This window comes from Sceloporus occidentalis, unplaced genomic scaffold, assembly GCF_023333645.1.
Source record: "Sceloporus occidentalis isolate IW3139 unplaced genomic scaffold, rSceOcc1.0.p SCAF_15, whole genome shotgun sequence".
NCBI lineage: Eukaryota > Metazoa > Chordata > Lepidosauria > Squamata > Phrynosomatidae > Sceloporus > Sceloporus occidentalis.
In genome coordinates, this window is record NW_028316995.1 from 11,573,379 (window position 1) to 11,645,467 (window position 72,089).

The window sequence follows — 72,089 nt, forward strand, 5'->3', positions numbered from 1 at the left end:
TATTTTCATCTTTTGTTTCTTTAAGTCCACATTGTTATGTACAGCACTACTTTTTATGTTTTGTGTACCCATTGTACAGCACTACACAATATCATGGAGCTATATACAGGAATAAATAATAAAAATATTGGTGAACCATTCCATATGTACTTGCATTAACAAAATGTAATTAATGTGAGCATTTAAAACCAAGTAGAAGCTTATAATCACTTTTCACTGATGGTGAGATCTTACATAAAGGAAAAGAATATCAACAAAATACAGCAGATGTATGAAAAACAAATGGTATCAAATTCACAAATATATTCACTTAAGCTCAGTCTATGAAGCGTTTATGGTCTTTGGATCAAGTTTCACTCGGTTTTGAACGTGTTAAGCAGGGTCTAAAATTCTTATTGACTCAAAACAATATAAGACTCAAGAATTTTCTTTGCATAACAAAAACTAAGCCATTGATTGTAATACTTTAAGTCCCACCCAAAAAGCAACAGAATTTGGTCCTACAAGAAAACTGTTTAATGTGAAAGAAAGAAATATTAAACAATCACTAAACTTTAATACAAGGACAGACTGGGGCCAACAAGGCAGCCCTTTCACCTTAAGGCCATTGCGACCAACGACGGAGTCATTGAGTGCTATATGCCCACACTTATATTATGTTAAAAAACAGTGGCGTACCTAGAGTTTCCTATAATGGTACCCCAATAAACCCACAAAAATATTATGTTTACAAGAATACTTGTATACAGCTTCATAACCGCATTTATCCTGCCTTTCTGCACCCCAAGGACTTGATTACTTGTTCCCATGGAATCTAGTGTGGTGTTTTCATGAGGGGACACACAATTACACTCTCTTGAGACCAGCTAGCTAGCAGTCCACTTGAACTACACGCTAAGGGCCTGCAAGTCTAGGATGCAGCGGCAGGACTGGAGGTCACAGTCTTGAGTCTGGAGGCAGGGGTATAACTAGAAACCACAAAGGCTGAGGTGTGAAAATTGCCTTGCAGCCCAAAGAGTTTATAATTACCATCTTTGCCCCCAAGCAGCTTGTCTGCATCATATTTTCATATTTACCCTGAAACAGCTTATCTGTGCCATATTTGCTCTAAACAGATTCTCTGTGCCCCAAACAGTTTATCTTTGCCATTTGTGCCCCAATCAGCTTATATGTGCCATCTTTGCCCCAAATAGCCTGCCTGTGCCATCTTTTTCCCCAAACAGCTTGTCAGTGCCAGCAAACAGCTTGTCTGTGCTGTCTTTGTTCCCAAACAGGTTGTCAGTGCATCCAGACAGCTTGTTTGTGCTATCTTTTCTCCCAAAAGCTTGTCTGTGCCATATTTGCTTCCAAAAGAGCTTGTCTGTACCCCAAACAGGTAGTCCTCGCCATCTTTGTCAACAAACAGCATGGCTTCTGCATTTTGGCTTTATTTTTATTGAATACATCATGACACAGTGTAATATGTCACGTGTTGTTGTTCATCTGAGATTGCATTTCCCTAATTTTTAGGCCTGCTAAGAAACAGATTATTTATATTATGCCCTGATATGTATAGAATGAAAGATATGATATAAAATAATAATAATAATACTCTTCCATGCTCAGCAGTTTTCTAGATGTTAGTTATTACTGCTTCATAACCACAGATATGGGAAGCAGGTAACAGGTAAGTATCACAAATATCCAGAACAATATGGTAAAATTAGTATTACAAGTTAAAGGTAATTCTCTTATGTATATGTAGAAATACCACTTCAAGTACCCAACCATTTGAGAAAAAATAATAATAATCTAGGATGAACAGAAGGAATGTAAAAAAAAAAACCACATGGCTTAAGGTTCATTCACAAGGAGTACATCATTTAAAGATCTATCTTACATTTTATTTTGGGCTTGGGTCAAAAATCAGTATATTACTGTGTATTCCATGCACACACCTGGGAATTTTCGAGACGCTCTAGAAATCAGTGTTTACTGTCTAGGTGAGGAGTGGTGTTTGACACCCACCCACTCTCTGTCCACTTCATGTCAATGGAGGGCTATCATTGCCCGTATGTGTGGCTAGCTATTCTTAACTTGGCTATACCCCTTGCATTCTTCTATAAGGAGCATAAAAGGGGAGAGCTCCAGAGAGGTATAGCCCTAAGAGCAGCCATCTTAATTTCCTGTTCTCAGGCACATCAAGATTATTACCTCCCATATTACTCTCTTTGTTGAATTATTAGTCCTCTCTGGAATTCAATTTGCTCTGTTTGCTTTTGTAAGGCCAGGGGAGTGCAATGAAATAAGATTTCAAGACAGAAAACTATTATACTCTTATAGTGTTCCATGTGACATTCTAATAACTCTGACTGTGATGGAGTCAGTTGCAAATCCCGGTAGGAGTTAAAATAACCTCTCCAATATGACCATTGTTTGGTGAAATAAAACATTTTTCATCTACAGTATTTTTATGCATTTTATCTATGCCTTTGCAATGGATACTGATTTTTCCGCAAGGGAATAGCATGGGTAAAAAATAGCTCAACCTAGTTCTGCAATAAAAAATTGTTATATGAAAATGAACTAAATAAATGTAACTTCTCTGGAGCAATGTCTTACTGGGTAGTGTTTTAAGAAATAAAATTGTAGAAATACATAGTGCTGACCTAAGACAAATATGTACACTGCTATGGGAAGCCGGGGATATTAACACCAGAACATGATCCAGGAAAGTCGGGCCATGAGAAGTGACATAGACAATAATTTGAAACTGGATCTTGCTAATGTTAAATTTGAATTATAAATGTCCCACATTAAGAGGTACTCTGCAATGCCTGTAGCTAGCTTTTCAGTAAAGATAAAGAGTGCCTACCTACAAATCTATTCCAAGCCGCAAGCAACATGCCAACAATTTAACCAACAGACTCTGTGATAAACAGATTAATAAAATGGGTTGTGCAGTCTGGCACCGACTCACCGGCACAAAAACAACAACCCAATAATGATGATGTTCTATTGGTGTTCTATTTACTGATGAACTCATCTCAGACTAATTATGTTTTGATTAAACAAGCCCAGCAGACCTAATAAGAATTTTTAAACACTAATTTTGCAGCCACTTTTTATTTTCTAATTTTATTGTACACTTGGCTTAAACTTTGCAAATTATAGCCAAATCCCCAATTAATCGTAAAATATTTCCAGGTGAGATCTATCACAGAGAATAACAAAGTTTACTAACCTCATCTTTGTATGTGCGCCATATTCTTCTTCTTAGTATTCAGATGAGAAATTCCCAGAGTGCGCAATGCCTGAGATATTATAGCATGCATGTCAACAGAGTGTGACACTTATGTTAATCTGCACTCTGCTGTGGAAAAACATACACAAGGATTCCATTACCACATTCATTAGTCTGCAGTGCACTTCATCCTGATTGAGTAAAGATTGCGAACTATAATATACTGCAAATAGCCAAAAACTGTGTGATGCTAGCCAAATGCTTCTTAAATCCAAGACAAGCGTATGAGTATTTCTGCTTCAATTAATGAATCTATAACTGTAAGGTTTTCCACAAACACAAATGTACCATAATATGTATAATTCTCACATTTTTTACTTAGACTAGCTTTCCTAGAAACACTAAATGTATTCAACATTTTTGTTAAGCAATAAGGAAAAACAAATAGCTCAACCGCATTTCCTCTTACTTACACATAATACTGATATATATATATATATATATATAAGTATATTTTCAGTAATGGTGTCATAGCCCCAGTGTATTATATAAATGTAAAAACAAATTGCCAATTTTGTTAATTTGTACTAATGTCTGAAAACAAGGAGGGAGAGAGCTCAGAATCTAGGTTTGCGTTTTGTTGGCTTTTTCACTCTCACTCACTCTTAGTCACAGTATCTAACATTCTTCCCCGCTCTCTCAATGTCTCCCTACCTTCTTCACCAACAGTTTCTGTGTCCTTGATTCCATTACAGCAGCTTGGCTTCTTGCCTTGTCTTTTTTGTTCTCCTGTATTCTCTTTTCTGTCTTAATCCTTGGTCTGCTTCTCCTTGCTGTCCACTCTGTTAAACCGGCCTCCTGGCAGACTTTGCGGAAGTACATTAAGAGGCCAGAATAATGCAGAGAAATCCACAGAGAAATAGGATCCGTCTGCATTATTCCAGCCTAGTATAGTATGAGTTCCTCCACAATTATTTTGGCGGTAATGCTTCTTAAAGGAATAGCATCATCGTAACGCGTCATGTAATCACTTACTACCAACACGTATTTATTCCATCTAGGCCCAATATCGTCCATTGCTATTTTCTCAAATAGCACATCTGAATGAATTGTAGGCGAAAACGATTCAATATCCTGACCAGTGTCTTCTTTTGCTTCAAATGTCCTGCTAATGGAACAGCATGTGCTAACCTCATTATGTGTTCCTTGTATTCCTGAGGTACCACTAATTGCCGGAGCTGTTCATTTTTCTGTGGGGACTCAAAGGATGGGAAATACTGGGTATGATCATTTTTGCTCTCTGCCTCACAGTACCATAAAAATGTCCAATCTTCTTTTTGCTTTCTTTCTATATCATAATTCGAGTTCAATAACTGATGCACGAACGGTTCTCTCTTCTAGACAAATGTTTCTTTCCTTCCCTATGAAAAATAGATTAAATACTATTTAATAGAATGGATTATTACCTAGTCCTACTTTTATTCTACATTGTCTAAAAAGTGTCCAATTTTTCTACTATTATGACATGTACTAAAATTTCCTGCAGGTGTGGTAGGCCTTACCAAGCTGTGAGATTTATTTTTGTGCAAGCAAATAGTTCTCAGCAAGTGTTTTGGCCTGTTTTTCATTTTCACCCAGATTCCCCCAGATTTTTTATGGGCTCCTGTCTTGTCTTGCCATCTGGAATAATCCACTTTCTCTCAGATAACTGTAGGTCTCCCTTGGTCCTTCATTGTCCTGATATTTAAAGTTTTTAAACCTCTGCCATGTGTCAGTATGAATGTTATATCTTCTCAGGATTTTGATCTCACTGTAGTCCTCTGCATCATGCTGATTCATATGGTTGTGGGGCTTTCCCAGTCAGGTACGGTGGAAGATGTATGGCTTATTCATTCTCTGGCCAGCGGCTTGCTCTTGCCACTCACTCGAACACTGGCAAATATGCTTCTTTATCATCAGTGTCTGGTAATTTAGTCTGTGTCAAGACCGGAAGAGAAGGTGTAACTGGCTTTACAGTATATTAGCTTGCAAATATTGTAAAACTTGCAATAATTTGTCATCCTGTTTTTCCATTTCAGTTTTATAACCTAAGGATTATGCCTTATGCTGTTCTTCTCCATCCTTCTCTTTCATGAAACTCTGCTGGTTCTGATCAGCACTTTTAACATAGATCCTGGAGACAAGCAACAACAGAAGATTATTGCTGAGTTTACAATATATACATATACACATACATGTTACACAGGCCAATTGAGCAGTGTTGTGCTACGGGGCTTTATTGCCTAATAGGGTGAACTGCCACAGTTTTATAGCAGAGAAACTACTGCCTCTGCCATACCTCCAAACATCTACCTCCGGTACAGAATATTACCATATTTGCTTGATTATAAGACAAGGTTTTTTTCAGAGCAAATGCTCTGAAAAAGACCCCTCGTCTTATAATCGGAGTCGTCTTATAATCAGACCTCAAATAAGTCTGACTATGAGACTAAGATCCAGATCCCCCGCAGAGCTGCAGGGGACCTGGATCCCCCTGTCTTATGCCACCCCCCAAACTTACTGGTGCTTCTGACTCCCTGGTGTGTAGCCGGGGCAGCGTGTAGATGTCTACGCGATTCGCGTAGACAACTTCCACTGCAGACGGAAGGAGGTGCGGTTAGCAGTGGGGGTTGTCTGCGTCAATCACGCAGACCTTCCCCGACTGTCAGAGAGAATTCCCCGCACCGCTGTGGGGAACTCTCCTCATTGACAGCCGGTGCAGGGAACTCTCCTCACTGGCAGACAACCCCCGCTGCTAACCACACCTCCTTCCGGCTGCAGCGGAAGTTGTCTACGCGAATCGCGTAGACGTCTACACGCTGCCCCACTACACACCGGGGAATCAGAAGCACCGGTAAGTTTGGGGGGGGAGTGTTAACTGGGGGCATAAGGCATTTCTGTAGGCAGGGTGCTCTATGAAATGCCTTTTAACCCCCTTAATGCCACTCTGCCTCCTGAAATGCCTTATATCTCCCTATATGCCGCTCTGCCCCATAATATGCCTTTTAACCCCCTAGATGCAGAGTGGCACAAAAGGGGTATCAGGGATTTCTGGAGGCAGAGTGGCACATAGGGGGTCAAAAGGCATTTCATTGGGCACAGTGGCATATAGAGGGTTAACAGGCATATCATGGGGCACAGTGGCATATAGGGGGTATAAGGCGTTTCAGGAGGCAGAGTGGCAAGCCTGGGGGCAGATGTGCATAACTCGGGGGGCAGGTTGGAAAATAAAAGGAAATAAAAACAAAATATTTTTCTCAATCATAGCTTTTACTTAAAAGTTTACATGAATTAACATTTACTGGTAAAACTTTTTTCCTATAGGGTCGTCTTATATTCAGGCTTTTTCTTTTTTTCCTAAATTATTATTCCGATTTTTGGGGGTCGTCTTATTGTTTTAGAGTCTTAGTATCATCCTAAAGACTTTGTTAAAAGATTCTTGGAGCCACAGCTGATTCACAGACCACAATTTAATAATGAATTATTTAAAATGTGCATAAGCATGCAGAAAGCATTTACAAGGCAGTTATCAAAATTGCTTGCTTTGAAAACCCAATAAATAAAACAATTTGTATGAATAAAGCATTGTTGAAAGGTGGATTCCCAATCCATTTTACAAATCTCTGCCTCTGTACAAGGGCTGGACTGGGGATTAAAATCCACTCTGGAGTGTTAAAACTAGTGTCTGATAAAATTAGTTATGTTTGTCCTCCTGCTGGATACACACAGCTGCACACTAAACTGTTACACTTTTGCAGAAAAGCCAGAATCAGTGCTACTGAACCCTCACAACACTTGGGCGATAAAAAAACAATGTTCAAATAAGGTAATATTCCATAGTAGGGCAGCTTGATGTGCAGGTAGTTTCAGACCTCAAAAGTACAAGCTGCAGAAAACACGAAGATAAAAAAATATATACAGAATTTTGGCAAATTCTGCAATTTGTACGAAGCCACAAAAACAAGGATGAAAACAAAGCAAAAAGCTCAGAATTTACATAAAAAATTTGTGGGCCATTTCACTCACACTCTCACAGGATCTCATTCTGGTTTACTATTACCCTCTCTAAATGTTTCCCTATCGTCTCTGCTAACCATTTCCGCTTCTGCCGACCACTTCTGCATCTTCATGTTCTGGTTCTTCATATTCTATTATTCTTCTTGGAAATCATTTAGAATTTATTAGATTAGTCTGCTGGGCCTAACTCCAAGCCTCGTGTAGACAAATGGTGTTCGTGAAAACGGCAGGACCAGAGCAGCGGGGATCTTCAAATTGTTGGTGGAAAAGTGCTATGTAGGTCCTCAGATCATTGCTGGAATAGTGTTGGATGTCTGAAAACACAAAGGAATGGACGTGGAACACCCATGTACAGGGAGGAGAGCCCTGCTTTCTCAGGGAATAGTATGGCAGGGTGCCTAAAATTGAGTCAATTTATACACCAACATCCATAAGGATATCATATACAGACCAACATATAATAAACAGATAATAAAAAATAAGAATGGAAAAATAAAAATGAATAAATAAAGGATAATAATGAAAGAATATTAAACTTACAAATAAAATTATAAGAAAAAAAAATAATAATAATAAATGAATACATTAAGATAATACCATAAATATAAATAAAATTGCAGATAAAAATGAAAATAAATTCCTGATCAATAGCTCAGAAATATCAGAAAAATATATGGGTAGCATAGCATGACTTTCTATAGCAGTATATTATTAAAAAGGCAGCATAATGAGAAAAATCCCCAGTTATTCATAACTCTTACTCACTCTCTGTTACATGTTCTCTCTCTTTCTCTCAATGTCTCCCTACCTTCTCCACCAACTACTTTTGCATCCATCTCTCCTTTTCCACAGCTTCACTTAAACTCTTGCCTCCTTCTTCTTCTGTCCTCTTTCTTCTATTATTTCTCCATCTGCATCTCCCATGTCTTCTTTCTTCATCCGCTGTCCATGATAATCCGTCTTCATTATTCTGGTCTCTCGGAGTACTTTGCTAAGGGGCAGATCCATAGGGACAGCCTCTCCCCCTTTCCTCCAAACAGGGGGCAGGGTGTGCCTAGAGGCCCTGCCCTTTGCGGAAATGCTCCAGGAATCCTGGTTCAGGTAGAGGTAGATGAAAAAAATATATACACGGGAAGAAGCATTTAAAGAAAAAAAGAGGCAAGAGAAAAGTGGAGCTGTGGGAAAGGAGACAGGAAAGCAAAAGCGGTCGGCAGAGGAGGTAGGAAGACTCAGCCTGCACAAACTTCACCCCCCCGTGTTGCACTCCTCGTCTGATGCACCCCTGGTATTCAAAGCGCCCAGGTGCACCAACCTATGTGCAGCTCTGGTTGGAGGACTCCTCACCACTTCAGATCTTATCCATGTTTGGCTCGCGGGCCACATGTTAAGCTTTCTTGTCCTAGATAAACTACTGGTATCTGGTGCTCCCATGCCCTTTCTTGGTAACATATGCAAAGTGACGTTTAGTGCCTCTACCAGCTAAACATAGTCAGTTGACTAGATTGCCTAAGTGGCAAAGATTTGTCAATACTGCTCTGCAGCTTCAAACCTATAGTGTTCTGAATTTATTTCCTTGAGTAATTTTGTGCCATCAGCAAACACTAAGACTTGTTGCACTCACTGAAAAGGACCTAATTATGTACATGCCAGCTGTGAAGTGTTGCTTGAAGGTACCACCAGCTGGTATAGCTAGCATTCACATGTTTGCACAAAAAACAAACCACAAAGGATAATATGTAAAGAACACAGAATGAAATGTTTAGCTCAAAAAAATTATATCTCTCATGATATGTGGTCAGGATATGGTTGATGAATATTGTCAGGACTAGTTCCCCATGTGTACACAAAATTATTATGCATATCATTATCAGTTATATGAAACAATGACATGGTAAACATATATTTTCAATATATATATAAATATATATATATATATATACCTATAAATATTCATTTCTATGCTTTGAAGGGATATAACAGAATGGCATTTTTTATGCCACAAATCAAATCACCCACTGTGTCTGTCCTTTTTTTGTGGTTCTAGAGGTATGTCTGTCACAAGATTTGTCCTGTAGAACATATGTGGGACAACTTCTTTATTCTTGAGACGGCATCTCTAGAGCTTTAAGTGGATATAAAAAGTCTATACACTCCATGTTAAAATGCGAGGTTCTTGTGATGTTAAAGAATGAGAAAAAGATAAATCATGTCAGAACTTTTTCCACCTTTAATGTGACCTATAACGTGAACAATTCAATTGCAAAACAAACTGAAATCTTTGAGGGGGGAAACAATCACAATAACCGGATTGCATAAGTGTGCACACCCTCTTATAACTGGGGTTGTGGCTGTGTTCAGAATTAACCAATCACATTCAAACTCATGTTGAATAGAAGTCATTACACACCCGCCATCATTTAAAGTGACTCTGATTAATCACAAATAAAGTTCAGCTGTTATAGTAGGATTTACCTGACATTTAGTTGAATCTGCAGAGAGCTTCCAAAGCATCAGAGGGATCTCATTGTTGAAAGATATCAGGCGAAGGGTACAAAAGAATTTCCAAAGCATTGGATATACCATGGAACACAGTGAAGACAGTCATCATCAAGTGGAGAAAATATGGCACAACAAAGACATTACCAAGAACTGGACGTCCCTCCAAAATTTATGAAAAGATGAGAAGAAAACTGGTCAGGGAGGCTTACAAGAGGCCTACTGCAGGAATTTCTGGCAAGTACTGTCTGTGTGCTACATGTGACAACAATCTCCCATATTCTTCATATGAATGGGCTATGGGGTAGGGTGGCAAGACTGAAGCCTTTTCTTACAAACTTTTCCTTTTTGGTAAGTCCACCAAAAGCACGTGGGAAAATGTGTTTTGGTCTGATGAAACCAAGGTTGAACTTTTTGGCCATAATTCCAAAAGGTATGTTTTGTGCAAAAACCACACTGTACAACACCTAAAGAACACCATACCCACAGTGAAGCATGGTGGTGGCAGCATCATGCTTTGGGGCTGTTATTCTTCAGCTGGAACCGGGGCCTTAGTCAGGGTGGAGGGAACAGTTCCAAATACCAGGGAATTTCAGCACAACGGCCCAAAGCACACATCCAAATCCACAAAAGCATGGCTTCACCCGCAGAAGATTAACGTTTTGGAATGCCCCAGCCAGAGCCCAGACCTGAATCCAATTGAACATCTGTGGGGTGATCTGAAGAGGGCTGTGCACAGGAGATGTCCTCACAATCTGACATATTTGGAGCGCTTTTGCAAAGAAGAGTGGGCAAATATTGCTACGTCAAGATGTGCCATGCTAATAGATTTCAGTTTGTTTTGCAATTGAATTGTTCACCTTATAGGTCATATTAAAGGTGGAAAATGGTGGAAAAAGTTTATCTTTGTCTCATTCTTTAACATCACAAGAACTTGACATTTTAACAGGGGTGTGTAGAATTTTTATATCCACTGTATGCAACACTAAATCTTATCACATGAGTATGACTTGGGTCAACATTAACTTTCTAACTATGAGAATTCTAGGTTGATGCCTGAGCTACTTGGAGCATCTATCACAGACAGCTTTTCTTCCCACAGTGCAGAAGAGGGATATATCTGTCATAAAAAGAATGCATTCTTATTGCCTACGCACCGTTTTTGTATTTTGACAATGTGTGTTTAAGACTGTTTAATACAATATTTATTATTTATTAATGATTTGAAAAAAACAATTCACCACAAACATTTATGTAAACTATGAAAACAATTTACATAAACAATGCATCTCAATTTAATAATCACATTTCATAATTTACTATAGATGCTAGAATTGACAGTAAAGGTTCATATTGGTAGGCACACAAGGTCATGTAATGGGTGGGCAAGAAAGAAATGAAGAACATGCCACAGTCTAGTGTAGAGCAAAAGTTACAGACTATGATGAAAAACTACAAGGTCCTCAAGAAAATGGGAACAAATAAGCAACTGATGGTGACAAGGGAGAGTTGGTAGGAACATCAATTTATCTGAGACTGTCTAGGTTTTGGACAACTGCTAGAAGCTTTTTTCTTTTTTGTGCATGTGTTTTTAGTGCAGTCAACCTCTTAGGAGTACAAGTTGGTGCTAGACACTAGTTATACATGACAAGTGTGTGTTACCAGTCTACAAATAAAAATAAAATGGAACAATGGAAAGTAGTGACCAACAACCATCATTTCTTCTAGGAATGCTTAATTGGCATCTCACACAAAAGCAAATGCTGATTTACCTTTAGTGCTGACCGTTGCCTAACCCAGTGCAGCGGCACCAGTCGCTTCTCAGTCCTTACTGCTGAGTGCTGAGATATGACATCGTGTCAAAGTGTTTTGCTTTTTAAGTACATGCAGCGCTAGTCAGAAATTAACTATGGAGGCTGTGTCATCTTAACACAGTCTTCCATTGAGTTAAAGGGCTAGTTGTTGAGATTAGTGATCTCCCTTTTAACCGGCCCATTGATCAGTGGCTCTACAGGAAGTCTGATTGCCCCAATAGGGCAATTGGCTCCATGTTATGTGGCAGAGGGGCTACCACCCCTATGGCCTTTTCTAGTAGGTCTAGGTCAGGATAGGCCACTTGCCTAGGCCCACTATAAAAGAATAGGTTGGTCAAGGTTTATTTGGTTAACATGCTAGAGTCTTCAACTAATATTTCAACTAAGCAGAATAGTTTATGTAAAGTAGATCTTTAAAGTCCTGGTTTTTAAAGACCAAATTAAAGCTCTATTTATCCTGTCTTCTTTGACAATGATATTAGGTTATGTTTTTTCCCTAACAACTTCACATGGTGCCTTATTAAACATTTATTTTCCACATTCGCACTTTTAAAGCCCTTTTCCCTTAAACATACTACTTTCCTCTAGATTTCATATTATCGAGAAACAGCAGCCATCAAGCAGGTTATACAATGTGCTATTTTATTTATTTTTACCAGAGCGCTGCCTTTTGCAGTCATATTGTAGTACAACCTATCTGCTACGAACGGTGAAGGCTACAGTGCAAAACTGTGTTTAAAAACCTCTTTTATCTTTCATCGTCTCCAGACTGAAATTATTTTTGACAACCTCGGCAGAAAACAAGCAGCTTTCTGGCTACTGGCAAGCTGATTAAAGGAAGGAAACACATGTTCAGTGTCAGACAGAGCCCCTCGAGAAAGCATTGACAACCTCTTAACCCCTTTCCCAGCGAAAGTGTCCAAATGTTTCTTTTGAACAGAATTCCTGTATTGTTAGTAAGCATCCTTTAATTCGTCATATCCCATTTACTAATTCACGCATGCTGAAAGATTGTTTTTTTATATATATATATATATATATATATTTTATTTTTTTTCAACATTATCAGATAACATTAGTAATCTTTGTATGGTATATGCCTACATAGTTAACATCACTATTTCTAAAATTTTGGTCTTGGAATATTTTCATATTTTATATTACAAATCAATTCCACTGTTTACAGCAACAATTACAATGTTGTAGATGTTATTATAATCTTACCCAACCCTCTAAATTACATGTAAAAATTAGGAGATAGTCAGAAACCCCAGCATCAATTTTTTAGGAGTCAGGAAGGGCAAAGTTAAAAAAAAAGATGAAACATGGGTACCCAAAATATCAGAATATATATATATATATATATATATATATATATATATATATATATACATACAATGAGTCCTTCTCCCTCCAGAAATCCAACATTTTATAAAGATTTAAAAAATGTAGAAGCAATGGGTGGTAGGTTTTGAGGTTGGACCGGAATCTCCAGGGGGGGTTTTGCTTCAATGGGTTTTTAAGTCAGTTTCCTCTTTCTCCACGCAAGGGTAGCAGTGTTTCACCACTCCGCATGCACCTACTCCCCACGTACTTAAAATACCCAAGATTTTTTTGGAACCTGGAGTTCGAGGTTCCAAAAAATCTTGAGTGTTTTAAGTACGTGGGAGCTTTCCACTTTTTCTAAATATGTACATGGAGTTGTCGTAATACATGTAAGACTCTCCGCATTAATGATATAGCATCTTGTTCTACATCAGCACTAAAAACACGACTGCTCAGTTACTAGGTCAAGCACATTGTTTTCTATTTGTTATTTCATGTTTTTGTGGATATTTTTTTTTTACACCTGTGGCAAAATCTAAATGTTCTTGTGGGAATTTTGCTATATGCAAAAAGCTATGTATATGCTAGCAGGCATATGCAAATGAGAAAGTCCATGTATTTGTAAAAATTCTAAAAATGACAAGTCAGCCTAGGATTCCAATGGTGCTTTCACTTTTGGGAATTTAGAGAAGAGTTATTTTTATAGATTTGGTCATATTGGCATACGTATGTTTTTATTTTGCTTGTTGTAGTTTTGCTGCACACTTACTGTGACTAAATTCATATTGGTCAGATTGTATCAATTTGGCATTCAAACTATGGCCCCTATAGAACATACACATTATAAACATCTACTATGAAGGAGAAATCTCACATTTCGATTAACTCAGACAGGCGCTCAATGTCATGAGACCCCGAGTTAGGCCAACACCATGTTCATGAGTCCTTTGGTTGATGAAATAACCTAACCCTTATCCAGAACATGTATATTTATATTTCGGGGTATTAGTGGTTGTGAAATCCTATCTCACTTTAGCAGTGACTGATAACAACGTCCATCACTCAGTTGGCACTGCATTATTGAAGTTGTAGTCCACTATAGGAAGAGTATATCTCAGTTCAATAAGGTAAACATTTGAAACCATCAACCCTATAGCATGCCTCCCAACATTCCTGCTTTTTGCCCAATTTCGAGCACTGCCCTGCTGCCTGGTAGCTGTGCCACTTTCTGGGCATTGTGGGCCGGTTGTGGAGATCCTCTGACTGGCCCAGGGAGCTGTTGCAGCACTGACCTCCATTGCATATCCAACATGACCTTTGGGTAATGCTAACAAGCTAGGATAGTCGGAAGTCCCAGGCGCCACTAATCCTAGGTTCACCCCTGACACTCCAACACTAAATAATGACACACACAGTGGCACAGTGACTTATGATAACAGCATACACTGACAACCACCCACACACATGCTAACACCAAAAGCTAATATACATATACTCATGCTATCAGACACACACATGTTAACATCATTTGCTCACAAACACTACACCTTACATTAGAACACACACACACTAACACCATACATTCATGGACAGACAAGTTAAACCCATTCACCAATACACTGTGTGTACCGTATTTGCTCAATTATAAGACGACCCTGATTATAAGACGACCCCCCAAAATCTAAATATTAATTTAGGAAAAAAACAAAAAGCCTGAATATAAGACTACCCTATAGGAAAAAAAGTTTTACTAGTAAATATTAATTCACGTAAATTTTTTTTCATATTTAATAAAAGCTATGATTGAGAAAAATATATATTTTTTTATTTTCTTTTATTTGCCAACCTGCCCCCCCCAGTTATGCACATCTGCCCCCAGGGTTGCCACTCTGCCCCCAGAAATGCCTTATATTCCCTATTTGCCACTCTGCCCCATGATATGCCTTTTAACCCCCTGTATGCCAGTGGCATATAGGGGGTTAAAAGGCATATCATGGGGCAGAGTGGCATATAGGGGGTTAAAAGGCATTTCTGGAGGTATATATATATATATATATATATATATATATATATAACTGTTAACAGCAATCACACTCCTATCAACCCAAGGCAGCCAGTACATGCTGGAACCTGGGGATGATAGGAGTGTGAGTACAGCCTCCTTATGCCATGTTACCACCACCACCCCCTTACACATCCATGCTATCACACACACTCATTCACAAACATTTAAATACTCATTCATTCCATTAATAACACATACTTGCTCAAAAACCCTCCCCCACCCCCTTACCTGAACTGCAGATCTCTCACTCGAAGACTTCTGCAGGGGCCCGGCTGTGCGAGCAACTTTTCTGGCCCTGCCTCAGAGGAAGGAGGCAGAGTTATGTGACACTCTACTAGCTTCCTGTTCTGCTGCTTCTAGTAGAAGAGACGCTGCTCGCGACCAAAGCACCGGTAAGCAGCCTGGCCCCAGCGGACATTTTTTTGAGGTCTGATTAGAAGACGACCTCGATTATAAGATGAGGGGTATTTTTCAGAGCATTTGCTCTGAAAAAAACCTCGTCTTATAATCGAGCAAATATGGTATTTTACACACACTCTGTTCTCTCTGTATATTATAAACACCCTGACTTTAACACTTTACATACATACTGACTCTGACACAACAGTACAGTACATATATACACATATACAGTCTACCTCTCTGAGTCCTGTCTCCCACTCTGCCACACCGCTGCCTCTCGTACAGTTGTGACCACCAAGCTCCTTCTACACGCACACAGTAACATACATTTACACACAAACATACTTACACACACAGAGTAAAATACTTACACATACTAACATACTTACACATGCTAACATATGTACTTACACATACTGTAACATATTAACATATTTTCACACACACTAACGAACATGCACACACTAACATATTAACACATACTAACATACACATGAACTAACATATTTACACACATACAGTTACATTTACTTACACATCCACAGTAACATGCTTACACACACACTAACATGTGTTAGTATATTATATAACATTTATTAACATACGCAGATGTACATTAACAAACTTACACACAATAACATACTTATTTACACACAACCTACCTTTGTTGGCTCAGGAGGGGCTAGGCTGGTGCCAGCACTTCTACTCTCTCAAGTTCCTCACATGTTAGGAAAATGTCATATCATGGCGCTCAGACTCAGTGTGTTGTGTCTGAAGAAAAGCAGTCACAAGCACCAGCCTAGTGGTATGCCAGGGGGGCCTGGTATTTGGGGTCCAACGGGGGCTCCTTTACACCCTTGTCTGTACTACAGCGGGGTCAGGTAATTCATGTTACATGATCCCGCTGGGCACTTAGGTTATGGAGCGCCTGGGTGCCATGTACCCACGTCGCCTGCCTTAGCACAACCCTGCATCTAAGAGAATGGGAGAGTAGGGGGGCTGGGCAGATACACCAGGGCAAAACCCACTAATTGCAGCCCTAACCTAAAGTATACCTATTTAGTAGTGTCTGTAGGCTGTGAAATCAGTCTCTGGATGGAAAGCAATTTTGATAAAGTAGGTACAGTTATTTTAATTTTCTCATTTATTTGGGTGGTAGTGGGGAATTCCTGTGTGGAGTCAACTTTCTTATCTTATAAAACGTAAGATAAAAAAAGACCAGACAGATTACTCTGACCAACATTTCTCCCTAGCGATGAACATTCAATAATTTAAAAGTTAAAGCTTGTATTTATGAGAGGGAAATAAATCATTTTCATCTGCTATCTAAGGCATCCTTAACAATGTACATATGTATATCTGGACAGTTAATGAAACACAGCTGTACCACATCCTTGTGTCTGTCTTTCTATAGACATTTAAGACCTTCCTCCTCCTCTTTCTTCCTACCACAATGCTTGAGTGGACATCTCAGTATACACAGTATGCATGTAAATTATGCAAACGTGAAAAACAATGCTTAAAATATTTGCTAGAAATATACAAGTGTCCATACAATGATACATACAGATAGGCTATGTAGGGTATCTCTCTGTAAGGACAGGCCAAATCTAAGAGGAGGGCAATTGGTGTAGTAATATCAAAATATATAGGCATTTTCTAATGTTACTTAACAACACATTAATCTTCTGTAGTGCATAGATACAGTAGGCAGAACTGGTATATAGGAGAATCTGGTATTGCTGACTTGGCGACTGCGTTTCTTCAATAAGGCTATGTAGGCAGGCACGTTTTAGTGCGACTGGGCAAATCCCGATCATTGTGCTAAGAAGACATTATTTATAAATTTGAGGTGCCCTTTAAACTATTGTTAATGTACTCATGCCCTCACAAGTAATAACTACATATTCCTTTACCCAAGATGTACTGGATCAAACTTTATTCAGATTCTGTGAACTATGCCACTGTAAAACATAATTGCAAATGTCAACACAGAACACGCAGTTCATGTAGAGTTAATCTGTAAACCAGACAAGGAAAGAATGAAACATCGTTGCATTTCAGTACTAAATTAAATATCAAAGCTGTAGTACATTTCCTCAATATATTAAATGTGACCTGTGTTTTTGGCTCTCCTCATAGTGACCTTTTTACTGTTTCACCTTCCTCCATAGTCCCGTATGACACGATTTCTTGCATGTTTATGCTCCCATGTTTCCTTACAAAGGTCATTTTCAGCACTTTTAATGTCTCCATAAATGTCTGATAATTAGAACAAAAAGCAGTTGGGTTTACTTGATACCATATGTCAAAGGTGGATCTAGCTATCAACAGTTCAAACTATGGTTAACGGAAATCAATTTGAGAGATCAAGTTTTAAGAATTGTATGTAATGTATTTTTTTTAATTAATAAGTAGTTAATTAAGCTTATTTTTATATATTCTCATGGCCAAGATGCTACTTTAGTGTTTCTGGTCTTTCAACATAGACACAGCAACATATTCTGGCATATGTGCCTATGCCAAGGATGTCAGTCCTGTTGCATTAATACTGGTGGACAGATCCTCTTGGTCAATCTGCTCGTCCACAGTGCCACAGCTTAATGGGCAAGTTACAAGGGACATCTCCTCAACTGGCCCATTTCCACTATGTAGGCTGTACCAAGCCATCGCATGCATCAAAGGCTGTATTATAAGGCCCTACGCTCCTTTAATACACAGAGTCCCAAGGGATATAAAGTCATATCCCAATCGTTTTACAATGCGGGCCATGGCTGCAAAGGGGAGGCTTAGGACGATACCCTGGGTCAGGCCCAGGGCAAGTACCAAGGTAAATATGTTGCTGCACTAATGGCCATATTTGGCAAAACAAGATATAAAAAACCCATAAATAGGATGTTCTATGTAAAGTAATTTGCAAAAGAGTCTTGTTAAGGTCACTGTCATTACAAAACATATGTGAGAGTTGTTTCATATAACATGTGATATAAAGTAAAAAAGATATAGGGGCAAACCAAATCTGTTCTAGGATTCAAATCATCCATCTATGGAGCTTGTGCTGTCTCTTGGGAACCTTCCATACAAAGCCAAGAACTCTTCATTTTGATGGATTCATTTCTATTACAGACCTTAAGCGTTCAGATCAGTGATTGATGACTAGATGAAACGGGTATGAAAACTAACCTCACATAGCCAGTATACATCTGTTTATTTATATTTTTTGACAGTTTATTAAACTTAACATTGGTCTTTTGGGCCACCATACAAAAATCAATCCAGACCTCAGATAATAGCAATGGAAGATTAGCGCATAAGGCTAATTTGTTAATTATTTAAAGAGATGCCATTTCTGATTTAATGAAATAAGAAAATGAATTCCAAATAAAATGTAAAATATATATATTAAAATGTGCAGGATTCCTTTACATTGAAGACATTTTTTTTTTTTGTAAAGTAATTTTTATTTTGTCAATATAAAAGACGATTTCCAGAGAAACTCAAATACAGACATGACATAGCAGGTACAATATATAAAGCAGAGCATCTCAAATGATCTCGTTATAGGGTGTGATGTATATAAGATAGCCCCAGTTGAAACAGTAGACTGCACCATGTCAATAGGCGTGAGTATTGGCGCCTAGGTGACGAGGGCCCATAAAGGCGCACAGAGAGCGCATAGTATGCCAACACTGGCGGGCCTGGAACAGGTTTAATCATTGGAAATCATCTTCAGAAAGAAATACAGAGAATAGAAGGGGGGTAAAGCCAGAAGACAAAAGAAAGACCCGGAAAGAGGAGAGGGGAAAAACAAATAAAAAAAATAAAAAAAAAAGGTAAGGGGACGGTTCGCAGCGGGTAAGCCTCAGAGCCTCAGCTAGCCGAACAAAAAACATCAGCCGTAGGTCAGATCCACGAAATTGCTGCAGGTGACATCCCGAACTTCTCCAGCCACGGCCCCCAGGTGAGAAGAAAAAGATGAGACTTGTCATGCAGGTAAGCCGTGATTTTTTCCATCTTCAGCATATGCCAAATTTTAGCTTCGACGGCGGGTATCTCAGGAGTGCCCGACTTCCACGCTTGGGCAATAGTAAGACGGACCGCCGTACAAACTCGAAATATGAGCCGGCTGGTTTAGTCAGAGCGTCCGAAGGATAGCATCTACAGAGAAGAGCCGACCAAGGCTCTGGTAGAAGGGGTTCCCCGAGTGCGTCACTCAGCAAACTGAAGAAATGGGACCATATTGGCATAAGCTTGGGGCAAGTCCACCAAATGTGTAGCGGGGTCCCAGCCTCGTCACAGCCACGAAAGCAGAGAGGAGAGTGCGTCGGGAACATACGATGTAGTCGCGAAGGAGTAAGATGCCAGCGAGACAATACCTTAAAGCAGTTCTCCTGTACGAGGGTGCAAGCGGTGACTTTCCAAACGTTCTCATAGATTTCCCCCCAGTCAGAGGGGTCGGAAGACATTTGTTTTAATTATTCTTTGGAGAACATTCTCATTAATCATAGCATAGTTCCAATTTTAAATGGCTGTATAGGTTATACTATTAGTGTACTATTATGTTATTACTATTGAAAAATTCCAAATTATTTTATATAATAAATTAATTTAATATGTAAACACTTTTACTGCAATTTGTACATGTATTGATATCGGTGGGGTGTGTGATAACTATTGTCAGTTCCATAAAAGAGGTAAGGAGGTGTATGATGTATGTTTTTTTTTTGCTCTCTGGTACGTCAATCTAACGGTAACAGAGCACCCTATATAACTAGCCAATCTAGTTTCTGTATCTTTACTTCAATTTCATAATAGATTTAAACAATCATTAGATGAGGAAGACAACACTTTTTTCGAAGGACATTTAATGAATTTCGAAGTAAGTATAAGATTAAATAAGCCTATGGTAATCTTACATCTACTGTGATAAAGTTGGCAAAGCCAGTAGGCATGGCTTCAGAGGTACATGTTGGTTGGCTCATTTTGCGCTCATATAAACCTTATGCACAACCACACAACTCACAAAATCAAGTTATATTATATGTACATTGTTGGATTTTCAGCTGTTTTCTCCAGTTTACGGCTGAAGCAAAAGGGAAATCTGCCACATTTGTGAACTGTGCGTAGATTATTATTATTAAAACAACTAATATATTCAAATTGTCAAAGAATACATAATAAATTCACAATTCTGCACTCATCTACAACAATTTTTTTTACCAAATGGTAATTCATATAGTACTGTTTAGCACTAAATAACCCTATAAAATGTTACATATAGAATTTTATGCACCATTTAGTGGTCCCACATATTTTCAATTTTATTTGTGTTTAGAGCAAAGCAAATTTCAACTCAGAATAGTAGCATGACATGCAAGATCCAATGAGCTTACATAAACGGTTCAATAGTTGATCAAAAACATAAATTATGCTCACTTGAAAAGTTCCACTGTTGATCAAAAAAGTAAATTATATAAGTAGATACTGCAACACACAAACATGTGGACACAGCTGTGGTATCATGTGTCACAGATGCTGTCACTGCCAGCTGGCAATATCACAAAGACAACAAAAGCCAAACAATTAATGTTATTCAAAGCAAAAAAAAAATGCACATTCAAAACACACAGAACAGACATTATAAAATAAGTGAATGGTGAAGCATATCAAATAAGAGTATTACTTTTTTAATTACAAATGCATGACAGTCAGACATCCAATGTATAACCTATTGTATTTATGTGATTAACTAAATTACTGAAAGCCTTGAACTCTTGCTAACTTGCTTCATGGTCATGTTTATATTTTTATAATATATTTCATGTGCTTATCAAGTGATCAAACGGAATCAAAATATCACAGAGGAATTTCCTCTTTGCAGAAGTGTCTTTTACAATTTGTTCATAGCAACTAGTTGAGCTTTTGAAGGTGAATATATGATTAAATTAGATGATTGGACATGGATTGAGATGTATCACTATCCCATGTAGTTGGACCATAGTGATAGGAAAAATGTACAGAACATATCCTATCACAAAATAAAAATATAGGTAAGTGGCAGTCCAAGGTCACATAAAGTCAATGAAGTCATAACATAATATCTAGCAGTCACATGTTATAGTTTTGCACTGCAGCAGACATGGGTTAGGGTTATGGAATATGTATTCATTCCTATGTTCTGTGTTGTTCTTGTCCCACTATGAATTCATATCAATAAAAACTTGTTTTATTTCTAAGGCTCTTACACAAGGCATTATAATATGCAAAACAGAGTACGCCTTTTAATATTGATAAAATATAATTTAATATTGAAAAACAGTACAAATTAGTAGAAGTAGAACAAAGGAACCATGTTGTATTATCTGGATATTGTGTATTACATAGAAAAATAGAAAGTTTCCTCTGGATGCCTAACGATTCACCCTTCAGCAGTCAGGAGAGGAAAAACCTCCCTTTGATTAGACATCTGAGGCTTCAAGGCAGTCTTCCCCACTTGGCTTTAAAAAAGTTAGTGCATTAGGTTAAGAATACAGATTCAAACACATGCTTTCTGATTCTAGAATGAGGATTATGAGGTTTGTTAGACCAGGATTGAAATTTAATAACTTGTTTTGGTAATGCTCCATTTAGGACCTGAATTGAGTGTGTTTCCATGCACTATTTCTTAAATGGGAGGAGTACTGTTAATTTCAGGCCAGGGGCTACCGAATGCTATTTTCCCTTTTCTCCGTCCCAGATGTGTCAAGAAGGGAGAGTTAATAATAATGTTCCTTGGTGTTAAGTTATGATACGCAAGTATTCAGTTGAGTTTTCAGTCAAGTGACCCCTTAATTCTTACAGTGCCAACAATGTACATTGCAGATGGTTGTCAAAGTGGGTCAATGATGCCAAATACAGGGATCAATGACTATGAAATCAAAGTTGCCCCTTCTTCTAATCTCCATTAAAAAATTTAAAAAAACATACAACCAAGAATGTTCTTAAAATACATATTTCAAATAAAAAATGGGCTTATGTTTGTGGACAACAACTCCTAACACTGTCAGCTACAATTACGCTGAGGGTGATGGGATCTGTAACCCTTAAAAGTGGGTACATGAGAGATGCAAAAGTGTTGTCATACATTTTCTTTTACCTATAGTGTCTTTTGCACAATTTTGGAATTTAACACCTTTATGTGTTTTGTGTGCAATCTACATGTATGTACAACGGCATCTGTTGGGTAAATTTGATAAGGGGTGGGATCTTAGTTTTGAACTATTGTGTTTGCCACTTTTCCCACCACTGGGAAAATAATCTGTGAAAAGTTGTGTTTTATTGGTTTTAAATGTTTACAACTATATCTTGTCATGTGAAGCACAGTTCGTCTTACACTAGATATCTATGCATAGATTAACTTGTCATAAAAAAAGGATTGCTTTAGACAAAGTAAATCTTATTTCAAAAAATGCCCAGCCACCTACAGGGAAAATGTGTTCTGACCCCATTGCTCAAAGGGTTACAGTTAATTACCTATTTATATTTGAAGCTTCTTTACAATGTAGCTGCATAATAACTACCTTGCGCATGGCTGTTAATAAATAATTACGGAAGTGAGTGGCAAAGCCAGCATCACAGTGACCCCTGCGGCCCAAGATATCCAAGAGAAGAAACCCAATGTCCCCATTAGAGCTATTGTCAGTTTCTCCTTATAAATAAGGGTTGGCAGCTTGAGCTTTCTAAGAATCCTTGTGTCACATCTTAATGTATGGGTGAGTCCAAGTCCTTTCCCTCCTTTTTCCATAATAATCTCTTTTAAGTGGCACCTAAGTTGGAAGATCAACCTGTTGTGGTCCCCCGTCTAGGATATTGTGTAGTTATTGTATTACTTGCATAGACTAGTATATGACTGACCTTATTAAAATGATAGTTTTTATTTTTTTCCCTTGCAAACTATAGCACATTAAAATGAACCAATTGATTAAATTATTACAAATATTATATTTAAAATCAACAAGCAATTGTTTTTTGGGTATTTTTACATGAAGATATACAATATAAAATGATGTAAAGTTTTCAGATGGTTTTAGACTGTATGACTCTAAAATATATTTTTATTTCTGAACTGCACTAATTATTTGCAGAAAATATGCAGTTTACACAACATATTCACAGATCATTAAACCATCTTCAAGAAACTACAAATCAGTAAAATATAACTTTGTATTCAGAGGTCTTTAATGCGATAAACATTGCACTATAGCTTTTAAGTTAGTCATAGATTTAATCATAACATCAAATTGATATTTGTAATCTCAATTGAAACGAAAGAACGATTGAGAGGTCTGATTTTTTTTTTTGTTCTAACAAAATACAATAATATTCTTAGAATTTCACATTCTTAGATGCAAAGTTAAAAGAATGTGTAAACAAGAACACTCAACACATAGGAGCAGACATTATGAAACTTGAACCTGAGGTTCACAGAGGTCAGCCAGCTTTCACCATAGTGTCTGTGGCTATATCCAGCCTCAGGCACTCCAAGACATAATTAACATAACATACAAGGCTCTAGAGTCTTGAGATAATTAAGATGCTGTTGTTAGTCCATTTGCAGACACTGCCAAGGGATCAGTGGTCTTTAGCTGTAAGCTGACCTCTTGCCATTAAAAGTCCATAATTGTGGCCATTGTTTAAAGAACTTTGTAATAACCTGAACATTTAGTATAATTAGAAGATCATAATGGCAAGCAGTGCAGAAAGGGGTTAAACTATTTCTGCTTCCTTAAACATGCATTTAAAAACACAAAGGTGCCATATATTTATTGATTTCTTTTACCTGGATAAATTAATTGTGATAATATTATGAACAGCATTGAATTTCGCCAGTGGTTACTAACTCCAACATGACCAACAATAATATTTATAATTATAATCAGGAACATAAAAAGGCCTATATAATAAATTATGTTTAATAAATAAATCTTAGAAATTAATATTTTCCTAGTGAAAAAAATGTATATTTTTATTTTTTATGTATTCATATATTCATATATTAGATTTTCTATATTTCAGATTCTACAGAATTTAAAATGGTCTGCTCATTGTGAGTATATGCTTGTGTTAAATTATCGAAATATGTTAGTGTGGTGTTGTTTTACAACCTGTGTATACAATTTATACTACTTTCTTTACTACATGAATGTTGATCGATAAGATCTATACATCTTATTTATTTTTACAATGTTACAACATTCAACATTAATTGCAGTACCCAATGCTAGCTCAAATGAATATTCATCGCAGAACACTTACAATATTATTTCTGTAGCCAAAGAAAAAATCCAGAAACCAAAATATACCAGGGCTTGTTTATAAAGATCAATTCTGGTGCAAACTTGTACAGTGGTCTTGTTATCATAACAACCAGTGGAAGAGTGCATTAGGCAGGGAAATTTCATTGGATGTAATAAGACCATCTTTAGACCAACTGGACTGATGGGGTGGCTCTGACACCTTAAGGTAGCTGCCTGATGACATGGCTAGATATACATGCCTGCACATCATGCTCCCATAGAAACATAATGTGAGCGGCAGATTGGGTAAGTATGCGTCGCTGTCGGCCGTATGTGTGTTACTGAGTAAAGAGTGGCTACACTTGCAGTCCTAGAACCAACACAAGTTTTTAAACTGATTTCTATTAGCTGGTCTATTAAACTATAAACCAATAACTGGGAATTTGCAAGAAGAAAAAAATATTTTTAATTTAGTAACTTTTCTAGGTAATAATGGAATTCATTCATTAATAATTAGTTAATAATAAACTAATGTTGCATAAAAATCCTTCATATGTAATCAAAGAAGGAGCTAATTTTATCACATGGGAATTAAATCAATTTTAACTGATTATTTAGCTTTATGCATTCATACATAACAAAAGTTCATGAACTTGGCTGACACGCAAATAAATGTATTCAATTGGGAACAAGAGAACAGTGTGAAACTAGCACTTTGGCCACAAAGTTTGGCATTGTTTACCGATTAAGTGATTGTTTTGGATGTGGCCAAGAAAAGGTTAGAAAAAGGTTCAGGGAATAGGGTTTGGTAAGGTGATAAACAAGAATCTTGCTTGTGGTTGCCAGTGGTATGCCTTCAAAATTTTGAGATTGGGAATCTGGTTAGTCTTTGAGGTAAGATGCATAGTTTTAATTGTCTTCTTGAATCCACTTCTGTATGTTACATTTTTCTTTAGTTGAAATCATTCAAAATTATATTCCTAAAAAGAAAATAACCAACATTAATATACCTACTTCGCTAATTTACTGTTAATTCTATTAACATATTATAGGTTAATATGACAATAGTACATAATATTGTATAATACTTATGCCCCACAAAATAAAAATATATTATATGGCAAGCAGCAGTCAATTTTAATGTAAATATCTTTCATGTAAATTCTGTATGGGACAGATTCACCGATGCAAAATTTTGGGGGGGGGGGGTTAATTTAAAGAGGAAGCCAGTTCCCAGTTTTTGCCAGGGATTGTCTCTATTTTCTATATTCTTATTTGATAAATGATCATGAATTGAATGATTGATGTCTTAGTGTTTTCAGACAATTAAATGCTTGCTTAGAATTAATTTCTTTCCTTTTTCTCTGTTTATCTACCGCTCATATTCCCTGCTTTCTTGACACTGCAAGGCTATCTGCAGCTTTAAAAGTGGAGATTATTTAGGACATTAAATAACTATTCCCATTTTCTCTTACAAATGATATATGCTTTATGTTTTCTTTAGTCACTGCGATTTATTGATGTTAACGTCCAGAGAAATTAATTGATAAAATTATATATATTGTGTCTTCCATATGTTAGCTAAAATTGGAACAATGCAGAAAGCAGCAATGTGTGGCTGTAGCATTCTGAACAATACTAATTATGTCAGTGAAATTATTCATCTGCTTAGACTGAATTAGTAAATCTTCAAAGGACCTTAATCCTGGTGGCAGTAATATTTTTAACGGAATCCATTTTTGCAGGTCACGCTGACAAAAGGCAGGATTCTATCTGGAGGCACAAATGAGAGCAATCGTTTGATCAATTACCACCATCTTGTCTAAAGCATTAAACCAAGCACACATTTACAAGTTCCCTTTGGCAATCAAATTTATCTTGGTTGATTTAATATCTTTTTTCCCTTTTCAATTAATTCTCTTTGCTGCTTAAACCTTACATTGAACCAAATAATTATTTTTAACTTTTGCTAACGATTTTAGATTGTTGCAGATTCTAAACGAGGAAACATACAAATAAAACTGACTGCTTTCTAAACAGGTTAACTATTTCCAATACATATACCAACCGTAATAGAATTTAGTTTAATCTATAATAAAATTACAGCTGACAATTTTTGCACAGCTGCTAGGAATTAATTGAGTAAATCTTGGGGACCTCTTTATATTTTAGCTGGGACTAGGGGATATCTTATGTAGCATGTTGCATGACTGATTAGCCCAAACTTTTGTCCAAGCCATCCACTTGACCTACCAATGATGCATGACATAGATATGGAATAGAGCAAATGTGAAAAGCCTCATCTAGCAACTAACAAGATTAAATGACCAGCCAGCAAGAGTCATGCAAATCTTACCTATTTAGATCCAGTAAAGGCCATACCTTAAACCACAGATGATGTCTCAACGGAACAAACGGTCTGGAAAAAAATGAGATCAGCACAACAGCTTAGAAAAAAATGGAAAACAGAGCACAGGAATATATACAATCTAACTTGTTTTATTTGACTTCTAAGTCAATGCCTGAGTGTCTTGCAGTGATAGAAGCTAAAGGTTAACACTCATGGTGAAGATCCAGGTTACAGTTCTAGGGAAAAAGCACATCTGACAAACTTATCCATGTAGGCGCTTACTATATACACAGTATATTACAGACTTTTATTGGAGGGCTGAAATTCAAGAATATTTTTTGGACAATGATTTTTGTAGTAGTATTCCTGATCGAGTAACTAATCGAGTACAAAATTACAAAATGTTGTTTGTAGTAGGTTTGCCCTAAACAGGGTTTTTTTTACACTTACAAAGTAAGTCTATTTCTATGTCATCGTTGGCAGCCAGGTTTTGCTATCTGGTTGAAGCAGTGGTCTTCAGCATGCCTTTCCTTGTTAATGACTTGTTTGGCCAGTTTCTGCCTAAGGCTAGGTTTCCACTTGTTTTTTTTTTGCTAAAAACGCCCATAAAAACGCCAATTCACTAAAAAAAAACGCTGCGGCCAGATGTTAGCTGTTCTTCAATAGGAAATCGCACAATGCCATATCCACTTGGCGTTTTTCTGTTTGGCATTTTTTCAGTCCTCCTTGGCATTTTTCTGCTTTTTTGGGCTCTGTGGCAGTTTTTCAAAATCGCAGCATGTTGACACTCTGGCGTTTTTCTCCAATAGAAGTCTATGGGAGAGAAAAAACGCCATGAAAAAGCCATGTGGGTTTTGCCTTGGCTTTTTTATGGCGTTTTTTTCCACAGTTACAATGCAGAGGATGGACCCAGTATCTGTGTGTCCTACGAGAAATAGGCTGGAAACAAACAGTTTCACACAAAACAAAGTTCATATTGAATTTTACACCATTTGGAACAAACATGCCATTACAAACAAACATACCCGACGCATCAACTGGATCCTGCCTGCCAAAAGCAATAGCAAACCATTTGCACCATCATTTGGGGCCAATCTTCCTAGAGGAGCAGACATTCGGAATAAAGCATGCCTTACAAACCACAGAAAAGAGACAAAAGGGTCCGCCGGGGCGTGTTTAAGTAGAACTCTACCAAGGAAATGACATCCGGAGGGGGCAGATACTTGCCATTTATCCTAATCCCTTTTAGCTGGGTGACAATTCTAACGTGTAAAGGCTGGAAAAACCGCCTAAGGTCAAAAAAGCAATTTCCACAGAAAGGCTAAAACGCCAGAAAAAACTCCAGAAAAAACGCCTTTCTTGGCGTTTTTCCTGGCGTTTTTCATCAAGAAAAAAACGCAGGACAAAAACCCAAGTGGAAACCTAGCCTTAGGCATCTTTTGAGATACCAGACTGGCAGAACATCATTGAGTGAAGCATTCTCCAGACTTAGAAATCAGTGGTCAATTCAATCTCCAGCCTTTGGACCTTAATTTAGTCTTGAATAGTTTAAATTTTCCTCCATTTGATCTGCTACAAAGGCTGAAGGTACTCCTGGCCAAACATGCAAAGCTGCCGTTTGTAAGAATCTGCAGAACTTCTCTAAGCACTATAGAGTGGTGGTTTCCTCCTCTGTGGATGCAGTCTTTGATAGACAGGCCCTAGGCACAGTTGTGTCCTGATCCCCACCCTCTCTTTTTCTCACCTGTTCTGACAACGACGTGTAAATTGTGAACTTTTACTTAGGAACTCCTTTTCCTTGTCTATTCTTGGCAGCACATATTATATTCTCGCCTAATAAATATTTTTTTTGCAACATTTTTTTGTGTGTAGGACTTTGTTATTACAGTCCTGCTCTTCCTAAAATTACCTTAGATGGAAGGAGACCATCTCACATATGCTGCCAAACGATAGACAACGAAAAACAGTAACCCTCTTTGAGTACTTTAATACATTTTATACATTATTCCAAAACAAAAACAAAAAAATAACTTAGTTGACACAAAAGTTATAGCCATGATACAAAATCGTCTTTGTTTTGCAGTGATACAATATTTCTTGCCACTGATTGACTGCTTAAGCTGTGGCAGTGAGTACTTCCAATGAAACCAATTGGAATATGAAATGTTACTGATTGATAGCTAAAACAGCTAGTCGGTGGCAGGAAAGTGCTCTAATTGAAATCAATAGGAAGACGGTACACATTACTAAACAGACCCTTGCATGCAGCGTTCAGCAAAGCCAGCTTTGAAGACTAAAAGTTTGGCCTGATGCATCTTCTGCAGAGCATTTAGCTGGGGGTCAAGGAGAAGGGCAAATGTAATTAGGGGGATTCCGCAGAATCCCACAATGCATTTGCAAAATGGACTAATATACATTAAAATGTATATGATGGCTGCAGCGTCCCTTCAAGCATTTAGTAATGCTATTTTTTCCATCACAAGATATGCTTTAAACATGCCAGATTGTTTGCCATGACAAGGTAGATAAATGTAATATAGGTGCTCTTTCTTGGTTAGGAACATGAATTGTCAGCATTTTATTTAAATATATGGTTTAACTTTAAGACATCATTACATTACATTTATGTATATAGCACCAGCAGATTCTGTAGCGCTGTTAGAATAGAGTCAGTAAAATAACTTAACATCACACCCAAAAACACACTGGTACAAAAGGAGAACTGAACCCTGCTCTTGCGAGCTTACAATCATCGATCAGTTTATATGGTTTCTGTATAAACACATATGAAATGTCAATACATAACTCTCTATGTACTTTATTATCCCAAGGGCCTCACAAACAGCAGAAGGTCATCCATTTAGCATAAAGGAAAGAGTTTGTTTATACCGAAAAAGAGGTGCCAATGAGGTGACACAGTTAATGCTATATACAAATGTATTCAGTGTCGATACACAGAACTCTCCGGAGGCCTTTTCTTAGAGGTCTATTGATCTCATAAGGTTCAGATTAATGAAATTATGGTGTACCTTCTCAAAAGGCAAATATTCCTCATAGTATTCTTAGATATAAAATGTGAAATCACTGCTAAGTGAAGTTCTGCTGGTTAATACAAAATATTATTATATCAATATATAACAATATATAATAAAAGATACTATTACAGAAACTAGAAATATAGTGTAGACGTAAATATGTTCATGGGGGCACTGGACAGGCAGTTAAGTCCACAGCAGAGGAGGCGCCCCCATGTACTTCTGCAGGAGGAGCAGGGCCAGTTGGGAAGATCATGGATCTCCCTCTAACCAGCCTTAAATAAAAACAGTGCAGACCTCAGGAGTAAGACTGAGGTCTGCACTGCTTTTTATTAACACCGCTATGGAATTTGATGGCGCTATATAAAACAATAAATAATAAATAATAATAATTAATGTGCTGAGATGTGGAGATAGATGGAGGCATGCTCCGGGAGTAGGGAAAAGAGGTATGTCCTGACACCTGGAGTAGGAAAACCTAGTCTAGGGACACCTAGACTTACCTCTTTATCTCCCTAACTACCATTTATTGAGTGAGAATCAAAAAACTGAGGCTTTGTGGGGTAAGTGAGTGAGTGGAGTAAGCTGTGTGTATGTGTGTGTGTGTGTCTGCCTTGGTATGTATGTTAGTGTCTATCTGGGTATGTGTGTTAGTGTCTGGCTGGGTATGTTAGTTTGTGTCTGCTTGGATATGTTAGTATGTGACTGCCTGGGTATTTTAGTGTATGTGTGTCTGTATGTTAGTGTGTGTCTGCCTGGGTATGTTGGTGTGTGTTTGCCTGGGCATGTACGTGTGTCTGGGTATTTATGTGTGTCTGCCTGGGTATGTTAATGTGTGTCTGCCTGGGCATGTAGGTGTGTCTGGGTATTTATGTTTGTCTGCCTGGGTATGTTAATGTGTGTCTGCCTGGGCATGTAGGTGTGTCTGGGTATTTATGTTTGTCTGCCTGGGTATGTTAATGTGTGTCTGCCTGGGCATGTAGGTGTGTCTGGGTATCTGGGTATTTATGTTTGTCTGTCTTGGAATGTTAGTGTGTGTCTGTTCGTCTGAGTATGTTAGTATGTGTGTGTGGGGTATGCCAGTGAAGATGTGTCTTTGTCTTTTATGTTTGTGTATGTTTATGGGTATGTTAGTGTATGTGACTATTTCAGTGTGCGAACATATGTCTTTCTCTGGGTATGTTAGTGTGTGTATGTCTGGGTATCTTAGTCTGGATGTCCGGGTATGTTAGTAAGAGTGTCTAGGTATGTTAGTATGTGCACATATGTCTTTTAGTATGTTTGTATATGTATCTTCATATGTTAGTTAAAGTGTGTCTGGGTATGTTAGTACTTGTGTCTGTATGTTAGTGAGACTGTGTGTTTGGGTATTTTAGTGTGTGAACATATGTCTTTGGCTATGTTAGTATGTGGGTGTGGTTGTGTTAGTTTGAGTATCTGGGTATGTTTGTGTCTGTGTGTGTGTGTTAGTTTGTGTGCATGTGTGTTAGTGCTGAGTGTCTATTTGTGTTGGTGTGAGTGTCTGTGTACGTGTGTCTGGATGTGCGTTAGTGTTAGTTTCCAAGGTCAGGCTTTGGATCCGCCCCTGGCTCCTTGGCGGAGCAGTGAGACAGAGGCCTTGCGCTCCCACCACAGGACCTTAGCAATGAAAGTGATGTGGGGAAAGGGGAGAGATAGTGATAAAGGGGAGAAAGAGTAAGAAAATTGAGAGCTAAAGATATTGACAACAGATAATAAGGAGAAAGAAAGGGGAGAGATAGGGAGAAGGGTAAAATGAGAAAGAAGAGAGATGAGGAAAAAAGGGGAGCAATAATGAGAATTAAAGATGGGGACAAGTTGCAGAGATAACAAAAAAGGGGAGATATAATGAATATGGGGAGAGGAATCAAAGAAAAGAAATGAAAAGTGAAAGAGGAGAGAAGAGAGTGAAAAGGAGGGGAGATAAAGAGAACAAACAGGAGAGATAAACAGAAAGAGGGGAGTGATAAACAGAAAGGGAATTGATAGGGAAAAATGTGAGGTAAAGAGAAAGGGGAGATAAGGGTAAGAGAAAGGGGAGGAGAGATAAAGACAAGGGTAGTAAGATAAAGAGAACAGAGGGATACAAATAAACAGAAGAGATAAATGTAAAGAATAGAAAGAAGAGATAATGAGAAAGGGGAAGGGGCATAGTGAGAAGGGGAATGAAAGAGGGGGGGGAAGAGGAGAGAGGGAGAGATAAAGAGAAAGAAGAGATAAAGAGAAAAGGGAGAGATAAGATAAAGAGAAATGAGAGATAATGAGTGAGAGGAGGATCACAATTGAAGGGGAGAGATTAAGTGAAAGGGCAGAGATAAATGGGGTAATGAGAAATGACAAAATTGTTCTTGAAACTCCTATTCGTACCATCAAAATGCAAAAGAGTCAAATACAGTGGCCCACGGACTTTGGCAAAATTGTCAGAATACTGCTATAATCTTTGGATTTTGGCTCCAACCACATATTCTTTTCATCACACTCAGCCAGAAAGTGTGCCTAAACTGGATTATACCGTGCACTGCCACCTATATGGGCTATTTGTGCAATCTACATGTATATATAATCACATCTATTGGATAGATGTACTTGTCCTGAATATATATTTTACTTGGAATTCATCTCTCTAGATTGTAAGCTTGTGAGCAGGATCCTCTTTACCTAATGTAACCGATCATTTTAGCCATACCGTTTGAATGTTTGTACTGTAAGAAGTGCTTCATAACTTGTTGGTGCGATATATATATAGAAGAAAATAATAGTTAGAAAATATAAAATTCATTCTACTTGGACGTTCATATTGCAATTTTTTTTATTATAGTAAATTATAAAAAATAGGTACATAAAAAAAAGAGAAAAAAATGGGTTATTCGTAATAATATTTAAGAGGTTTAGATATATTTCTAAAATACATTCTGAGCTAGTATAATAAAAGCTTCTTTACTGCTTTCTAAATCAAAACAATTTCTAGGCTTCGCATTTCCTTTGACAGCTTGGTGCAATCTTCACTGTCTCTGATGAAACATTTACTCAGTCATTCTGGAAGTACAAATGGAAAAAAGTTGTGTTCAAAACCAGCGATAACATTTTTACAGTTTTAAAACTTATCTCAGTTTACATTGATTAAACTTTAGTTTCAAACTTTTAGTTTTAAAAAAACTAAATAGAAAATACCTATTTTGTGTTTATTTTCATGACTAAAACTAAAAGATAACAAGCATTTCCAGTTGATACATATTACAGAATTAAAGGGGGATCAGCATGGTATGTGTGTATCTAAAATGGAATTTACATTTCATCATTTACAGTCATGTGAAAAAGAAAGGACACCCTCTTTGAATTGTGTGATTTTACATATCAGGATATAATAACATCATCGTCTGTACTTTAGGTGGTCTAAAAATTTGGTAATTACAACCTCAAATGAACAACAACACATGACATATTACACCATGTAATATGCCAAAATGGAGAAGCCGTGTGTGATAAAGAACACCTCAATAGCTTGTAGTACCACCTTTAGCAGCAATAATTTGAAGTCATCATTTTCTGCATGAATTTATCAGTCTCTCAAATCATTGTGTAGGAATGTTGGCCCACTCTTCTTTACAACATTGGTTCAGTTCATTGAGGTTTGAGAGCATTTGTTTATGCATAGCTCTCTTAAGGTCCCACCACAGCGTTTTAATCGGGTTTTGACTGGCCCATTGCAACAACTTAGTTATTTTCTTTTTCAGCCATTCTGTTGTAGATTTGCTGGTGTGCTTGGGGTCATTGTCCAGTTACATGACCCAATTTCAGCCAAGCTTTAGCTCAATTGGCTCAGTCATACGGGAATAGAAAAGAGCCTTCTACAAACAGTTCCCTCAAAATTGGAAGCATAGCATTGTTCAAAATGTTTTGGTATGTCACCTTCATGCTACAAATACATTTTGGACAGTACTATGCTTCTAACTTTGTGGGAACAGTTTGGGTTTCTATTCCAGCATGACTGTGCCCCAGTGCACAAAGCAAGGTCCATAAAGACATGGCTGGATGAGTTTGTTGTGGAATAACTTGACTGGCCCACACAGATCCCTGACCTCAACCCCATCGAACACCTTTGGGTGGAACTGGAACGGAGATTGCAAGCCAGGCCTTCTCGTCCAACATCAGTGCCTGACCTAAAAAAATGCCTATTTGATGAGTGGGCAAAAATCCCCACAGAACCACTCCAAAATCTTGTGGAAAGCCTTCCCAGAAGAGGGAAGCTGTTATAGTCTGAGTTAATAATGTTTTGTTGACTAAAATCCCCACAGATTAGACAGTAGCCTAGAACTCAAAATTGTGATCCCAGTTGGCGTGATCTGAAGGAAGTAGTATTGTGCTGGGATTTATTCTAATTAGTCTGTTAGAAAATACCAGTGTTATAAACAATGCTTCTATTTATCTGCTTCCATATCAGTCACCTATAATTACTCATGGATCTAATTTTTAACTCTTTAACAATGTGTCACTTTCAAAGACCAAAAAATAAATATAATATGAAAATGGAGAGGTCCTATAAATTTTGCTTCTGTTATTAAAAAACTATACAATGGATTTTAAAAAATGAATTTGTATACATTATTAATATTATTGATATTATTGTGCCAACAATTTACATCTTACAATACATATGTTCAAAGGGTTAAGCCAAAACTAGACCAGGCTAAGACAAACTGATACATTAAATATACATTTAAAAAGTTGCTATACAGTAAATATTAGGGCAAAATGCAAATTTTCCCTGAACTGACTATTTTCAATATTTCTGTGGTGTCATCATTTGATTCTGTACCTCAAATACATAGTACTCATTATATTTCATACCAAAAACAGTAATTTTTGACTTCTTTCACACCTCAGACACCTTTGCCAATTTTTTTCAGACAGAATGGCAACAAAAGTTTAAGTTTTACTTTTCCAGCTTATTATGCAATCGTGCTATCTCCTTGTCTTGGTGTGTTTTAGGTATTCTCAAGGACTAAAAGCAGAACTGGTCAAATTGCATGTTTCACATAAATCCATTGTTCTAGTTACGAAAGTAATAAAGAAATAAAGTAATATTTCGATCTCCTTCCAGTAGGTCTCAAACCACATCAATAACTTAACTGTTTTCAGAGAGAATATATTTATAAGTAGTTTTCAACATTCGTATTCAAATTCTTAATTGTATATCCTGGAATGAAGTATAAAAACATATACATTGACATATACTTCATAAGACATAACAGGCATGTGACTAAAGAACCACTTTTTACAGGCCATGTGGGAAACAAGGGAAAAATAAGAAAGATATTATTATTATTATTATTATTATTATTATTATTATTGCATGAATAGTAATAAAAAGTGGCATTTAATAAAGTCCCTATATTTTCTGACAACATAACACAAAACAAGCAATTGAGCACTAAAAACAAAAAATAATATTAACATTATTACAAATGCTGTGTAATTCACACAGTATTGTGGATTAGAATTAGAAAAAATTGTAGAGAAACTATACAGTATTTTATTTTATATATATATTTATATATATATCCTATCTACCCTTCGTACAGCTCTGCAGAATCTGATGGCTCAATATAAAACAATAAATAATAATAATAACATGATAAATATATAAAGTTTCAGCAAGCATAGAGATCCATGCATTGGTGGAAATGAACACAGGCTTACCATTAATGGTAGCAAATCTCTAACTTCCTTAAGTGAAGCCAATTACTAGGTTATTGCTTCTCTTTCCACTATGCACAGTAGGGAAGTCACTAGATAATATTTTGCATGTAGAGTTAATCACTTTGATGCATTTCTGACTGATCCCAGCAAATTATGTTTTGGTTCCACTATATTAAACACAAGAGCAGGGGATTATCATTAATAAATCTAACACTCAGCATGCATAAATCTTGAATAAATCAAATATCAATTACATAACCAGTAGCAGACATCTGCTTTAATCAAATAATATTTAAAATAGGATTTATTCTGGCTTAGTGATTTTTTTTTAAAATGCAAGTTTAATGTAACAAGGAAGAACCTTGATTAAATTTTTTGTCACAGAATGATATATTAAATGGGTCAGCATGCTTGTTGTGTTAAGTTATATATCTCATTTTAAAACCTGAACCATCATCTTGAACCAGAGATAATTTAGTGAAATATCTTCATCTACGCACAGAACATAAAAACAGTCTTTCCTTCTTACTGAGTTTGACATTTGTAGAAGTCAGTTTAAACATATGGCCCTTTGAGTTACCAGATGGGGATTCATACAACAGATTCCCATCAAGCGAGTACGTATATGGAAAAAAAATAAAATATATCACACACTAGAATACAGAGCTTAGGTAACATAAGGAAAAATAAATTCCTTGTGCGCCTATCTGTTTCATTGTCATAGAAATGCTATGCTGGTAAATACTTGTTTGATTTCCAGATGCTTAAGCCATGACTTCATTTTTTCAAAAGTCAATACAGACTCATTCATCCTCCATTTTAATATAATGCCTTGAACAATGATATATTTTATTTTTAGTAAAAAATTAAAAAAAAATGGAGTGGGAACAGAGTTCCTCTGCAAAGATGAGATTTATTTTTCTGGAATTCTCCATAGCTTACTCCAGAACAACTGGTATTTAATTTACCCTTTTAAAATGCATTTAAATAAGACTATACAAATATATGCTATGAAAGAAATGATAGAGATTTCTAGTGGGGCTGCAACCTAGGAATGGAGAGTTTGCCATTGAGACTCTTGGTTTTTATACTAATCGTATGCCAATTAGGCCTAGTGGGGCAGTTCTCTGGAGACGGTCAAAAAAAGGCTAGATAACATGATAACCATGGCCACATGGTTTGGGTTGCATAAATCCACGTCATGTCCCATCTATAAAGCTGTACATACCAATTAGCTATCTTCTCTCCTTATGGGGACAATTACTCCATAAATCCAGAACTAATAGGGATGTCTCTTGTGAACAGGGGTAAAAGGGGTTGGGAATTGAATCTTTGAAAATGAATGGGTCAAATGAGAATATCCAAATACTAAAATGAAGCCCTTATTAATACATCCTAAAAAGAAAACCAAAGAAAACAAAGAAGCCAGCCACCAAACAAACTAAGTAAGAATGCAGATATTCCATCTTGACTATTATTAGTAATGCTAATAATATTAGTCTAGATTTGGAATCTTTGTCAAAGTTAAGTTTTGCTGAAAAGAAGTACATGTGGGGCCGTATATTTTTTTCCTGCATTTGAAGGTATGTGAAGCATACAGTATGTACTCAGTTGTGGATTTATTAGGGGATAAATCTAATTTGTATTGACCTTAAGTATTTTGGCTGGAGTCCCACTCTAGACATACTCTTATTTCATACTAGCTGAGGCAGTACATCCTTATTTTTTTACTATTTTGTTTTTCTTTGAAGTTAGTTATCAGGTGGTTGGCATGCTTGCTTTTCACTTCTCCCAATTGCCCTCACCTCTAGTACAGCTACTGAACACCTTGAAATAGGAAGAGTTGGGAGGGGTTCTTTTTATTTGCGTCCTCACACACGTGGAAGCTGTTCTCTTCCCTTCCAGTTTATCCTATATACCCACATTAACCACAATTGTATGTTGCTTTCATATTAAATTAAATATATAATAAATGTTTCCTGTATCAATATTACAAAAACTAAATAGAAATTTTATTTTAATGTCATGTTTTATATATATATATATATATATATATATATATATATATATATATATATTATAACTTTTAGACAGCTAATATAAAAAGTCAGATTAGTTTATATGTTATAAAGACATGTTGATTCAGATAATGCTCTTTTAGCAAATGTTGAATTGTGTTTGGAATAGGCTCTAAATACATATTGTATATTTTGTGAATATGTAAAGACGATACATCATTTATTGTAAGTTGAAGCCCGTGATGTTTGCAAAAAAGAAAGGAATGAGATTAAGACAGCGCTTAGAAAGACAGTTTAAACTACTACAATAATGACCAATAGGACTTTAGACTCATAGTATATTTATTGCCACCATACTGACTCTCTTCAAGGACAAAGTCATCCTTGTATTTAATTCTACACAGTATGAAACCAATGTGCTAATTTGCTCTTCATTCTTCAAGAATGAATTTCAATATAATAAATACCTACAAAAACAGGGGATTTAACTTAATATGCATTCTTGCTTTTTGTATTTCTGCAGCAGTTAATGTAGTGTGCACCTAGGTGTCAGAGTGTCCCTAGGTGCCAAGATAATAGATAGATAGATAGATAGATAGATAGATAGATAGATGTAGACAGTGCAACGTGAGCTCTGCTGTTTGAAGGAAAAAGTTATTTTGTAGATTTATGAATTTTTAACAATGCATTAACAGTGTCACGGTTCTAAATACTTAACATAAAATGTTACAATGTTCCTAGGATGAGAGGGTTAAAGATTGAAAAATAAGGAGACACAAACGACTTAATATGTGATTCAAAACTCAGAACCTAATCATGTTTGGCACCCTACCAACTATCATTAAACTGATTAGTTTTAATAATTAGCATTTGGTAGCATGAATCTTCCTCATAAATATGTTGATTTACAGGAAAGACGAGATAATATAAATACAGTAAGACATGCATTTTGTTTCGCTGAGTATATGCGGGACGCTCATAAAATTCTCTTTTTGCTGCACACAAAAATATAATATATCAAATTCTGCCAGAAGACATTTTTGTTAGTTTTATGGCCATTGTAGATAAAATAATACATCAGTATATTCTAAGAGGATTATGGTTTGCATATTCATACTGATTTAAAAGCAAATATTATGTACATATCTTAACCCTTTAAGATGAGGAGGAATGCGGGAATCACATTGTAAATGTATCTCTCACTAAATATTAATGCAGAACATGATATATTTATATAAAACATGTTCTACCATAAACAAATCTAAGCAAATCTATTTCTTATAGGAACAGTGCAATCTTCACAGGTTAGTTTTTTCCAATCTTGACCAGTGTGAAAATATATTTGTTTAGGTTGTGTTGAGATGAAATTCCATACTTACATAAAAAGATAATTCTTTCAAGGATCTTGATTATTCTAAATTTAGTGTATTGTAAATCCAAATTACTTATTTTTATCTGGTAGATCATCTACAATGTGCTTTTTTTGCACTTACATGTTCCAATTTGATTTTACATTTGTACCTGATATTATTACTAAATTATATTTTTCATATATTACTTGTGTGTATGGATTTTGATTTCTGATTAACATGACTGTTCTGGAAAGAAAATATCCCAATAAATCACTAGTTTTCCAGAATATGTTGGTAGCTGATCTTTATAGTGAATAGTCAACCTTTTATGTTCACTTAAAACAAAATCTAAAATTGTGCCAAAAACAAAATATACATGTACACAAAAATCCAATTCATTTCAGTCAATTAACAAATTAAAAATGTGCAATTCTGGTTGTTAGAACTCTTACATTTTACCTGACACTTGATATCCATTTTAAACACGCTAGTCTTGATTCATAAAACATCTACCTAATTTTCCCTGTACTTCATTCAACATTTAATCAAACACCAATAGACTTCAGGAGGACTTTAGATAGAATCTGATCAGGGTCCACAGACAAGAGAGACATTTTGTTTTTTCATGAACGTTTGGTGGTCCTTCTCTTCTACGTTTGGTTTCTAGAAGAAGGTTAGAGGTTTTGTTTTGCAAGTTACGCAGGTGGCAAATATACCCTCAGATCACAGCAATTTTTTTCTACTAGAAAACATTCCGCAAACTTCTAAATATATAGATAAACGTATTACACATATACTTAATGCTGCCAGATGTCAATTAGTAGCCTATTGGGAAAATTATGTGATCCTAGCTCTAGAAGTATTCATAGATAATTTCACACCTAGAAAACGAAGACCCTATATAAGGCTCTGTTAACGTATATATTACAGTTTTTGTGCATTTCTTGCTTTGCAATTTCTCTCTCATCATTCAAGTAGTCACAATATAATAACATATGAGCAAAAAAAAATATGTCTATGTGCAGATGGTCAGAGGTCTGTCTCTAGCCTGTTTTCCTTTTCTTTTCCCTTTTTGTTTGCTTTTTTCTGTCATGTTATTTTTATATTTTTCAGCATAATTTGTGCTTTTTATGTATCTTACCTTATATGACATGTAACTTTTATTATCACCAAATCTACGTCTTTCTAAAGAAACAAAATAATATTACTATTTTGGTTTTATTAAGTATTAGTTAACTGTCAGAGGTTTGATAGGAAATGTAATATTTTGTAAATTATTTTTTTTTGTAAGTTAATTAAATAATTAATGTTTAGGTGTCTAGAGTGTTGATTTAACTCCACTACGTCACTGTATTAATATGGGCCAACCAGGGCCTTACTGCCTTCTCTTGTAAGAAGGGCTGAGTTGACCCTATATAATATGGAGTGAATGTGCTAAGAATTCTTAAAAGTCATCTTATTAGTCTTATTAGTCGAAATGTCTTATGTAAGAGGAGCTCACTTATGTTAGACCTTCATAATGCATAGTCAACTCAAAAATCAGTGATATTAAAAGTTCACTTTACTTGCAAACTGATTTAGTGAAAGAATCTGTGCATCTGTGCATGTGCTTCACGGACCAATGCCCTTTAATTGTGTAAATTAATAGTTTATATTTTGTTGTAAGCAAGTGTAATGCAGTTAGGATGTCTCTGCTAAGGTGGAATGGGTACAGCTAATGGGGGGTGAGAAGTGCTAAATTTAGAACAGGAATGAACGAGTATAAATATAAATAAAAGAAAGGCGTACAATGTAGTAGTGGCCGAAGTGAGTAGAAAAGGAACTTTGGGTTGTGTCTTTGGTTCCACCTGTAAAAAGTGTGTGGACCCTCATAGCTTATCTTGTCTGTTGCCTCCATGTATATGTACATATAGTTAAATGTACTTTTATTTGAATTAATTCAGGTGCAACCATTGTCGCCTTGCCAGATGTATGTCCACTGTTCAAATATCTTTGTTGCCAGAATGTTGCAATATGGAACCTCTGTCATAGTCGAACACATTGTTATGAAGCAGAACATAGTTGTTTTGAATTTTTGCCAAACATCTTGTTTTCAGCACAATTTATTATCTTTTTGGGGTCTCTAGTTGTATAAAATATTTACAAACACAATATAGCTGCTTACTGTGGATGACATTTCCAAAAGTATTTACAAACTTCACACTGACCTAAAGCATACTTTGCTGGCATAGCTAAATTCTGTCATTCTTTATATATTTTCAAGAGTGGAGCATGTCACAATTAATCACTACTTTTTTCATATGTTGCAAAATTATTATAAACAGGTGACTTGGCAACGCGATACTTCATGACAAACTAAGATGTTAAAATTGACTTTCACAAACATTTAAAACTACAAGAACACATAAATCTGATGTGATAGATATTTTTGAATATCGAGGAAATAACCTTAGGAACACCAAACAACTCATCACATTTTCTGTATACTTTTCCATTAAACCAGATGATTACCTAGTAAATGGAGAGGCATGTCTGCAGCCTTCCAAGAAGTATCCAGGTGATCCATTAGAGTCTGATAGGAAGTGGCAAGTTAGCACAGAGAATCAGAGTTGTAGCCCAAACATAAACGTGTTGGAGTAGGTGGGTTATTCTAGGCTTGTGGTGGCTCTAGGTATGGAATAGGATAGGACATCAATCCCAGAGTAGAATTTCCTAAGGACAAGACTAGGTATGCAGTTTACTTGACAAACTACCATAGAACTGTGTTTTTACAGAAACACTGACCATAAAAATATTCTACCTTAAATTTGGGGCAGACAGCATGAGTAGCAAAAGTACCTGAATCTTCAAGTCTCTTCTTTTGTGTCTTACTTCAAGAAATACTTGCACACAATAGTGATGTATAAGTGTATATGGACTATTTAATAAATATAGTTTACTGTAAGAATTTCTGTTTTAGAGTTAGCCTCTATTATGAGTTAGATCAGTATATATGACAGGGGACATACCCACTATCTAATGCCATATGAAAGACTGGCCTATTTTAAAACAGTTATACAGCAATATAATATCCACATCACTAGTACTGCGGTTTGTACATCCCCACATGAAATGAATTAACCCTGATGAAATAGAAGTCAATGTCTTGAGCTTCAAGATCAATTACCGTAAAATCTTACGCATAATGGGTATAATACACATAATTTAACCCCCTTTTCAAGAATCCTGCATATTATAACATAATATATAACATTATATTGCAAAAGTTATCTTTGGGTTTAAAACAAAACAAAATACAGAATATATAAAAACAGAGGTTTATAATGTTTGACCCTTTTACATTTTTATTTAAGAAGTGGAATTAGTAGTAGAATTATATTACAATTCTTATAATCCTTAGTAAAATGGAGACTTTTTTCAGTTTCATCACGTGAAATAACAGAAGATTTGAATAGTATAATATTTATTTTGTGTTTTTCAATGGAGTTGTATGGGTGCATCCAGGGTTCAATCGAGAATAGTCCAGGCCACCTTTTTATTCATTCTCAAGTGATTTTGTGAGCACAAATTATATGTCATCCAGTATTACATTATGTCATCTACATTGTGTCATCCACTTTTACGCCTCATCACATTAATACTAATAGTCTGTTTTGTAATGTTTTAAAGTACTCTTTACATAAGTTATGGTGGGTAAAAGGTGATGGAAACCCTTCCACTTAAATTTAAGGGGTAGTAGAAGTATTATTAAACACTCACCTACAGACACCGGACAAGCCAGAAGGCTTGTTTTTCCCTCAGAAATCTCATGGTGCTTTCACAACCACAAGGGATTCTGGGTAGGCACAAGCAAATAAGGTTAACAATTATCACCTTTGCCTCTATATCTACTTTATACATGGATCCCTTGAAAGTAATTGCCCGCTGTACAAGACAGCCTTTAGACAAAACTCGGGAAGAGGTACAATAGCCAGACCACCACTCATGGACAGTTGTTTCATCCTTCATGGGACTCGTCAGCATGAGGTTGTGATACTGGCTTAATAGTTGAGGCTTGGGGTAGCTAAGAAATACCATTACATAAGTTATGGTGGGTGAAAGGTGATGGAAACCCTTCCACTTAAATTTAAGGGGTAGTAGAAGTATTATTAAATACTCATCTACAGACACCGGACAAGCCAGAAGGCTTGTTTTTCCCTCAGAAATCTCATGGTGCTTTCACAACCACAAGGGATTCTGGGTAGGCACATGCAAATAAGGTTAACAAATATCACCTTTGCCTCTATATCCACTTAATACATGGATCCCTTGAAAGTAATTGCCCGCTGTACACGACAGCCTTTAGACAAAACTCGGGAAGAGGTACAATAGCCAGATCACCACTCATGGACAGCTTTTTCGTCCTTCATGGGACTCGTCAGCACTTTCAAGGGATCCATGTATAAAGTGGATATAGAGGCAAAGTTGATAATTGTTAACCTTATTTGCATGTGCCTACCCAGAATCCCTTGTGGTTGTAAAAGCACCATGAGATTTCTGAGGGAAAAACAAGCCTTCTGGCTTGTCCAGTGTCTGTAGATGAGTATTCAAAGCACTCTTTAAATTGCAAAAGTGGTTCAAATTGGTATACCCTTCACAATTAGAGATGATGAAAGATGGACACTGAGACTAGGATACAGGGCTTTACCAAAACTTTATATGTTAAAGTAACTGTGAGTACTTCAATATGCCCCCCCCCCAAAAAAAACACTTACCTGACCTAGAATGTACTGCCCTGCTGCAGCAGTTGCCCTCAATTAACTTAAAATCAATGTATACCACATACACGAGGATGTGAACACATCTACTGCGCAGCAACTAGCTAGGGGTGGAAGTGGCAAATGCACAATGCAAAACTTAAAAATGGCACTCAGCGATCATATGCATTAAAGTGGATATGACTGCTGGAGTGTCCTTTTGAGAAGGAGATCATTATAATTAAATTGCACAGTTTAATTTCTAAAACCATTTTCTGCTGTTTCTTATACATATTCTTGTGACATGTTTGGCTGTAGAACACTATGATGATCACTCACCCTCTTACACCAACCAAAGCTTTACCTTTGGCTGTGAGCAGCCTCGCTTTTAACCGCATAGTCATGTAACATCGCATTACGTGACCCCTCTATGTTTGGGGGGGGCAGTCCAGCACAGGTGAAACTCACCAGGGGGGAGCCAAATTAGCACCCTGTGCACTAATGCAAGAAGGGGAGCTTTCTCCAACTGGAGGAACAGGGGAGAGGCTGACCCCGTGGTTCCCCGTGGCTAGTAATGCAGATTGATTCGTGGAGAAAGATAGCTAGAAAGATAGGCCTAGTTGGCCTAGGCCAGGGGTGTCCAACCTGCGCCCCCCTGCGGACAACCGGTTGGACACCCCTGGCTTAGGCCAAGATACTGCTCTGTACCAGGAAAGGAAAGATAATGGGGTACTGCCCCTCCATCAGCAGGCCCTTAATGATGGCAGTTTCAGTAAAAAAAACATAAACACAAGGATGCAGCTTCACAGTCTACTGCATTCGGTCAGAACTAAATTCAGTTTTCATTACAAATCAGAAATTCTGGGAGATGGTACAGAAATGTTCCTTGTTATCACAGCTTTATCGCCTGTGTCTATACATTTGTTGAAAAATTCATAAAAAAAAGAAACATATCAAACATTTGAATACATCATTGTGGCTTTGAATTTTCATATTGTTTTGGTTAATTAAAATCTGGATAAAAAGCTGGTACATTTGAGATTTACTATAGCACAGATAGTATAACATCTGGGTAGCTTTGCGCTCTTTCTTTCCCCGTTCCTTTAAATTTAGTTTGGAGTTATGATGTGCATGAAATGTGAAAGATACTGCATGTAACAGGTGTTAGTCCAAGCTGACAAAATATCCAAGAATATGTTCATGTTTATGCTTAAAAATGCCTTAAAGGTGCAGTCCAACTACCAGATTGTTTTTACATTTTACAATTAATTAATTAAATCTATCTATCTATCTATTTATCGATCTACATAGTTTAAATTATTTTATATGCACATACAAAACTACTTTGGAGTTGCTAGATATATTGGGCTATATGAACTTAGCTATATATGCTTTTCAATAAATCGCTTTTGTATGAAATAAAGAATTGCATTTTTCCTGGGAGATCTTCATTTTGTGTTTTATACTGTGATTTACTAAAATAAAATTCTTACATAAGGACAACCAAAGGTGAAAACCACTTAAGAGCAAAGAGGGAGGTATACCAGTTTTAAATTAATATTAACATATATAATTGGGAATGGTGGAATCTTTAGAGGCAGTCAGATGTCCTAAGTCTCCCAGTCTCATGGAAATGCGTTTGTTTCTCCCTCCCTGATGCACCCAAAAAATATCCCTGATGTTCAGCCTATCACTGTAAAATCATTGACCTGAAACGTACAATAACAAGTCACTTCCACTTTCATCGTCCACTTCACCCCGGTATCAGCTACTTTAAACAGGTGGATCCTCTGCGCACACCGCATCCCCCGTCCCCTCTGATTGGAAGAACGGAGGAGAGGCTGTCCTTGTGGGGGTGTGCTGTAGCCACGCCCCTTTTGTGGAAGTACTCTAAGAAGCCAGAATAATACAGATGGATTTGTGGAGAATAAGAGGTGCAGAAACACTTCTGTTTCTCTGTAAATTTGTATAACCTGTTTTGGATCGAAATGGTTATTTCTCAGAGCATACCGATGCACATGGAGCAAATAAGTGCAAGTTAAAAAAAAATGGAAGGCAGTAACATGATAACACCTTGTAGATGTTTAAGAATAAAAGCTTATAAATGTCGGTTCTTTTATTCCTCATCACCCCAAAATGTATTGTTTTCCTAACATTGTGCTTCCTGTATAGATCAGGTACATAAATAAAGTTCTAACTGGATGGAAATAAACAGAAAAATAATGAATATGGGACATCAAGATTTTTATGTGTTTTTTAACTCACTTTCTCGTGTGCTGTAATTATCTAGTCACTGAAGAAATAAAAGCTTGAAAAATCTATTTTATAAGAAAATCAATGATTTAAACAATTTGAGGAGCACTCAGAATTTTAAATCTTCCTACAAAGAACAAATGCAGGGCCCTAATCACCTTTAAAGTAAAGCGTTCCAATAATTTTACAATGTACAAAATTGGAAGGCTCAAAACCTATGTTCACTTTTAAATGGAAGCGATCTTTAATATTTGAAGCTCTCCAATAATTGTAGCTACGTTTATTCTCTTAATTCCTGCCAATTTCTATAATGACACTGTTATACCTACTGGATGTTTCCTTTTATCTTTTTTTTGTTCTATATATCCATTTCCTTTTTTTTTTTTTCATCCTAATTTTCTCCTTGCTCGCAACACCCATTAAAAGGAGACATTACTTAGTTTAGATGTAAAATGTAATCGGTTTAATCATTTTCATTGTAATGTGATCATACGTAAAACATTATTTGAAAATCTTTTTTGCAAAAAAAAAAAAAAAGCGTTCAGTAATTTAATGAATATAGATGTTATCAATTTTTAAGCTACAGCTGTGCAAGGAGTCTAGTTTCACATTGAATTGCAATTTTATCCAGAAACGCTGCACAAATTATACAATTAAAATAGCAAGATCATCTTCAAATTAGAAAAGCAAATTGTTACATATCGTAAGTAGGTGCTTTTCTCTTTAATGACAGTCACTTGGATGAATCATGATGTACATTATTTTATATCAAAGTACAATGAAACAGACATTACTGCAGATAATCTGCATAATGTCTGGAAGGGGATGTGTTGGCTCAGTGCAACAATGAATGCAGTATTTAAAATGCAAAACCCAAAGACATTATTATGTTTTTGATTTCTTATGCCACAGCTTCTCCAGATCTGTTTTATTACTGGCGCACTGCAAACGAGTACGTTATGCATGTGTGCCGCTATGATAAAAAAGGGAGAAATGAAATATAATTGTTTTTACACAGAAATTATCAAAGGGATTATAACAAAATGGTGCAATATGAAATAAATATAAAATACTTTGGGAAAAAACTGTTATTGATCGCATAATTATTGCCTTATGGCTCGTCAAAAGTAACATAAATAATAGCATCTCCTTTGTTCCTGTGAATATATGCACCATATTGGAATCCCATTTGTGTGTCTGTTTGTTCAAGAAACTATATTTTAAACAGTCGGTTCCACGCTGGATAAAGGAATAGATTTCTAGTGTGTAATGCCAAAATAAGCTAACTTGCACTAAACATGTTGATATCGCCACATTAAAACCATGATTTACATCTATGTAGAGAAGCCAATGGAGACAAGTTGTTGAAATCATATTATAAATTGTAAGCCGATTTAAGTTCTTTTTTGCAATGTCAACAGAGCTGACACTACTCATGAGGGCCATGAGAATTTGTGACTCTTAAGTAGGGAAGAAAAGAATTATTGACTATTTTCCCTCTTTCGTCTTGAACCATGGGCCTTTAATAATTTTTTTGTGATTTTTTTTTACAATATCCATATTTTTTTGTTCTATATTGCTCCTTCTTTTTTTTTTTTTTTTAAACAGCTGTTATTGTCTCGTATTTAATCACATTTGGAATTTTTTTTTCATAAAAGGTAAAATAATAAAAATGGCCTTCATTGTACAAGAATGGTTACTCTAGAAATGCCTCGGGGCAGAGGGAATTTGAAATTTAAACATGCCCAATTTTTTTGTTACCATACTTATTTAATGACAAATTCAAATTTTATATCATATGCAGTACATTATACAAAGTATTTTTTTAACAATTGTGGAAAGAACAGCGTTTTGTCCAATTTTTATACATACATTACTGCTTTAAGAAAACATGTAAGCCAGAGAAATTACTCTCAGTCTAACGAGTTCTCTTCCACTGACTACAGACATCATTAGGGGATGGGTATAGCCTAAGGCTGTGCATGAACTTTTTCCTCTAACTGTACACTTTATGTATAATTTAGATTTTGTTCCTAAATTATTCAAGCAAATAGTGAATGAAAATAATGGCATTCTCTGAGACCAACCAAAAGTATTAAAGTAAGGATTCTTATAACACTGATTTACATGTAGAAGTCTTTTCATCGTTGGTTTTCAAAAAAGAATGGGTATCTACGGTGTGCTTTTGTAAAAAAGAAGCCATGATGAAAGTTTGTATTATTAAAATAAGATTGGCACTTCCTGTATTATTAAAGAGACATAAATCTTTATATATATATATACATACTGTAATAATTGTAATATGTATATATATATATATACATGTGTATATATATATATATATATATATATATATATATATATATATATATATATGTTTATTACTCTTTTCATTTGGGAATGCTTTACAAATAATTATGCACAATGTGAACATACTCACAGTTAAAACAATTAGAAAAAAAAGTCAGGTATGCTTTCAATGTTCGCCATTAATCTGTACTGAATACAGAGGGAATCTAAAAGCTCTCAAATATAAAGTACCTGGTCAACACATATCAGAAGTGATGACAAGAGTAGAATCCGGCAGGCAATTAACATAGAAACATAGAATTTTACGTTACATAAGAACCATTCTGCCTACCTAGTCAGCTCATTTTACCTGTTTTGAGGGATTCACAACCTCAAAAATCCTGGATCTGTTCTTAAGTCCCTCTCTTCCATTGTCACTGACAATGCTCTATTCTGCCTCGGGATTTTTACTCACCAAGTGTATTATTTTATATTTATCAACATTAAACTGCAGCTGCCAAACTCGGGATCATTCTTCTAATTTACTTGAGTCATTTGCCATTTGACTTGTTCCACCCAGAAGGTGTACCTTGTTGTAGACCTTTGTATCATCTGCAAAAAATGCATACCTTACCATTAAAACATTCTGGAATATCTCTAGTAAAAATTTTGAAAAGTACCCAATACTGATCCCTGAGGTACCCCGCTAGTAACAAGTCTTTCCTCTAAATACACATCATTAACTACAACCTTTTGCTTCCTGTCACTCAACCATTTCCTTATCCATTCAACCATTTTAACATCCCAACCCAAAGAGTCTTTATTTATACGTTTTCTATGGGGGGGGCAGGGTCAAATGGGTGGGTAATGGGACATGCCCCAATGCAGCTCCCGGGCCCTGGAGTTTCCTCTTAGTGACCTGGAGAACTGGAGAAACAATGCTACATCCGGAGTCTCTGAGTTCCCAGGTATGCTGGTCAGCTAATGTTAGAATGTCTCAGACCATTACGTTCACATATATATATATATATATATATATATATATATATATATATAAGCGTTATTCTACCATTTTAGAAGTTTAGCACAATGTTACATCATATTAATGTACGCTTTAACAAAAAGTATATATTATTATACGTATTATATTATTATTATATAATTATTCCATGAGGTACAATTGTTTCCATCACTTTTGATGGACATGGGACCCCATTAATTATTTTTGGTGGGGGCTTTCTTAACACCAGAGCCACCTAGTACCTAGTAATGTAGACTGAACGCTGAACAAAAAATTGTGGTTTTCTCCTGTTTCGATTTTTCAATTGTACATAGCATACACCCTATTTGCTCGATTATAAGACGACCCCCCAAAATCTGAATATTAATTTATGAAAAAAAGAAACAGCCTGACGACCCTATAGGAAATTTTTTTTACCAGTAAATGTTAATTCATCTAAACTATGTGAACAATTGTTTGTTAATAAAAGCTATGATTGAGAAAAATATTTTGTTTTTGTTTTATTTCCTTTTTTCAACCTGCCCCCCCAGTTATGCACATCTGCCCCAATGCTTGCCACTCTGCCCCAGAAATGCCTTATACCCTCTAAATGCCACTGTGTCCCATGATACGCCTTTTAACCCTCTATATGCCACTGTACCCCATGATATGCCTTTTGACCCCCCTATGTGCCACTCTGCCTCCAGAATTGCCTTATACCCCTATATGCCACTCTGGCATTTAGGGGGTTAAAAGGCATATTATGGGGCAGAGTGGCATATATGGGGATATAAGGCATTTCAGGAGGCAGAGTGGCGTATAGAGGGTTAAAAGGCGTATCATGGGACACAGTGGCATTTGCTCTGGAAAAAACCTTGTCTTATAATCGGGCAAATATGGTATTCATATATTCTTTGGCATGGTATCTTTAAATCCTTATGGAAATTTTTAGTGCCAACAGTTTTAGTGCCAGTCTCAAACTAGGCATTGTGATCCTACCTAACCATAATGTGCCTTTTCATCAGTTCTAGAAAATATTTCATTATCATCCTCTCAGATAAAAGGATGTATAGTCGTCCACATAGAAAGTAAGGCACCAGCTGCTGCTGTCCTGACATATATGTTTTGAAATACTATAGAAATCAAATCAGCCCACTTTTTCCATTCACCGATATTCCAGTTAAGCCAGGAAATTAACTGGGTTCTTGCCTAAATATTCAGCCAAACGAAACAGGGGGTAACAAATGGAATAACATGTCCATAAATTATTAGACACCTATTTCAATAGCTTGATCAAGTTTTTATAGATGTTGGCATAATTAAGTCCACAAAGGTCAAATGCTCCCAGAATTCAGAATGCTGACTTTACATATTAATATTCAGGGGAACTTAACTTCTTTTTAAAAGCATCCAGGCGTTTTCCAAGGAAGGTAAGTACTTTAATTAAATTCTCAGATTTCTGATTTCTATGTAGAGCAGCATAGATAGCAGTTGAAGCTATTGTCATAGATGATAAGCACACTGGACCTATATAGCATAACTGACAATGTCACAGATTTTTTACTAACTTCCTTTATTAAAACCACCTATAGCTTATGCTGTTTGTTGGTCATTCAGTTCTTAAAGTTCACCTTTCGGAAGCAGAGATTTGTGAAAGGTGGTAAGATAAATCAGCAACTTAAAATAGAGAGATAACATAACGAAAGGATAATCATGCAGATTCAGATACCAGAAAGTTCCGATGGATGCTCCCATGGTATAAACAAAATGGCGGCTTATATATATATATATATATATATATATATATATATATTATTTTGTTTATACTATGTAATATAATATATATATATATATATTATACCATGTAATATATATATATATATATATATATATATATACACATATTAATGAGATATGTTAGAATTTCAATATTCTAGCGGTTCCAGAAGGAAAAGCTTTTCAATGTAAAACCATAAGAATGTACACTCTGTATGTGATCCATGAACAAAAAAACCATCCAAAGTCATATTCCTATTAAATAGCAAATCTTCAATAATTAGATGGGGTTATACACTCAAAGCTAGGGTAATATGTAGTGATGTGTGTGATATAGTTGTCAGTGTCAAAGCTGTTCTTACTTTAATTGTAGATGAGATGCCCAGCAACTGCAGGATGTTTGGTTTGTAATCGTATTCTGAAAATACTAGAGTAAAATCATACGTCTATAAGCATGTTTGACTAGATATTCATGTTTAATTATAGACAGAATATTCCCATATGTTTGAAATAAACTTCTCAAACGTAGTGCTGCAAATCTGAGCAGGTCAAAAGCCATCAGAAACCGTGATTAAACAATAGAGAGCATACAATTCCAAGTTCTTCAAGGCAATGCTTTATGAAGAGTTAAGTAAAACATTTTAAAGTTCAATTATATAACCACTTTAAATGGCCTCAAGTTTTTGGGGTTTGGGGAAAAGATCCACAAAATGTGAGAAAATGTAAGGATTGGAGAAGAGAAAAACCAAAAAACCAAGTTGTCATGACATTTTGAAAAAAAACGAGTTAGTTACCAATTTTATATACCTGACATGTATATTCCTGAATATTTTTCTCCCATTGCAGTAAATGCTCTCAGATCACACCTTAGTACATTTCACCTTATGGTAAGCATTTCAAAATTGGTCCTTGGGTACCACAGAGCCGTTAGAATTTGAGGATTTATGCGACAAAATCCCAGCATAGAAATGCCTAATGTAAGATTTTAAAACCATATTAAATATTGTTACTAAACAGTATGCTAATTATTATTATAAAAATGTGAAGTGTCTGTTTAAATCTCCTGTCTTATATGTTCAGTTCTATGATCCTGGTATGTCAGTGAGAATACTGAAACGGGAAGGGAGAAAGGGACGCTAAGCTTACAAATTCATTAGGATATTGCAATTTAGTACCTGCAGAGCCTTCTATTATATATTATTAAATTCATCTATTATTGACTCAAAATCCTCCTTGCCTCGTTAGAACTGTGGAATATTGCGCCACTTAAGTTAAAGTGGTGCCTCCTTATTTGAATAAAGTTGCATTAGAGGCCATCTAGCATGATAATCAGAAAACTGCATTAGGCAGGTAGTGCCGTAGAAATGAAAAAGTAATGAAACAAGACTTTTCGTTCAGGCATTGTTCCCTTGTCTGAACTTCACCATATGTATTTCCTGCTTCAACTTGAAAAGACAACAGCAAATGAAGATGACAACACAAGAGTGAAGTCATTTGCTCTAATAGGTTCCACCTGTATAGATCCATGCTCATTTACATGGTTTCAGATGAATTAGAAATTTGTACAGCAATTAGCCTGTTCTAGATTATGTGCGGTGTCAACTGATACTACTCCAGAGAGCAAGTGTTAAAGCAATTTCAGAACAAAAATCTAGTGGTCTATGCAAACTTTTTTTAATTACTCGGAAAACGTTATTGCTGACTGCAAAAAAATTCTGCTGTGAACTTTGACCAATGAATATCATTAGAATCAGATGTCTTGAAATACAATACTTATTTATTTTAAAAATGATTTGATAAAATGTTAAAATGACTTGATACTTATATAATGCAACCATTTCAGTTCTTCCAACCATTAAAGATTTATAGGTTCTATAACTGTTGAGGAAATTTAATACTTCCCTTTGCTACATTTTTAAAGTAGTGTATATGGCTTTTAGCAATGGTCTCATTCAAATAAAATGCTTTTTTATCATAAATGTCCTGCTGATCTTTAGGTGAGTTAAAGGTCATACATAGCAGTGCAGGACTCAAGCAAAACTAATTTATTTGAAGTAATGTGCTTTGTGCTGAGAATCAGGGCTGTCATCTGGGGGATGTAACCCGGCTATCCTTGGGGGACCACTCGAGGAGACAGTCTCCCTCTGTTTTTTCTAAAAGAATACTACAGGACAACCAATGAGAGGGGGCTGGAGGAGGAGCCCTCAATGGCAGTCTGCATGGTGGGACTGGACATGATTGGACAAGTGATCCTAGAGTGGCAGCAAGGTGGTTGAAAAATGCTGCAAATAAGGTAAGGTGCATTCTGGAAAAATCAATTTGCAATGAGGCCATAGTGCCATACTAGCCCCCAAACAGCTTGTCAGTGCCATTTAGTCCCCAAACAGCTTGTCTGTGCCATCTTTTTGTCTAAATAGCTTGTTAGTGAGCCCAAACAGCTTGTCTGTGCCATCTTTTATCCTCAAACAGCTTGTCAATGTCCTCAAACAGATTGTTTGTGCTAGCATTTGCCATGAACCAGCTTGAACCCCAAGTTTAGCAAGTGTTATCTAATTTTTCCTGGCTACATTGCTTACCAAGGAGCTGAATCAGTGGGAATGCATTGCATTTTAATCCAAAAGACACTCTCAAACAATTTAAAGCCTTCTCTGGACATTATTAATGAGGCACCTGTTTAGGAGGAGGGGTTGCTCAACCCTAAGGTTTGGTCAGAACTTGCAAATATGCACAGCACAAAAGATATACAAAATATGGGAGCTCACAAACTAAAATACCTTAAATTTCTTTAGAGTCTCACTTGGGTTAAAATATAAAGCAGTCCCACTGATTCAGCTCCTTGGTAACTAAAATAGCCATGAAAAATTAGGTAGGAATTTGGGCAAATTCCTACCAAACTTGGGCAAATGATATATGACCACATAGTGGGACAGAATCCCTGATATTTATGCCTTAGATGTGTTTTCGCATTGTATTCACTGGGTATGTGCTGAATAATTGCTTATGTAGTGTGGCGCAGGAGAGAGACCAATAAAAAGCTGCTGCTTCTTAGTAAACAATTGAGTCAGGCCTATACTGCTCATAGAGTATCTAATACAGAGGATATTGCATGGCAATATAAGAAATTACAGTCTTTTTATGATACATTGCACAAGGTTCCCATGATAATGTCAGGAACCAATTCTTCTGAACTTCATTAAGTTCTCAAATCCTCCCCTACTTTGGATGTAGATACAACTGATCCAGATGGTATTACTACCGCTTTTGCAAACCATTTTCATGATTTTTATAAAGCTGAGCTAGCTGACTTTCCAACAAAAATCTCAGTTTCCCAAAACCCAAGCTCTCTCCCCCGGCAAACATACCTAGTAATATCTACAATCAGTTGCTCAGGGAAGAGTCCCCCTAAAGACTTTAGTGCCTCTCGTATAATCTGGATCCCCAAACATAATGCCAAGTAGACTCGAGTCTATTCTATGAAGGATTATTTGCTGTTCGCAAACAGGTTTTAGCAGAGGAAGGCAAGAAAAACAGGTTGTGACGTTTGCTAAGAAATTTTTCAAATTTCATCATTTTGGACTAACCTTTTTACACCTATTTAGTGTAAGCCGGAGGCTTAGGTCACAGTGAATGGTTTGATCTTTGGTTGGTTTCAATTGGAGTAGGAAGTGCAACAGAGTTGCCCTCTCTTGATCTAGTGGAAGAGCTTCTGTACTATGTTCATACCTCAGAATTTTCTGGCTAAGGCTTCCTAGAGTCCCCCTTGGGACAGTGGTCCCACTGTCGATTATTTTTAATGGGAAGGTTAGCAGGAAGTACCATATGACTATGTAGTATTACTTTAGATATGTATTAAGATTATCTTTTGTACACCAAATGCCTTCTGCTTATTGATATTGTGATATGTGATGCTTCTTATCATTCGATTTCCTCTTTGAATAGAAAGAGCTTGCAAAAAAATAATTCAGAAGCAAAATGAAAATGTAAATTACACACTTTCCGACATATATAGTTATAAATAAAAATTTAAAAAAGACAGCATACATTTTTAGAAAACATAATTGATATCATACATTTCTAGCTTTCAATTTAAATGTAAAAAGCAAAAATGCATGGCTTGCTTTAAGATATTACTAAAATACCAAGTAGACATTTCATTAATTAACATGTATATTCAAAATGCAAAACTAATCTATACAACAATAGAAAATACTTAAAACCATCCACTGTATTATTCTTTGGTGCTTGAAGAGTTTTTCCCCTTATCGAGATTATATAGTATTTCATAGTACAAGACACATTAAAGTTGCAGCCATCACTCAGTATGCATTCATGAATGTTCTGTCCCTTACCATTTTTAGATAAATACCAAGATTATTACTTTACGCAGCTCAACTGAAAGACATTTATTATTCTATGTGCAATACAAAATCTCATGAAAAGAGCAAATTGAATTGCATTAACTCGACTCACACTCGGAATTCAGCCAATAATTGAAAGAAAAGTTCTATGTTTTATGTGCATTTTACTCTTCTTACCATAACTTTGTGGTAGACAGCAAAAAGACGAACACATTTCCTGGAAGGCTACTACAGTGCGTTAAAATACACAACTGATGCCAAGTCTATCTTTTCGACTTCTAACTTGCTAAAGTACTTTTTTTCTTGAAAAAGCAGATGATGACTGTAAAACATCTCAGCACTTTAAAAGAAACTAAAATATGATATCTAAAATTAGTTTTTCCAGTGAGAGCTTCAATATTAATATTTTGTGTGTTTTCTCAACAAGGTATGATTTACTACTAGCGATCATTGATGAATGGAGACATATGTATATATATAATATATGTTATTTGTTAGTAATTATGAGCAAATTGTACTAAAATCCCTTAATGAGGAGAAGTTTCTTTGCACCATTGTTTTGTTACTAATACTACAGGTCACCATTAGAGTTAAGAATCATGACTTTAAGTCAATAACGTTGTAGATCATATAGTCTCATGTTTAATACTCTATTTAGGACTCTGGAGTGGGTTATTTTGTCCCAGCACAAGTAGAGGGAAGCAGATCCTGCTGACCGATCAGACTCCCTGGTGCCCTGTTGCTCTATTAGCCAGTTAGAATAGAGATCTCTGATCTTCCCAACCAGACCATTTATACTATGAATGGCTATGTGAGAGAGCACAGCCTCCATAGCTTGCTGTACTTGATGGAGGCTTAGGAGGCGGACGGAAGCAATGAGGACAGTGGACGCAAATCTCCCATGGGCATCTGAGGTTGCTGACCAGGGCATTGCGAGTACTAGTATTAGTGAAAATGCGAGGAATGCAACCTCAGTCAAGTCTCATCACCTGGGTTAATCCCTAATTCAAATGGCCACTCCATTTCTTAGTGAATTGACCCAAAAGTTGAAAAAGTATTTATAATTAATATATTTTTGTTTTGTATGTCTTCATAGTACCACCAAGCTTTTAAACCACTAACAACACTCCTTTAAATTTAAGGGTTCATTTTTAACATAAAGTGAGAACATTTCCCTTAACAAGGTCAGCTAGCTGTTGTGATACAGAACTGAATATTTTGATTGTAGTAAAGTAACTTGAAAACTGTTTGAGAGGTCATATAGAAATATGAGAAATGTGAGGGGTTGGTACAAAGAGCAGATTTCACCGGGAGTCTCTGGGTAAAGCGCCACTTCCTTGTGTCACTCTGCTCTGTATCCGGGAGTGGGGAGCATCATTTAGCCATGCCCACGCCCCGTTCCATTACTCCTCACATGCAGTTCACTGAAATTTGGGGCCAGCCCTGCCCTTATCAGCCAGCCCCTCCCTCACGCAGCCAACTGCTCCCACATGAGTGTTTTGTCCCACTGCTCACATAGCCTCTCCCCCAGAAAAGAGAGGGTTCCAGGTAACCTGAATGGCAAGTTCCCAGGTATGCTTATGCCATACAGGACATAACTTTCAATACAGTTAAAGCATTGTTAGCTTAGGTATCTTTTAAAGTAATATTACACCTTTAATATAAAACTGGTGTTTGAGAACACTCGGAAATTTATAGGTTTATAAATAGATTGCTCCATACAATACAATATTATAGTGCTACAGAATCTTATTGCTCTTTATTAACACAATTGCTGGCTTCCTGTTGACCAATATTGTGTATTAGCTAGAGCCAGCCAGAACCGGCCTTAGGTGTTCTGGCGCCCTGTGCGGACTACTCCTCTGGCGCCCCCCATCCCAAAAAAAGAAAGGAATAAAAACTTGTAACAAAACTTGTAACAAAACCCCAATCACTATATACTACGCCAAACATTGATGTGGTCTAGGCCTACCACTTCATTGTCTGGCTTAGTAGTAGGGATGCACCGAAACGAATTCTGGACTGAAACCGAAAGTGCAGCATTTACCTGGCCAAAACCGAATATGACCCCCCCAACACCATAAAAAATCTAACACTTTTATTTAAAGTAAGTAACACACCAAAATAGGAGAAAACAATTAAATAATATTATATATCCAAAAATAGTTACCGGCACTCCAGGGACTTTCCAAATAACCACACAAACAACTTCGGTTTTCAAGTCTATATATATCATATATATATATGATTAACAGCAATCACATTCCTATCATGCCCAGGCATACCCAGATTCCAGGATTTACTCGCAGACTTGGCATGATAGGAGTATGATTGCCCTATCTACCCCTTCTCACTCTCTTCTGCCGTATCTACCCCTTCTCACTCCCTTCTCCCTATCTACCCCCTTTCCCCTGTCTCACTCCCTTCTCCCTATATACGCCCTCCTATCTATCTACCCTTTCCCTCTTTGACGTTCACTTACCTTTCAGGAGTCCTGCGGTGGGGGTGCAAGGCCTCTGCCTCCCAGCTCTGCCACTGTATGGAACAGTATAAAATGATGGGAGTTATGATGTACTTTTAGAGCATAATTAGATCATGAAAACGACATTGGAAATGGTACAGCATAACACCCATCACTCTCACACACTTACCAATCCACACATATACTAATCCACACGCATACCAATCCACACGTATACCAATCTACACATATACACTAATCCACACATATATACCAATCCACACACATACCAATCCACACATATATACCAATCCACACATATATACCAATCCACACATATATACTAATCCACACATATATACCAATCCACACACATACCAATCCACACACATACCAATCCACACATATATACCAATCCACACGTATACCAATCCACACATATACCAATCCACACATATATACCAATCCACACATATATACCAATCCACACATATATACCAATCCACACATATATACCAATCCACACATATACACTAATCCACACATATATACCAATCCACACGTATACCAATCCACACATATATACCAATCCACACACATATACCAATCCACACACATATACCAATCCACACACATATACCATTCCACACATATATACCAATCCACACATATATACCAATCCACACACATACCAATCCACACATATATACCAATCCACACATATATACCAATCCACACATATATACCAATCCACACATATACACTAATCCACACATATATACCAATCCACATGTATACCAATCCACACGTATACCAATCCACACATATATACCAATCCACACACATATACCAATCCACACATATATACCAATCCACACATATACACTAATCCACACATATATACCAATCCACACACATACCAATCCACACACATACCAATCCACACACGTATACCAATCCACACGTATACCAATCCACACGTATACCAATCCACACATATATACCAATCCACACGTATACCAATCCACACATATATACCAATCCACACATATATACCAATCCACACATATATACCAATCCACACGTATACCAATCCACACACATATACCAATCCACACATATACCAATCCACACATATACACTAATCCACACATATATACCAATCCACTCTCACTGAATGCTTTCCTACCTTTCCTCTTTTCTCCTTACAGCTCCTTTTCCTCCTCTTCGTTCTTCTTCTTCAGCCTTCTTCCGGGTCAGAGGGCACGGACATCGGTGGGCGCGGCTTCAGTGTTGTGCGCCGGGATCTGACAACAAACCCCGGCGCACAGCAGCAGTTGCCGCGTGGATCACAAGGGAGCGGTATCGGAGGTCTTTAACAGACCTCCGGCTCCCTTGAGTGATGTTAAGCCGGGTTCAAGGGAGATCCTTGAACCGGCTTAAAATCACTCAAGGGAGCCGGAGGTCTGTTAAAGACCTCCGATACCGCTCCCTTGCGAGCCTGCTCCTCCAGCGGCGGACATTACTGTCCGTCTCTGGAGGGGTGCCGGGTGCCCCCCTGATGAGCGGGTACGCTGCGGGCGGCAGCGGTACGCTACGGTGGCGGCGGCGCCCCCTGGAGTGTGTCGCCCTGTGCAGTCGCACAGGTCGCACACCCCAAAGGCCGGCCCTGGAGCCAGCAAGATCTGATTGCTCCCCCCTGCTGGCTAATTGCATGCATTGCGATCAGTAATTTAAGTCTATGGAGATCTGCTTGCTGATCACAGTGTGATCAGTGCAGTGGAGAGGAAAGAGAGTGAGAAACAACACTTCTCCCTCTTTCCACAAAGGGAAAAAGTTAATAAAAACTTTAAATACAATAAACTCAGTGATGTCATTGTGATAGCACTGGCATACATAAGATGCACCAGAGATCTCTAAAGGGATTTCTATCCATATTGGGCTGATAACAGTGCAAAAAATAACAAACATGTCCACCTGTAAATGGCTCAAAAAAAGCCATTTTGGAGTGGCCTAGTCAAAGTCGGGATTTGAATCCGATTGAGATACTGTGGTATGTTCTTTAAAAGGCAATTCATGCCCGAAAACTCTCCAATGTGGTTGAATTAAAACAATTCTGCCAAGAAGAGTGACCAAAATTCCTCCACCGTGATGTAAAAGCCCCATTGCCAGTTATCACAAACGTCAGATTGCATTTATGTGTGGCACAACCTGTTATTAGGTTTAAGGGGCAATTCCTTTTTCAAGTGGGTGATAAAAATAGTAATTAACTCTTTGCATTGAGCTAAGAGTTAATCAAAAATTGTTTGTGTTTACTCATGTTGTCCCTGTCTTATATAAAAATTAGTGAGATGACCTGAAACATTTAAATGTGACAAACAAACAAAATAAAAGAATTCGGGAAGGGAGAAAATACTTTTTTCCCAGCACTTAATTTTTACTTTTTTTAAATATAAAAATTTAAATATGCAACTCTTAATATTACAATGTATACATTCACAGCATAAATCCGAGTAGCTGATAAAATATGTTGCATCCAATCCACACAGTAGTTAATGAATTACATCCCTGAAGCAAACAGAATGTATAAATCCAGCATGAATACAACTCTTTTTAAAATACTTTACTGCTTCCTTAGAATTTAGAAGGTTTTTAAAGATTTGAGTTTTTTTCGCTTTACATGGAATTGCGGTAAAAGGCAGAATAAAGTGCATCACTTATGTTAAAAGTCTCCTTCAGAAATGTACATAAACATTTCAGTGAATATAAGCATCAATGTCAAAGTTTTGTTTGTCCTACCTCCAATTTCATGTCACTTTAGTTGCATTAAAAACACTGGAGCACCGTTATGTTGCCTTTATGATTACCTGTAATACAAGTAGATTGATGATATTTCCAGCAATTAACTGCACTATGCTCTAGTTGACAGATTTACAAATGACCTTACCTTTGGTGGCAATAAACACAAAATAAAGTCCACTGCTGTTTTTTAGATTTGTTTGGAATTATTCATCACACACACACTGAGGTATTGAACTGAACTAACCTGAAAGCCCTACGTGACTCAGATCTAGATAGCATTATTTTCTTTATTTTACCTTCTTTATACATTTTATTCACAGATTTAATAATCTTCCCTATTAGCAATGCCTTATTTAGCCCATTTCTCTGTAGGAAGTATAGGACCTATAACAATACAATTAAGGCAAAGCTAAAGTCAAAGGAATCAGACCATTGTTGAAATGTTGTGTGCCCTTTTGAATTGTTGGAATATTGTATGCCTAATGTCCTAGGCAAATATATATATTATGTATTATGAGTTATCACATAGGAGGCTACTAAAAACAATATTTCATGCATTACCTTTTTTAATGGAGAATCATTACCTTGGGGGAACCATACCTGGAAACTTGGGGGCAACACCTACCCAGGGGCTACCCTTGCGGAGCTCGGCCAATACTGCCCATTGATGTCCGCTCTCACAATCCATGAGTTCCCATGTGTTCCCACACATTCTTACTGCGCTCTCCATAAACACATATGGTAATTTGGACTATATGCCTGATTCTCATATATTCCAAATCTCCCTAAATTACTCTCACATTTGAACACTATTTTCAAAGATAAACAATTACAATTTGTTGAGCTAAGGTTAATGCATTATTGTTAAGGTGAATGAGGAAGCCATAATACTAATCAGAAGTGCAAGTTGTACACTAATTCGTTGAAATTATTGTATAGATGAAGGTTGCTTTGTCTGTATGCTTTCTTAATGAAATCACCCTTTAAAATGTCTCCACACTGAGCTGACAGAAAACCGACCCAATAAAGCAATGGAATACAATGTTAGTGGAACTCTATCCCATTGCGGTGAAGTTGATTGTTAAGTCTGTCAGTATGACAACCTCAGTGGATATCTGTGTCAACTTGCCTCCTCCTGAGTGGTTGAGTTGAAATGTGCGAGTCGAGTCAATTTGCCTTTTCTGTTGATGACAACTAAACAGTGAACTTGACTAAAGTGGTCTGTACATGAATTTGTGATTTGCAATTTTTTCTTGACTTTTCTTGACTTTCTCAAACCGACTGCAAACTCCCATTTGCTAAAACTGAATACATATAAAATTCTGTTACGAAACTTAGTACACAGTAAACTGGGGTTTACTCGGCCCCGAACATTTGGGAACCGCAAGTAGGGTTATATTTGTTCGGGTTTACATAGCTGTTTAATGCTAACATTGTAACTAAAGGATTTTCAAAAGATCAATTATTTGGAACATGTTATATAAGGAATGTTCGATTGTGCAAAGCTAGGAGTCACCCACCGATAAAGATAAAAAATAAATAAATACATTTAAAAAGTCTCTTCATGCCATTGCTGTAGCAGTACATGTAAAAAATGTTATGCTCCCAACAGCAGCGGGAACGCCCCCTGATGTCATGGGGACCTCCCATTGACATTACGGGACCACCCGCTGATGTCAGTGGGCAGTCCTGGCCACGCCTCACAAGGGAAGGCTCCGGGTAGCCGGAGACCAGAAGTTCCCAGGTATGCTGATAGGTATAGTCCAGTTTAACATGTGACTATAATGCAGGATAGTTTATCCTAGCTCACTAATTTGCTTAATTAATTTAAAAAGAATTTTAAAACAAATGAAAATAATACTTTAACAATCATTATAGAACCCTAGCTACTCTAAAACATATACCAGATCTCAGTTTTTCACTCAGTTCATGGTATGGTGATCATATACTGGAACTATGAATTGATATCATTGAGGCCTCAACTGTGAAGACAAGAAGAAATCAAGAACACTGGTACATGATATGCTGGCATCGCCAAATTAATACATGACCTCTTAACAACTCAGCACCTCTTTAATAATCCTCATGTTCCTCCATCTAAATTGAGCGTTTCTATAGTCAGAGTTTCTTGTTTCATTAGTACAAATTTTCAAACCTCGGTAGTGACAGAAAAATATATTCAATATACAGCAGTATACATGCTTAAACTTAAAACTATATAATATGTAAAATGTGTTATGCATTGAAATATATCCTTCATATGTTTTTCTATATTTTCCTTATAGGTTACTTTTCCAATTCACACCAGAAGTTTCAAAATTGCACTTGGCATGGTTGATAATGCACAGTGATGTTGACAGTTTGCCAGAACAGATGGTGACAGCATACCATAGTTTTACTAAATGCATGAATAACATTACTACCCTAATATGAGATGAAAGTTTTATCACACATGCAACTTCTCTGTAGTATTAACAAGTTTATTTTTAATAATTCAATTTATCTTTGTTAATATGATTTGAAATGTTAGCTTTTCTTCTTAGTCTTAGTTAATATGAACCCATGACCTAGAAACCATCTTTGTTCTTGTTACAGAACTATTAATTCCTCCTCTAAACTGCTTAAATTACATATCGTTAGGAGTTTTGGAGTAATAGTTTTTTACTATTGAAATATAAACATAACAAGGCACTGTAAAAAATTTTCTTTACTGCATCCTTACCTTATACACTGTATGACGAAAAATATGTGGATACCCCTCCTTATTATTGAGTTTAGGTGTTTCAGTCACATCCATTGCTAAAGGTGTATAAAATCAAGCACATAGGCAAATGTGGCACTATAATAGGATGTCATCTTTGCCACAAGTTAGTTTGTGAATTTTCTGCCCTACTAGATCTGCACTGCTCCACCCCAAGTGCTATTGTCGTGAAGTAGAATGGTCTAGGAGTGATAATAGCTCAATCAATGAGTGTTATACAAAGCACACTCACAGAGCGTGGCTGCTGAGTGCTGGCAGATAAGCGGAACTCTACAGAGTTCTACACTGTCTCTGGAAGCAACATCAGCATAAGCACTTTGTGTCAGGAGCTTCATGAAATGGATTTCAGTGAATTGGTGTAGTGCGCACCCCCACTGGAATAGGAGCAGTAGAAAACATGTTCTTTGGAATGATGAATCACACTTCACTTTCTGGAAGTTTGTTGGAAGTTTAGATGAAGTCTAGATGGAAGTCTAGGTTTGGTGGATCCCTAGAAAACACTACCTACCTCAATGAATATTGCCTACAATAATGATATGGGGCTTTTTCAGGGTGTGGGATAGGCCCCTTATTTCCAGTGATTGGTAATGTTAATGGTACAGCATACAAAGACATTTTAGACAATTGTATGTTTCCAACTTTGTCCTGCATGACTGTGCCCCTATGCATAAAGCAAGGTCCATAAAGAGATGGTTTGATGCATTTGGTGTGCTACATAGAGCCCTGACCTTAACCTCATTGAACACCTTTGGGATGAATTCGTATCCCAAAAGCTCATATAGGTGTCATGGTCAGGTGTCCCCATACGTTTGGTTTTACAGTATATTTTAATAAGTTGTGTTAATTTAAACCACATAATAGGCAGGTTCAACAGACTCCTGCTCTTACCAATAGTCCCATATGAAAATAAGTAGATATCAACTTCTAATTTTTTTCAACATTAAACATGTTTTAGTTCTTTATTTCAGGATTACTAATGAAGGCCCCCAAAAGACACATAGAGAAATAGAACAAAATGTTTCATGATATTAAATATATTTGTAGTCCTCTATAGTTGATGAGGAAGGCTGAGTTAGACAATAGGCTCAAACCCAGCCAAATGTGTGGATTAACAGGTCTGCTGAACATTTGTTTAAGTGAGGCAGTAAAGGAAGATCATAAGATCTCCTACATCACCCCTCTGGGGGCATGTATGGGCTGCTGGTTCACTGGTGCACCAGCTGATGCCCAGTCCAGGCCTACAGATACCTATCTATGGTCTTACACCAGGCACAGACATAAAATAAAATATACTGTCAAAAAAATGTACTTTGCTATTATTAGCACTGAACAGAGAAAGTTATTTAATACATAGAGAAAATATAGACAATGTATTTTTTCCAGGTAAATGAAAGTCAATTGTTTCATCATTAATCCAGCTTTAATCCAACTCTATGACATGTGATCATCTGGACTAATTTCTAAAACTCATTATCTACTGTAATACCTTTTGTGGTTTTATTTGCCCTCAGTCTACTGCCAGCAGATACACATCATCATGTTGTTTTATTTATCATTATATTGGCTAAAAGAGGAGAGAGGACAGAGCAAAAAAATAGTACTGTATGTCCTCTACAAAAAAAAAAGTCATTTTTTTACAGGGTTTGCAGCTGTGTGATTTAATTAACTAACATTGTTGTCCTCTGCTCTGATATCTGCTTAGCTGTACAATGCTTTCTTGCAACGTTTTTTCTCCTTCAGCAGATTAAAACAAACTGTTCGGCGGACTCGTGACTCTTGCCTGGAAGTACTCATGCATGTATAAATCTAAAGCATGCCTGAGAAACACGGAAGACATCACAAATTACATACAAATTCTACTCTGCTTCTTCTATTTTTATATAATTCCACAAATAAAGAAGCATCTTGACCACAAATACGATGAGTTACGCATTTGTTGGATATTATAAGCAGATATTGAGTCTGAAAGCAAGCCATTAAGATTATTTTTTACGGGCCATCATGAGAAATGCAGTTTGACCTTTATAGAGCCACGCAGAACTGGAAGTGTTTCCTGGCTTGGAAATGTAACAAATGGGATACCTACACATTCAGTTATAACATAGACATGCTTTTCTGTACTTATAATAAATAGTAACTTTGCTGTTGAGAAACACAGAGACTTTTGGCCAATGCTAGATTTGTTTTAAAAACACTTGACATTTTTATGAGCAGTGACTGTATAGGGAATCCAGCTAAGAGACTAGCCTAGCATTAAATAGGAAATACGGTAATTTTTTTCTTACTGAAAGAAGCATAAAATGTGGAAAAAAATTTACAGCTCTAAATTATATTTACCATATTTCTTTTTTGTAACCACATAGAAAATAGTAGAGCACACGCAAGCACAAAGCAAACAACATAATTTTTAATATGCAATATTTTTTTTTAGTACCAAATAAAATAGAGTCCATGGGACAGGTAGTAAATATTTACATTCTCTTGCTTCTGACAGGGTATTTACAGGAAGAGTAAAATGCCTTAAGATCATACTGGTTTTGTTAATTTAAATGCACAATGAGTAAATACCACATGGAAATGTTAACTTTTCCCAGTGACCACGCATTTCAGGTCTTTCTTGAATGTCTCCAGGTAATAGGAGCACTCCTTTCTCTTTGTTCGCTGGACCATAAAGGCAAGTAGCTCAATAGCTCATCCTCTCTGGTACCCTTTAGACAAAGAGGCCTTTTTAAGAAGGAAACCATGAACAAAATCAATGGTTAAATAAAAGGCACACAATACACAGCGTCGTTGGGTCTGATCCAAATATTCTAAGGAGAGTGTATTCCTCCAAAGGATTTCCTTATCCTACAAAAATCACATTGATGGTAACATTGTTATCTTTTTCATGAAATCTAAATATAAAAGATTTTAAGGAATGTGAGATAATTCTGGCAAGTATATCAATTTTCGAGTCTTCACGTCTTAGATCATCAAAGAATTGACCCAAAGAAATGTTGAGCTGCACTGAAAGGAACTTCAAAGTAAGACATGTACTTTGATTATCTTAGTTTTTCACATTTTTGGCAGTACAGTTTCCACTAATTTTGTACACTCTGGTTATGATGCTAGAAGGTGATTAGTCTTAGAGCACATAACTCAATAAGTAAGTAAAGGAGAATTTTTCTTAAATGGAGAACCAAAAAAATAATGGAAATCCCGATCATGTTCTATATTTGACTATTTTACTTCTTATACGTCCCGTTATTGTATTGTAAAGTGTTAGGTACATCTGTTAGCACTATATGAAAATATAATAAACTAGTTCATAACTAGTTTACTGCTAAATCTTAGTATTCTATATTTGTTTCTCGATTCATTGTGGAATAAAAAATATCACCCAGATACCACCGTCTTTTTTTCTTTCTTTCTTTTTCTCTGTATGACTTCATTAATAAATTGCCTCTTTTCTTGAGAATGTTTAATCTTTTTTAATCAAGTTAATTCTTCTTCAGCTTTCAGGTGTTTATGTAGAGAAGAAATTTAGTTGAAATGGTTTTATATTTTGTTTCATTTATCAATTAGGAACAATTCTATATATGCTAAATGAACATTTACTCAAATAACTGAGCTATGACTAAAGTTAGCACTAAAGTAATTCTATATTACCTTTTATATATTGTGAATGCCATATATCTTTGTTTTACAGTTTCAGCAGCAAAACATTCTTAATGGAAGTCTTAAAAATGTCTTCTGTTTGACAGAGGAAGCTGGGTATTAGGGGTAATTATAAAGACTAGGAAACAATGCTCCCTCTAAACTGAGGAAGCATTTTGCCACCAGCACACAAAGGAAACTTATGTGCACACAAAAGGTTACTAAGATATTGCTCACCTCACCTCCTCCATCTGCTCGAGTCTAGCAGTTTGCCATGTTGTCTTCCTCTGCGCCTCAATGCTGCACCAGATATGACGTCATATCCGACGTGTCGCTGACCATAGATGAAGACCACACAGCAGACTGCCAGACTCAGAGGCCGAGGATGAGGAGGTGAGGGGAGAAATATGAAGGAGGTATGAAGATGATAGGGAAGTAATGCTAGGTAGGTATGGAGATGATGAGAAGTTATGTTAGCAGGCATGAAGATAGAGGGGAATGATTGTGATGTCATATGGGGTGATAATGTGGTGAAAATGTTGGTTGGATAAATTGTGGTGGGGGCTGTGAATTAATTATGTGGGGGGGTATGATGATGGTCAGTGGCAGCTCTACACATACATAAATACATAAACCATACACTACCTATATATATATATATATATATATATATACATACATACATAACTACCTACATAAACACATCCACTCATACACACACATACACACTTGATGGCTTATTTAATGGAAAAACAAACTTATATTTGTATTATATTAAAACATGGCAATACCGTTTTATTAGCCATGAAAGAGAGGCTGTGTGCATCATACTTTTGTAACAAGAACAAAATTGGCACAACATAACATTTCTGCGTATACCCACTACTAAAAATCCGAGGGAAAATTGGCAGGGAGGGCTGACTTAAGGGTACCCATTGCATTTGTTGGGGACAAAATGTATAGGTTAATGGCTTAAATTGCAATTCTTAACAGTATTCTCTAAAAGGATATATATCATAAACAGTGCCAAAATCAGAAGGTACTTTAAGAAATTTTAAGATGATTGGGTATGTTTTCTTGTCGGTCTTTGATTCTTATACTGTACTCTATTACTGTCTCATTAAAAAATTCCATATCATACTGCAGCACTGTATATTTAGTAGCTTAATCCTTAGTCTTGACATTTAATTTCTCTCCCGACTCTTGCTGACCTAGCAATTTGCAGGGCTTATTATATTATTTCTACTTCATTGTACATTTTCATGTATTATTTCTACATCCTTGATTACTGAATGGTATAGGTATGATGGTCTACTTTTTGAGTACACCCCATTAATGTATCAACATAACTTAGTTTGGCTTGTGTTTCTTGAGTTCAGCCCTTGCACAAATACGATGGCTTTTTTACGGCATGGAAAAATAAAACTGTAACAACGTTTAATAGTTTTATACTCGTCTTTAACACTCATTGAACCATTTATAATTCAACTATAATTCCATGAGTAATAATAAAAGTAAGCAATGATGTTACTGTAACTGCAGATAAAAGAGGAGCCGCATTTAATTATAGCTTCAACTGTGAATGACACATATGATAATTAGCTAAATATATTATCTGCATATGTATTTCCATGTATCACATTGGGTTTCATTAAATGAATAGTTTTTAGGATGTGGCTTAAATTGAATAATGCTGCAGACTATTCCTGCCTTTTTTTCTCCATGCCTAGACTACCTACCCAAAATGTCTGTACCTGTAGCTATAGAGAAAAAGATTATTTTTAGAAAGATTATTATTATTTATAAAGTTATTTCTTTCCAAGATAACGTTGTCCATTATGTTAATTGCATTATCATCTTTTCTAACATCACTGTACCAAAATCGCATGAAACATTGCTAAATGTTGAAAAAGATCTTCCCTTCTACTTAATGTGATTCTGATACTAGACACTAGGTCAACATTGTCACAGGGGTTTTGAATCTAACATATGAATATATAAATCCAATTTTATGTGTGAAACAAACATTCTTTATAATTAATTTAGCATTGTTCTGATGATATAGTCAATGATCATTGTGGAACCAACAGTCTATCATATTTTATTATAGTACACATTGTTTATGGTTTGAACCTTCATATTTAGAGGGGCCAGAGTATGGACATTTTGGACAAATACACCTAGTTTCACAATCATCTCAAGAGATCTTTTTTTTTCTACATCCATATGTTACAAAGGACTATATGATCTACTATAATGGTACTAGTTCAGATATTGGTGTTCGACATACCAAAGTCCCGGAGAGCACTAGAGTTCCTGCGGAGATTATCGCTGGTGGCAAACACACAGATCTTCTTTTACTTGTGGATTTTTTGGAGAGAAAATCTATTTCTTGTTCTCTCCATATAGTCACAGGCCCATCTCTCCCTACACAATAGCTCAACAAACCAGCCCTACGACAGTTTCTAGTACTGCATATCTAATTAACATGCCGATGATTAAAAGTAATTGATTTGGCTTTAAAAGCAGGCTTTCCAGTCCAAAGAAGTTGATGTTAATTAAACATGGTTAATACCAGAGCATTTTTCAAACCAAGAAGAAAGACAGGTTCATATATTTATGATCACCATAGATGAAGATATCAATTACGTAATAGACAAATCATTTTTTTCTGAAATAGGTTTTTTAAGATGACACTTATGGATGAAGCAATGCGCTTTTATGTTCTATGGCAGAGATAAACACAGCACTGCCATTTTTAAAGGTTTGTAAAATAATTGCTATCGTCACTCAAGGTTTATTTGTTACTAAGGTAGCTGGAAAAGTTGTTTTCCCTGCATAGCAGATTTTTTGGTGAATGTAATGTCGATTTCAGATAGATTTACTTTCTGATGAATGAATCCCAGAGAGAACACAAATAAACAGCCGTGCAGAGCTGGAAAGCACTTGAGCATCGCATTGGGCTTTGGAAGGTATGATTCTCAGAAAGCCATTGACTAAAATGTCAGCAGGGTTTGTGTTTTATGGCACCAATTGGCATATTGATAGTCAGAGATCAATATTTGCAGTCTACATTTATATTTTGAATGTTGTTGCTCCAATGACCGTTTCTCTTCCTTTGCCATTAGTCTTCTGCTGTCCGTTAATTCCTCTATAAAATAAGTGTGAGCGAAAAAAATGCAACTCATGAATAATGATGCTTTACTCAAACATTATTGGCTTCAAGGTCTCAGAAAGTGAATAGGTAAGCTTGATCTATTGCCCTTTGAAATTCATTACAAAGTCACAAGAAGCCTTTACTGACCTCATTCTGAGATAAATTGTGAAAAATATTTTGCACACACCTGCAAGTATTGTGAAATGTTTATGATACAGTTGTAAATGATAAAAATTATTTTTAAATGCAGTTTCAAATATTGATTTAAAGAAACGCTGATTTAATGATAAGTGGTAACTATATTTGTGGTTTTTTCTTCAATTCTTAAAAATGATGTTATGTTTAAAAGTTATTCAATGTACATTGTTAAAGGAAATAAATTCAAGGACCAGGGGTGCATGCTAGTGCTACAGAACTAGTGGAGCTGAAGTCATCTAGACATGCCTGCTGCAAATTGAAGTCACATACACCATTTGCAAACAGATACGAGGAGCATATTCAGAGGTAGCATAATTAATCTCTGAATAGTTAGATTTTAATACTGTATAATGAATCACAATGTTATTTTTATATCATTAACCATTTTTTTCATTATTAGACACAACTGTGGTAATACCTAATATGTAAATGGAATCTTTAGTAGAGAAGAGAATATTATTGCCTGAGGTGCCACTTGGTCTAGGACCAGCCCTAATTAGAGGAAGAAAAGACCATTCTTACTTTACTTTAGGCTGTTTTTTTTAATGGTACATTTATCAATATGAACTAGGAGTATAGTATAGTTAATATAAGAGCATAATATCAATTTTGGCGTATGTGAAATAAAAATATATGTATTACAGATAAATAGGGTTCTATCTACAATTAATCTTATGTGGCCAAACTAAGAAGAAGTTTCTTTTTATGGAAAATAATTTTGTATGTAATGTTCTAATCCACCCAGTTGCTCATTCTACGTAAAGATGAGTGTTCCAAAAAACAAAACCCATCCATCCTGGGCAGAAACGTGACATACTTTTCCTTAGGAATAACAGATTAATGCATATTAATAGGTTACCTTACCCCTGATATTTTTGCTCAGGCCAGGATTGGCCATCTGTGACACTGGGCCAATGCTCGGTGAGCCATGGACCTGTAGTACCCCATATTTACCCTTCCTGCCAATCAGCCAATGTGCAGCTGTACGTAAGTCATTTAGCAGTGCCAGGGCTACTTTTCATCCTGAGACCTGTCCTGTTTTTGCGTGTATTAATATTGAAGAATAAATTTGTCAAGCTGTAGTTAAATAAGGTAAAGCTAATAAGCATGAAACCTCATTTATAAATGAGTGAATATACATGAATATACATTGACACATTTTCCATTTTATTGAGGCAATTTAACATAATAAAATTAGAAACAATTCTCTCAACACAAACACATCTAACATAATTTCTTTCTTATGCATTGAAATATGAACAGTTCCTTTACCTTTGCACATAGTCATTGTTTGTAGAACCACTTCAATATAATTTTTTTTTAAAATGCTATTTATTCTGTATGCTGAGTATTTGGCTTTCCTATCTTCAACTTATATTAACAGAAAAAATGACATCTAAATCCCAAGATGTATTGCACTATGGGCTTCATGAAAAATAGTCTCTCTAAGCCAATTTCTACAATAAAATAATAATTTATCCATATCTTAAACATTTATTCCTCAGAGAAAAAACTCTTTATTGTAATTTACT